General features: G+C 36.1%; 1 protein-coding gene across 1 annotated transcript; it reads left to right on the forward strand.

The window, feature by feature from the left end:
* Positions 1-1,726: 1,726 nt before the first annotated feature.
* Positions 1,727-30,302, forward strand: LOC149554010 (binding partner of ACD11 1-like). Its single transcript, XM_089789333.1, has 5 exons — positions 1,727-1,852; positions 1,964-2,067; positions 2,182-2,257; positions 29,230-29,325; positions 29,467-30,302. Exons 1-5 carry the CDS (start codon positions 1,847-1,849, stop codon positions 30,148-30,150), a joined length of 966 nt encoding a protein of 321 aa, XP_089645459.1. The 5' UTR covers positions 1,727-1,846; the 3' UTR covers positions 30,151-30,302.
* Positions 30,303-72,089: the final 41,787 nt, after the last annotated feature.

Raw genomic sequence — 72,089 nt, forward strand, 5'->3', positions numbered from 1 at the left:
GAGGTATGGTGTTTGCTACTATTATTATTTTCCTCTTTTGAACCATTTCCGTCACCATGATCACTTTTCTATTCCATTTTTTTTGTTACATGATTTGGTTGATACAGTTGCCAATGTTAAGGAGAAAATGAGGAAGGGGGTTAATTATACTATTCTCCATCAAGGGTTGATGTTCTGCCTATATCAATTTCACCTAGCTTTGTTACCCATCAGGATTGTCGAGGTGGACATCCCATCTCTCCCTAACCCACGCCCCCACCAAATCTCGCTTAGAATTACTGGACCTAGATCTCGTATCCCTCAACCTTCTCTTAGTGGGTCCCCTACGGAGAGGAAGAAGAAAGGTAAGGAGAAAGAGCTACAGGACTCTAATGACGAGGGGAGAGGTGGTAGGAGGAGGTCTAGGAGAATTGCTAAATCCAATGCAAAAAGGAAGTTCAGGTCTGGGGCCTTGCAAGAGGAGGATTCTGATTCGAAGGAGATGGCCCACCCTAAACAAAGATTAAAACAAAAGACTTTGGTGGGGGGAATATGGAGGAGAAGGAGGTGGAGGTCTCAGACTCCTCAATGTCTGGCTCAGGAGGTGTGATTAAAGGTGGGAAAGAGACGACTCATTTCGGCTTCCATTGCGCTCGGGTATGTGGACCTCATGTGGGACGAGTTCCCTGACACGGTGGAAAGAGCACCCTCCCCTATGACAATGTCCTCACTTGCTAAGGTTATAACCAAAGATAATGTTATCTGTAATCCCTCAGTTTTGCAGGAAGTCGCTAAGGATTTTGTGGATGGTAATCAATATGGAAAGCAAGAGGTCTCTGAGGAGGCTCAGAAACTGGTTGACAAAGAGCTGTGGGAGAGAGTATATGCCTTAGAGGAAAGAATGAGACCTATGGCCAAATTCAGAATCAAGGTGACACATGTTGCGGCTACTACTTTGCACTTGCTGAAGGATAACTAGGAAAGAGATTTGACCAATGAAGATTCTAGAATGTTGTTCGACTTCTTGACTAAGGACTGGGCTAACATCCTCCTCAAAGGGAAGGATGAGAAGGAGCCCAATTAGGGCCGTTTCCTCTTTGTTTTCTATGTTTTTAGGTTGTTGGTTCAAGAACTCTGATAGTTTTAAGGCGGTTGTGCTTTTGTTTAAAGACTTCTATAGTTTATGTTGTTATGGTACATGCAATAGTAGTTTGATGCCTGCTAAGACTTTTATTTTGACCTTTTCGGGTGATGTTTTTGTGATTAAAAACATTAGGGAATAATTTTAATTGGTGATTTTTTGTTGATTGTTGACCAGTTTGACTGTTGCAAGGGTCAACCCCCTTGTTTGGTTGCTTTTTAATTCAAAGTATATCATTCTCTTTTTTAGCTCTCTCTATATCCTTCCTTTCTATCTATAAATCTCTATTTTACTTCTTTTTTCAGTTATTGGTAGGAATTTTGACGCAATGCGCCTCTTGTTAGTTATGTTAAATTTTTTTAAAATTTTGTAAAGGAAAAATGAAAAAATAATTAGCCATCTCCCATAAAATGCCAGAATTCTGCCCAATTAAAATTCGCCCGACCACAAAATTTGGGAAGTGTAGGTTAATAATACCTTCGCCCAGAAGTTTTGCATTCCGATTACGCGAGGACCACGAGCAGAAGAAAGTATTTCATAAACAAATAAGAATAATAAAAAAAGAAATCTTTTCAGTATAAAACATACTTTCTCGCCTGATCATTTAATCAAGAGGCCGTTTGCTCGACTCCGCGAAGAATATACACATTCACAAAGAATCAAAGATCCCTTCTAAAACTACGCCTGCGCAGCGCCAAATCCATTTGATTTCAATTTCCTGCTGAAATGGCGGTAAACCCATTTTTTCAAAAGAGATTTTGGTGGAAAAATGGTTCAGATCTGTGCATAATTAATTGATTTTTATTTTTTTGGTTCTTTCTCATGTAATGGATATCATTGCAGACAAATACTGTGAGAGTCTCCAATGTGTCAAAAAGGGCAACCAAACGGGACATCCAGGATTTTTTCTCATTCTCAGGAGACATAGATCATATCCAGCTGCAAGAGTAATTTGCATGTTTCTTCTGTTTTCCCACTCTTTTCGTTTTCATTTGCGCGCCCTCTTTATTTTTTAAGTTATTTTGAAATTGTCTTATTTATTTATTTTTGGTTTATGGCAGTGATGGTGAGCATTCTCAAGTGGCCTTCGTTACCTTCAAGGATCCTCAGGCTCTAGACACTGCACTACTTTTATCGGTATGATTTTACACGGCTTTGAATGAATTTTGAGAATATCTGTGGTATTTAATGTTGATTTTCCGAAGCTTGGATTTTAAACTAGTTTGAATTGGCAATTGGGCGTATTTGTGTCCTGTTATGTCTATTATCTCTGGTATGGTTTTATTTCAAGCCCTTAAGTGGACAATTAGGGTATTAGGGAAGTTAATAATATTTTTTATGGGAGCTTTCAGTGTACCATGATCTTAAATGGATAATTAGGGTATTTAGGGGTCTTATCAACGAAGTTTATTGTTATTTTAATTTTGTTTACCAGGTATGGGTTTAGAGGCATTTTTATGGTTTTTAAGTGTTCCATGCGGATACTTCCCTTATATGTACATAATTGATATCTTGGACTTGTCAATTTGTAGGGAATACTACCTCTGCACTCCCTTTTGTGAAAAATTCAAGGGGGATATCCTAAAAAATGAAGGACGGAGGTTGAGAACACCCTGTTTTGGTCCTTTTTAGACTTCCTAGCATCTTTTGTCTGTCCCTTGGCCATCTTGGAGACTCTACAACTTAACAGTAAAAAACTAAATTAAATTCTAAATAAATAACGATCCTAAATCCAGTTGTTTTTAGAAGGAGATGTCCATTAATCCATTGGATTTATTAAAAAATGGAGGAAAACATAGGAAGATAAGTATTTTTGGTTGTTTTTAGAAGGAAATGTCCATTAATCCATTGGATTTATAAAAAATTAGAGGAAAACATAGGAAGATAAGTATTTTTGGAGATACCAATTGGATGATATCTCTAAATTCCAAGCTTGTTACTCAATGTAGTGCAGCATTTTTTATGCCATCTCTAAATTTGAATCCTTTTTCATATCAGATCCATATTTTTTTTGACATGTAAGTGAGGGAATTGTTAGAAAGTAAAGTCCACCAAGATAATTGAGAGGTGGGGGTGGGGCGGTGAATCAATTATCTGATCAATACAACTTTTATCAATCATATTAAATCTTAAACATGTGATCAATATAAACAACAACCATAAGAAGATACACATGCACAATAACACCTGATATTTTAACTAGGGAAACTCTTGATCAGAGGGAAAACCCCGATAAGGATGATACCCACAAAATGATGTACTAATATAAATGTTTCTTGCAAGAGGATGGACTCTGTTAGGAGCCAATGAAATACATTCAATACATCTCAGTCCCTGTTAGAAGACTTTGAATCCCTGTGAGGGGAATCCAACCCTGTTGGGAGTTGTGCCAACCTTGTTAGAAGTTGTAGAAGGTAGAAGGATGCACTGTCCAAACAACTTCAGGGGCAAGACCATAGAACTCACTATCCAATTGGCCTTTGTATTATTCCTTTTAGAATAATAGAAATGCAACTGATCTCAACAACTCGAACTCTTGCTCTGTCCTCTTACCATACCCAATACCGCACCAAAACACTTCTTAGATCTTAATACCAGATCTCCAACTTTGCATCACAATGATCCCTTTGATCGCTTACTCGCATTTGCCAATCTTCACAAATTCAATACAATTTGCTTACATCCTATTTTACAACCAAGGAAACAATCCTTCTTTTATACCAAGGGCTCAAAACAATTCATTGAGTCGGCTTCAAGGCTTTCCCCAATTAATTACAATAGGACCTCATTAAGATAACACGCTACAATGCTTCTTTTTCATAATTACAAAACACTGTCGGCTCACAGTGTTCACAACTTCTCACACTTACGACCACGGGCTTAACGCTCAACTAGTTATATGATATGAACAACCATTGTCTATGATCCAGTCAGCTTTCTTCTCAACTTGCAACACTAGGGCTTTCTCTTCTTTGACTCCTTTTCAAGATTTTCTTCCTTTATAGCAACAAAGCCTAACTCATGATCACTTTCACTCTTTTCTTTAGATTCATCATCATCATTTGCATACAAACATTCTCTAGGCCTTCTAGACTTGAAATTATTCTTATTCTTTACTCTCTTAGGACATTTAGAAGCAAAATGACCAAACTCATTATAAGTTTAACATTTAAAGATTTTCTTACCATCTAGTTTTCTCTTCACAAGCAAAGCAATTACTTCCTCAATCTTTCTATCTTCTTCAAATCTGGATCTACTACTACTAGTATAATCTGCACTGGTGCTTGCACTCTTTGATAAGGAAGGGCTATTGTTTTGTACGCAACAAAAAGATTCTAAATCAAGAATTTCAATGTTCTATTCTGTACATAATTTTGATAACTCACCAAGGAACTCCATCATTTGAATATCAAAATTTACTTCATCAAACTTAGTACTTTCTTTCTTGAAATGACCCGCCATTGGTTTGCTTAAGCTATTAAGCTTTTCCTTCAAGGACCTGATGCTCTGATACCAATTGTTAGAACGTAAAGTCCACTAAGATAACTTGGGGGGGGGGGGGGGGTGAATCAATTATTTGATCATTACAACTTTTATTGACTTTATTAAACTTTAAACATGTGATTGATATAAACAACAACCATAAGAAAATACACATACACAATAACACTAGATATGTTAACTAGGAAAACCCTTGATCAAAGGGAAAACCCCAGTAGGGATGGTACCCACAAAATGAGGTACTAATATAAGTGTTCCTTGCAAGAGGATGGACTTTGTGAGGAGCCAATGAAATACATTTAGTACAAATCAATCCCTCTTAGGAGACTTTGAATCATTGTGAGGATATTCCAATCTTGTTAAGAGTTGTAGAAGGCAAAATGATCCACTGTCCAAACAACTTCAGGGGCAAGACCACCGAACTTACTGTCCAATTGGCCTATGTATTATTCCTTTCAGAATAACAGAAATGCAACTGATCTCAACAACTCGAACTCTTGCTCTGTCCTCTTACGTTTCCAATACTGCACCAAAACACTTCTTAGATCTCAATACCAGATCTCTAACTTTGCATTACAATGATCCCTTTGATCACTTACTCGCATTTACCAATCTTCACAAATTCAATACAATTCGCTTACATCCTATTTTACAACCAAGGAAACAATCCTTCCTTTATACCAAGTCCTCAAAACAATTCATTCAGTCGGCCTTGAGGCTTTCCCCAATTAATTACAATAGGACCTCATTGAGATACCACGCTACAATACATCCTTTTCATAATTACATAACATTGTCGGCTCACAATCTTCACAACTTCTCACACGTACAACCATGGGCTTCATGCACTTGCTGACGTCATTATCAGGCTGTCTTTTGTCCCTGTCTAACTTTGCTCATCCAGATTTTATTCCTGATAGGAGATATAATTTGAACACCAGAAACCACTTCTCAGGGACTATCTGCAAATTGTCTTCTGTAAATTACAAATAACTGCTACCAGTGTTTGACTTTCTGCACGCGCTCTTAGCCAAGTCGTCAGGACACATTGTAGAACATGTCCTCATCTTCAATACTTGAACCGTACTAGGATCATAACAAGCTCTAGTACATCTATATTTGAAAAAAAAAAGCTAAATGCTGGACTATCTAATGAACACAAGAAGTTATTCCTCCTTTATAGAGCAAAAAATGTGAAACCTTTAACAACATTGCAAAAGAAATTGTCCATCAAATCAATTAGTTCGACATGTTGAGTTTGAAAGGCACAATCATTATCATTTGCAATACCTTCAATGATCTTGAGCTGCTTTCCAATTGTCACCAGACTCACCACCCAATTGATAATTTTGTAGTTCTTTGTGCCTTGGCTGGTCACTCTCAATCTTGCTGAGAAGGAGAGATGAAGGCTTTTCTAAGACAAAGAAATGAAATTAACTTAGGTCCCCCCTTCACCTCTCCTTCATGACGAGTTTGAATTTTCTCATCTTGCTCTACTAAAACAAAGAACCTCAAGTCCAACTCACAAAAGGAGGTAATTCAATCTAGACATCAAAACCTGGCCCTTGTGACATGCAAAGGCACTAATGGCCTTTGCCCTGCTTACTTGTGCACAATAACTAAACTCCACCAATCATGATTCTTACAAAGCAAGTGAATATCTTTTGCATTGTTGATTTCTCATCAATTGAGCACATGTTGTGTTGGTTTGAAAGAGCTTGAGGAGTCTAGCAGTTTGAGTGATGAGTTTGGTGTGTATTTTGGGGATGGCTGATGATATAAGACATTGGACCATTAACCAATTTTATTTGGATTTTGAATCTAATCGTCATTTTGAAAATAATATAAATATATTGATGTTCAACATTTTCATTGCTTGGTGTGGTATGTTTGATCTTTTGAAGTTTTATATGTTATTCCTTGTACAATTTTCTATCTGTTGTTTATGTACAAAATAAATTTGCATCATTGTCCCATTACTGTCCTATAAATTTGCATTGTTGTCCCATTACTGGCCTCTAATCTAGGCCCTTGGTCCCCTTGTCCTTTAGACCTATCCTCTTTCCCAAGTAGCATTATATTTACATGGCTATGGCTGGAAAAATTGAAAGTACATATGGAATTGAATTACATAGCTTTAGAAAAGGAAAAGTTCATAAAATAAAAGGTGCTCAAAACTCTTAAAATCACAAAACTGCAATTATTAGTTCATGACAATTAAAAAGCTAGGAAAAAATTGTGGGTTTTTCAGTTACTTGAGCTTAGTTTTTTTGTTTTTTTGGATTGTGCGTGGTTATTTCAAAGTTTGACTTCATTTGGAATGAGTATCGGCTAGTATTTAAATGACCCAAGCATGTGGGTGAGGATTCCGATTAATAGGGTGAGATAGCTGGGCTATTGGTTCTCATCATTAAATGTAATTTGTTCTTGGATAATGCTACTATGACAATATTTGTGTGTTTTAAACCAGAGTCAGAAACGTACAAACTTAGCCCTAAACCCTAGTTGTCATAACCTACTCAATTTCAAACTATTGGCATGTGAACACTCAAGTGGTTGCATAGTGTGGGGGTTGTTATAGGTCTTTATATCAAATAGATTTAAATCTACAAAATCACTTGTGCATTCAGAGTTTGAAGTTTCTTGTAGTGACAATACTAGTAGAGGAACATGAAGTGAAATGCAAACTTTGCCCTTGTAATATTGTAAATTCTATATTATCTACAATTTTACACTATGTTTAGTACTCGTTTTGGAGGATGTGTTTGCTTACGTGCAAATAGGCTCAAGCTGGGTCCGAATTGGCAACATTGGTCTCATCTCCTAGTGCTTTGACCTTTGTGCAGCCTAATAGGGTTGGACTAGGGCGTCCAACAACCTTGTCCTCCTAAGTTGGTTACAAATTTTAATATTCAAAAATCAGTGTTGAGTCCTTAGTGGTGGTGGTTCTATGTCGGCTCCTCTGTCCTTCATTATTGACGGAAACACAAGTCACATACAAAAGTGATTCCCTTTCATTTGAAGGCCCTATGACACTTCCAATGAATCTTCATATACACCATGCCTTGTAAGGATCTAGCAATCAAAGTCCAGAGTTGAAATATCTGAGAAAATATCAAGCATATGATCAAGTACATTTGAAGTAATACTCTTTTCTACATGTTTTCATGTGATGTAATCACATTTGCAGAATCTTGTGTGGAATCCAACCTAGGGCTTCACATGTAAGGTAATATTATCATTTTGACATAATTATTATTTATTTGCCTTTGCTGCCTTAAGGGCACACACTCTTTAACACTCATCATAGTTGTTGTTGAGATGGGAACAACAACATGTTTTGACTTAGGCAAGGTCCTATACAATCCAAGGTAGGGCTTTAGATCTTCCATTGTGATTGAGACAACAAATCAGTCAGACAGTGTAGACCATAGTTGGCATAATCGCCAAATACTCGGCGATTTGCCACTAATTGCGGAGTTTTGCTTGGTGGTGAGTTTTTGGCTGTTTTACTTGCAGAAAAAAATTGCCAATTTTTTCAAAAAACTCGCTGTTTAATCGCCAAGTATTTGGAAAAAACTCGTTGAGTCTTACAAAACAACTCGGCCACAGCAATTTAAAGCCAAAAACATTTTTTTGACAAAAAGTATTTACTATTTTGCTTCCCGCCATCAACATTCCACATGAGATGCGATTTTGTACCCACTATGCATTTATATATATCTAAACTCTGCTTGTCTCTTTCGTGTTCTCCTTTATTAACTTATTAATGCATCTTCTCATTGGAATTTGCAAAAAAATGTATTTTTATTTAAATTTTAGCTGTTTTTTAGGTTCCTGAGTTTTCCCAAGTTTTTAAAAAAAAAATTGGCCTATTTTTTCCCGAAAAAACTTTTAGGTACTTGGCAAGTTGTTGCCGAGTGAGAGTCTTCCAACTATGGTGTAGACTGCAGTGAACAATTTCAGACTTCAAATGGGCTAAAAAAACACCAAGATGCTGCTGCCCTTCCAGTTTCAGCTGAGATTTACAAGGTGGCACCCCAGAGACCTCCTGAGTGTTAATTCTAGACTAGAAACAGAAAAGCAAACATCTGCATGTATCCTGGGAAAAACCCTCTGCAATGAGGGAAACAATCCAGCCTCAAAATGAATCCTTTATTAATGTAGAAAAAAATTTCCTTACAAAAGTCAGAGCTTCATCTCTATAAATGCATGAACAAAACACTCCTTTGTAACATCTCTGATCAAGACTTGAAAAGTCAAAGATACAGAATACATAAGAGAAAACAGTATCACAGCTTCCTGTTGATTGAACACAACTGTGATAAGATAAAAAATAAACTCTCTGATGAAGTCTTCAACAAATATATAAACCCGTGAATCAATAGGGAAGAAAGAATATTGTGCCGTTTTTCACAAGAAAGCTCACCAAAGAACAGATTCCATTTTCCAGAAAAACGAACAACCGCAGCTGATAGATGAAGATCGATCATATATAATGACCCAGCTGCACGCTTTTTTAATAGCATAAGACTGACAAGAGTTGTCGGTGATGGAGGAGAGAAGAAAGAAATGAGCACCCACATGCTAGCCATTTTTCCTTTAAGTCGAGTTGCTTTCATTCGATAATCTCTTAGCCAGAAATGTAACCGCTGCCAGATAAGAGACTTCTTTGTAACTGTTGCCAGTCAATTTGTGGTACCTGGAATGTAAGAGAATATGTAATATAATACACCTGGAGCAGATGCGTAAAACAAAGAACTTCCAGAGGCATGTTAATTAATAAGTAATACAAATTTGCCAATGCTAAATTATAGTGTTCGAAATATCATATACAGCTAAAATATTTAACACTGAGTTCATTCCAGTCACTTTCATCCGCAATCTGCTATCCTGGACTAGAACACCCAATGCTCTTTCCGACACAGTTTTCTCCAGTTCTTAGTCACAGAGTTGATGCAACATTTCATTTCCATATCTGAAATTCTGTTTTGCAAGTCTCGTATTTTGGTAAACTTGATCATATTTGCTTCTTTTAAACTATCATAAACAACTTAGGCAAGGTCTACGACTATTTCGCTCTCCCCTGAGGTCTGAACTCAAATCCATTCACACCTATCCTAATGACTTGTGTAAAAAATGAGTTTTTATTCTAGGTTGATGCACATAGTAGTGCGTAGGATCACTTTTTCTGATTTTCACCATATCAGCTCTAATGAGGATAAAGCCCCTGTTACTTGTCTTTCCAACAATTGCACAAGAAGAGAAGTTCTATTAGAGAAAATAAGTGAGCAAGCGAATGAGAGCTTGGTGAAACTTGATTATCTTACAACAAGTCTTCAATCTACAATAGTACTTATACAGTGCATGCACAAGATTGAATAAATAACATAACTATTGGGAAGGATTTTTGTAGATCATCATGTACAAGATTGTGATATTCAAGTTGTGTTTTAAACTTTTAAGGATACATGAAATTGCAGGGAGTAGTGAAGGAATGTGCCATTGCTAAAAAAGTTATTAAAGGATTTTTTTTAGCATGTAGAAAACAAGATTGATTGAGTTATAGGTAATCACAAATCGAGATAGAAAGAATGATTAAATCAATGGACAAAGATTAGTTCTTGAAAATAGTTCGAGTCAACCAATAAAGATAAATCACAGAAGTCAATTTTTTTGTGCATCGATGTGTAGGTAGTATCTTGAAAGACGAATGGATTCAAAGTATTTCAAAAAGTGTTGAGATAGAAAGTTGAGGGCGACACAGATTTCTCAAAGGTTAGGTATTATGTGGGTTTGAGGTGGGAGCAAAATGTCTTCGAAGTGTTTGGCTTATGATTATACTCTTGAGCAATGTGCTCAGGTCATCCAGAGATGACCTTTATCTTGCTCTAGGTGAAAATGAATATTTGGGTAGTCTACAATCAAGACAAATGTGCTTTTTAAAACATGAGAGATCCAAACAGTTGAGTGGAGGATTCAAAGCTTCAACCTCTCCAAGTGGCTCCATTGATCATTCTTGGATGGAAGCATAAGCAGTTAGATGAATATTGAAATGTATCATGTGTGATACTTCCACATTCCTTAAGCAATAAAAAATATATAGTTTAAAATAATCCTTCGTTGGTAAATAAAATGACCAAAGCAAGACTTGTTCTAGAGTTCAGTGGTGATTTACCATTTAATGGTGATCACTTGGATTTACTATCTATTGACAAAACTTTTATAGTGGTCAGATTCTTGTTGCTGTCAACAAGTGGTAGAGCAGCACTAGTAAGTTAATTTGGATCATTGGAGAGCCACACCATGAAATAGTTTCTTCTCACCAACTTTCATCAGCTGATGGTGAGTGGAGTCGCTGATTATGGTGCTCATCTGAATTTTTGACACTCCTAAAAGCCCTGCTCGTTGTATCTGTTGGTTATCAAAATCATTGATTAGAAACCTACGAGCCTTGCCTGCTCGATGCTGTGATATCTAATCGATTTTGGCCAACTTGACAGGATCAATCAAATTGACTTAGATCCTCTACGCTTTTGGCTCTGCTAAACCAAGGCCTGTACACCTGATCCTGGACAGCAGAACTTGGATCCAAGATGTTTTATAGCGAATAGATTATAATGCAAAGGCAATCTCCTTAAATGGCAAGATTCTAAGGAAAAAACTTCTGAATTACGAAGGTTGACTAATCTTCAAATTTTGAAGGTTGACTAATCTTCAAATTTATTTGCTGTAGTAGAGCTGTGAATTGCTGAGAGGAAAATTAAAATGAATTATTAAAACAAAAAGATATTAAACCCTTAGCATAAGAAGATCAAAATATTGCCAGCAAACAGATAAGGAAAGAATGAGCAATTAAAGATCAGTGCCGAAATTCAGATGGGTAATAGAGTCAGATTTATAAGTTTAAAATGTACAACTTTATGATAATATTAAATCTATGAACAATTTAATTACTGGGATGAGTTCAATTATTTCGTCCTATGCATATTAAAACCAGTCTATAATGTTTTTAAATTTTAAAAAGACAAAATAGATACAAAGATGGAAACAACTTTAATATTTCACAATATTTGTATTTATCAGGCTTAAACAGCGACTTAATAATTTAATCTACTTATCCCAATAATAAATTATCAGTAGAAAAACAAAAAATCATAAAGGACGAACTATGACATTTGACTCTCAAAACCAAATGAAACCTTACTGATTATATTGCAGGAACATTTGTGTTGAAGACATTCAATCGTAGATGCTCCACTCAACACGATCTTACTTTACACAATATTGACAATATGCCCAATAATTTCAATATCCTGGAGCTTAGATCAAATTTGACTTCTTCCAGCAAAGAGAATTTTACAGCTTGTATGCCTTATAATGCAGATGATTTTTTTGAATAATTGTTTGTGGTGTCTTGTTTTGATTTTTTCATCACATACTTATAGACACTGTAAGGGTGTCTGTTTTCTTATGGAACACTGCACCCTTTCATAGAAACTAATCAGCCTTAAACTAAATTTTAATAACATTAAGTGTAACTGGATTTTAAACTATTATCCCTTCTATATTCTAGCGCTGCTAATTTCATTATCGCTTAGTTCAAAACATCTCGGGCTCTCCTTTTAATTTTTCTTCGCATGCACACCAACATGCCCAGTATAGCGAATCTTCACACAAAGTCTTTGCGACATATCTGATAATCATATTTCAGAATCTCACCATCTGCAGTTGTTTTATCAGCAACCACCTCCTTCCTTTTAACGTGGTGTATGCTCAAACAATCAATAAAATGAACTCCTATTGCTGAACGATCCATTTCTCTCTGTGCTTGATCCACCTGCGAACATTATACCTCCTACTGGCGTATGAACGTGTTTAATCCATGCGGAATCCCTTTGATATGCGTATCATTGGCCTTCCTGCGATGAAACAAAAGGAAACATTATAAATGATTTGTCAGGCAATGATAAAAAATGGCATTTAACGGTTTTCCTCCAGCGAAACCCGCCCACACTATATTGGGTCTAAGCATCTCAGAAAACCACATGCACTTCTATCAAATCAGTTGCTAACTCCAATTTTCTGATGGCTCTTCCAACAGACGAATAATTGTGCTTATTTCTTCCGTATTTGCTAAACCCCAACAAGAGATTACTGCAAGCAAAATCCTGTGCAAACCACGCATGATAAAAACTGAGCAATCTCCATTGACGGCATGGTATTCTGGCGTCCACAGTTTTGGATACATATTCCACGTGTTTGAAATATTTTTATCGCAAGTCAGACACAATCCCTTGCAGAAACTCCAAACTCATGCACATCCTTCCAAACTAGGATCCAAGAAAGTCACATTTAATGGCCTCAAGCACGGACACGGGCAGACTTCTATTGATAAACAGATTCAGACGTACAAGTCTTCTTTCCGTTGATTTGACCACCATTGTCAAACTTCTCCTTTGCCGCTGCCAATGTTGACCAGTGATTTGCCCTTTTTTTAAAAACGCTGGAAACCAGTGCATTTGTGGGTACTATATAATAAGAGCCCCCGACGATATCTCTGTCCATCAGTTCGAGCATATTCCTTATCTGTAAGAAACCATTGTATCTATATCCAATTTATTTCACCATGTTTGTTCCTTGACTCCATATCAATTTAAACTGATGGCATTTCAAACTCACAATGAATTACATTTGATAACTATTCCTCATGCGTATTTTTAAGCAGTCCATTCGTATTTGATATTGGTATCGCTTCAGCCTTTGAATGCTCTTCCTACTAAGTCATGGAAATTATCTTCATATTTGACGGTTCCTTCAAAGATTCGAACAATTGTTCTTGACCTTTGTTACTGTGTGCAGTATTCCTTCTTGTTGTATGCAGTTCCTGCAACAGGCACAACAGGACAACAAATATTAGTAATCAAACCTAAACAAATAAATTGATCCGTGTTTGTATCCTTTTGAATTCTTCTTTTATAGCAACTGGTCCTATATCGAGCTTGGTGGTCTGAAAAGGATCCATGTCTGCAGAGACTCATGATAACTTTGTGTGTCAGAACCGAACTGGAACTCCAGCTAGCATTTACAGTCCTTTTCGAATTTCGAATATATGTTATGTATTTGCTCCTAGACATGGTATCCTCAGAAAAGAAAACACAGATGACTTTAAAGAGTGCTTGAACTATTCCACATTCATCCTTTTCTTCAAAAGGCCACACCTTAGATAGTATAGCAATGGTGATTTCCAACTTTTCCAGTGACTGAACATGTACTTGAGGATCTTCATCTCCGAGAATATGACCAAAAAGACCCTGATGTGCTATAACAAACTTTCTGATCTCACAGATGACTTTATTGGATTCCTCAAAATATTCTGACATGTCAGCCAATTGTGTAAGGCAAAGGACCAATCTTAGCACTGACGGCACAATTTGATGGTGTAATTTATGCTGGGATGGGAAGTTAAATCCCGTCTTCAATGCATGTGCACACTTTGAATCCTCCATTAGGTAAACGTCCAAAAATCTACATGATGAAAGGCATTCCAAAATACCCATTGCAAATAAAATTTGTGCCCTTTTCTTATATCCGTAGCCAACCATTAAAAGTAATGCAAGCTCTGCTTCAAGCGTATATAGGTGATCAGTAGAAGCATCACTGCCTTAAAAAAAATCACTGTGCTGCACCCTTCAAATTAGAGTGGAGACTGAGGAATTTTGGCTCCATCAGTATGAACATGCCTAATATTGGTATTGTGAACTCCTTGACTTTTTCATTTCATGTGACATGTTTTGATTGGCCGCCATTTTCGATCTGATTTGGTTTCTTAACCATCTTCGTGGTTTTGTGGACTTTGCGGGTGACCGACATAGATACTCTTACTTGGCTTATTGTTCCTCTGTCACTGTGGTGGATTTCGATCCGACCTACTGTGCCCGTTGCTGGTTTGCGCAAGCTTCTTCATTGTTGAGCTTGATTGGGATCAATATTGACCACCTCCCTCCCTTTCAGTTCTCGCTTGATGCTCCCGCTCACCTCCTCCCCTTCCAGTTCTCGCTTGATGCTCCTGTTCACCTCCTCTCACAACAGGAGTTGAACAAACATGTCAAACTTGACATTTATAGATAGTACATCAAAACGACGCGGTGTAACCCTATAGGTCGGTTATGCTTGAAGATGGCGTTTTATGCTGAGCACTTCCTTGTTATCCAACACGGTATTATTGTGCGCCCTAGCTACTTGTCTTGGTGTTGGTGCCATGCCTTATGCATCTCCCTTTGTTCCTTCAGGATTGGCTCCCACCGGCTTCGGATTTAGACAAATCATCACATTGATAGAGAGGACTAGACTTGTCACTTGTGCACCTTGGGTACGACCAAGACGAAGATCCATTTCATCTTTCACTGTCCTGCCTACTACGAGATCTGTGGGAGATTCTATTGCTTATTCAAGGAGTGTAGTTCCCTTGCGGCCTTCTTCAGCTACACGGACCAGAGATGCCTTGCACTGTATCTCAAAGAGACTATGCAGTTCCATGACCACACTTTGCAGTTCTTATTCCCCCAGAGAGAGGCCCTAGTCCAACTCATCAACACTTTATTCTCTCCCTTGTCTCTGACATGTGGGATGAAGTTGCCATCCTGTGCTACCACCACTAGTCACTCCAGATTTGTGAGGCTTCGTAGTGGTTATATTTGTCAGCGGCACCCTCCCAACATTTCTCGATGGTGGCGTGGGGCTCTTGCTCACCCTAGCCCATACCCTGCGGCGCTTCTTTTTTCTGCCGAGGAAGGACCCTTAGTCCTTGCCCCATTCATTTGCTCCTTGCTTCTTGCATTTCTTGTTTTTCCCATTTGCTTTTTTCCAGACACCATTTGGTGTTCTTGTTGCTGGTGGTCTTTTATCTTGTATGCGTTTCAGTCCCATAGACCCTTGTGTGGTCTTTTGTTGGACATTTATATATTTATCTTATCTTATCTCCTTGTATTTCATTGTAGTTGTGACATTTTCATGTAAAGCAAAAAAATGGTATCAAGATGGTAAACTTTTGGCTTTATTTTGGTATTGTACTTATCATTACATTATTAATTCAATAAACTTTACATTTATGACTTGCTTTTAAAATTTATTTTGTTGTGGTCCTTTGACTGCAACAGGAGTTTGACCACCATGAAAGGCTGCTAATTGTAAGTTACCAAGTGTTTGCTACCAGGCGATAAATGATAAATCACTGAACTGCTGTCACCACAAAGCACTAAAGGAATCTGTTACTGGTTGGTGACTGTGCAAGGTGTCCATAGATCATGTCTTATGTAAGATACTTATTTCTATTTATATCCTCTGGACACTATAGGTTTGTGGGACAAATAGATGTATTATATCTGCCTCCTCCGTCTTCTTCTGCCAACACCCAAGATTGATTGATCATGGTGCATGAAAGATCTTGAACTTTTCAATCCACCACTCAGTCTTTTTGACGTCTAAAGTTTTTAGAGGGTCTTTGTCTTGATTTGAAAACCTCCCAAAGACTCATTTTCACCCAATCTGGCTTCAAGGTTAAAGAATTTTTTGTAAAGAACAATCTTGGCTCACTTATTTGGTACCTCGAACAATTTCACCACCACCTCTGGATGATTAAAAGGTGTGATTTGGGAGTATTATTGTAGGCTAAGCACTTTGAAGGCCTTCTGCTTTGGCATTGAATTCATGCAGGTGCCACCCTTTGAGAAGGTTTTGTCACCTTCAACTTTGTATTGATTTGAGTCTCTCAGGATAGTGATAACAGCTTCGTGCATTCTCAGATGCATGTAAAAGAAAATGGTGATTGGAAGCTGCCAGTGTTGGTTACAGCTCAGAATTACTATGAGAACTTTGCTTTACCCATCACTCTAAGTCTCTGACCATTCTTTCTATGTGCTCAGTCAACCATTACATGTACTTCAGTTGCTGCAGATTTCTGAATGCAAACAATTTCTTCAAATGCTTTATTTGGAAACACTACATTCCTTAATGACAGCCTTGAATCTCATGACCTTCCAATGCAGCTTGAACGTGACACTTCTGTGTCTATCTGCAGAATTTTACTTACCAGTGGCTATGATATCCTTGCATCCCTCTGCAGTTAGTATGTACGGTGGGATTTGACATTGGCACAAGCTGAGCATATAAATGTAGCTGCAGGACCTGGGTGCATGTCACATTTCAAAAAGCAATGGCCTAGAGCTCAGGAATGTATAGTGTTTCTTCTTAGTGGTGCTTCATGACACTGTGGTTAGATTTAGCTTTGAAACAATGTCTGTAGTGATTAGGGTTATTTGTGTTTGTTTGTGCGCTGCGATTGTGGGTTATCGTTAAAGCCACTTCTTTGAATGCATGAAGTGCTATGCATCAGATTCTGAACCCAGGCTGAGAAGTAATATTTCAGGAATGTCAGAACTAATACTGGCTTTTTTACTACATAGTTTCTCATCACCTTTGTTGGTAGTTTTATTAAATGAAACTTATTTTAATATAGATTAACTGATTAAGGCACACTCCAGAAGTTGATGTGGGAAGTTTTGGACTAAGTTGGGAGTGGGACAGGTAGAAAGTTCCCTTAGTTCCGGAGTTCCTTGGCAATTTGGGAATGGATAGGGTGATAACAGGAGCTGGGTGCTGTAACAAATTCTTGATAATGGATATAAAGGCGGGACAAACTAGTGGGTTTACTGATGTAGACCCTTTGAGGCTCTGTAGTATATGTATTGAAGCTATTGTTTATTTGGGAATAGAGCATCAGATAAGTACTTAGTATGGCATAACTATTGATAGAAGCTATAATCCCATAAACTTGTATGATAGCTCTAGCTGTGTATAATGTGGTGGCTGTGATTGGGTGCACAAGTATGCCCAGGGGACACGTGCAGGTTGTGTGATTCATATAAATAAACTTAATAATAGACACGAATCATAATGAGAAGACAATTGTCTAAATGAACTGGAAATGAATAGGGAGCAAAACTGTAACAGAAATCACCAGGGAGTAAAAATACAGTAACAGCTTTCACAAGAACAGAGAGCAGATGATGTAGAAAAAACTGAATTCAGTCCTTAGATTGCCTTGTCAGTATGCTCTAGGACATGTATATGGAAATTCTGTTTAGAAACTTGAAGAACTAATATATCGCAAGAATTCAAATTGTCACTGAATGCATGTCTTATTCAAGGATGACAGATATCTTCAATGACACAACATGTAGCAACCAATCTGTTGGCTATATATCTACTTATGTTGTTGTGTTTGACACTACAAGGGAACAAAACTTTTTATTATTCTTGTCTTCTTTCAGGTAATTACATTTATATTTTCATCATGTTCATATGTTTTCAAACCTGTGAATAAATCGTATAGCTCTGTGAAAGCCCTTTGGAGTTGAGCCCTGTGAATTTCAAGCAATCAAGAATGAACTCAACTGTTTGAAGTAAATACTAATAGGGATCTGGACTTTAAAGACGAGTGGAGAGTTACTGCTAGGATACACACAACAATTCTTCTTTCAACATAAACCCATTAATACAAATTAAGCCCTTTGGAAGTTGAGCCCTGTGAATTTCAAGCAATTGAGGATGAACTTAACTGTGAAGAGTGGAGAGTTGACTGCTAGGACACACAACAATTCTTCTTTCAACATAAACCCATTAATACAAATTTTGGTATCAGATAAAAAGTGTTGTTCTGCAACCCCGAGATAACCTCAAAAAAATTGAGGAGTAACATACATCAGTGGTCTTGGTTTGTACTGAGGTTACATGGATCCACTGCCAAATGACAAGTCACTTACAGGTACACATCCTCAGGTGCAAACACCCAAAACCATGTATGTAAGTGTAAAAAACTTGGGTATGCTATATAATATCAAAACTAAATCAGTGAATCACTAAACATAAAAAATAACAAATAAGATTATGAACATAGAAGTTCACAGCATGAGATAAGCATGAAACTTACTAAAGGTCAAATAAAATTTTTGTATCAGAGTTTGTAGCATCTAAATTACAGAGGTCCATCTCATCAATATGCAGCAATAAGGTGGATAATTTGAATTCTAAGCTCATTTTTATCCGTGCTGCTATGCCACAAAAGAAGATGCAAATGGTTGAGTTAATAAAGAAAAAATTGTAATTTTTTGTTTACTTTTAATGTTTTTAAAATGTATTGACCTTGTTTTGGGGATTTTCCAAAGATGTCTGAAGGGTGTAGGCGAAAAATTAAGGTGCACACCTGTTGCAAAAAGGATTAAGTTTGCATTTGCATCCTCACCCACATCCACACAGTGCAGGTGTGTGCTAAAGAAGCTTGGATATGCGTATTTGGATGATCCCACATGCTATGAAGGGTCACAACCACACATTTGGACAATTATTGGGTGTTTGTTTAAAGATGTTTGAAGGCTGTAGGCAAAAAAATAAAAATCAAGGTGCACCTGTGGCGAAATGGGCAAGTGTTGTGAGGTTTTCACACATCGCCCCAAATCTTGGGGACCCCCTTTTTCTTTTAATCACCTCGGCAAATTTTTGGATTGCCCAAAATTTTCGAGTTTTGAAAATGTCACGCCTTGGCACCTTCAGGACAGATATGGGGAGGCTTAGCTTATTTTCACCCGGTTTTCTTAACTTGATTTTCCAGAGCTATCAATTTCATCCCTAGGCCGAATAATTTTCTAAGTTAATTTCAACTTGGTAGGATAAAGTTGTGAATTTTGTACTTAGACGTTTTCTTTTGAAAATTTGGTTTTAACTCTGTAAATTTGGATAATTTTCAAAAGAGAAATTTTAATTAGACTTAAGTCTTTTGAAAAATCTCAAATTTTTCTTTGGTGAATTTTTTTTAATTTTGTTGAAATGAGGAAAATTGCAAAAAAAATCGATTTTTGGTTCTAAATGCAATTTTAATTTTTTAATTTTTTGAAAAGGGGTAAAAATTTATTCAATCAACTTCAGATTACAAAGTAAAGGCCTGAGGCCCACAGAAGCACTACACATGCCTATCCTCCAATGACAGCTGGTCAATAATCCCACAATAATCAGGAGGTAATCCATCCCTACCACTAATATCCCACCTACCCACATCCTCTGAAGCCCACTTTGCCAAACAATCTGCCACATGATTCCATTCACGAGGGATATGACGAAAGGAGATAGACTCCAAGGCACAACATAGATATAAAATCTGTCTTACCAAAGAGGCTAGCTCCCAATTAACATTTTCCAACCTCTGGTTATTTAGCATATCAACTACAATCTGAGAGTCCGACTCACAGATGATCTTCTTCCAGCCTAAAGAGCATCCTCTCTCAATAGTAGACTTAATGGCCAAGGCCTCCATCAAATTATTAGAGTGCTGACTCTTATAGATGGAGAAAAGAAAAACCACCCCACCCTCATTATTTCTACCTATAGCCCCAATGCTAGCATGACCAGGATTCCCCCTAGAAGAACCATCAGTATTAATCTTCAAGATTCCAACCGGGGGAGGGGCCCATCTCCCAACCCTACATACCCGTTGTTTACCATAACTCTTCCTTCTTCCAAAAGAATGCCCCCGGTTAAATCCATCTAGATTCAAATTCCTCACAATAGCTTGATCACCTAGCTCTATGCTTTTAGACATATCACATTTTGCGAAAATAGTCTCCTGAAGCCTACCAAGAATCTTCCTCCACAGCTGAAGGCTATCCAATTTGGAATCACAAAAAATTCTGCGATTCCTTTCCAACCAAAGATTCCAAAGAATAAGAGCTGGTCCAACCGTCCAGGCGACCTGTAGAAAGGAGGTCTTCGATGGAGGTCTACCCAAGCTATCCCAAAAGTCAATGAGAGAAGTGGCATGGATACACCCACGGCACCAGGACTCCCACCATCTATGCCATATTTCCCTCGAGAAAGGACAGAGGAAAACATATGGGAGATACTTTCTTCATTGTGCTTGCATAAGAAGCAAACAGAAGGACCCTGGAAGCCTCTTTTGCGAATATTCTCCCACGTGAGACACTTCTTCTGGGCTAACAACCATAAGAAAAAATTACATTTGGGCCAAGATAAATTATTCCAGACCTTCTTCCACCAGTGCACTTCTGCTAAACCATGCAAGTTCCTGTCTAAGGTAGCATAGCCCTGGGCCACAGAGAATTTTCCTTTTCGACTAGGACTCCAAGCCAAAACATCCCTCTCCTTGAGGGAGCTACAAAACCTATCCTCCAAGACATGAGAAAGAATAGCGCGATCCTCTTCATATCCACCATCCGGCCAATCTTGAGGATCTTTCCAACAAGTCACCTGCACTTGGGCCAAATGCTTGACAGTTTTAAAATGCTCCACCTTAGTCCAACCAGCATTAGTTAAAGCATGACAAAGAGGCTGAAGATGGGGAAAGCTAGTAATCAAAGGTGGGTGGCCATCCCAAGAGTCCTGCCAAAACAAAGCATCCGATCCACTGTTGCAAATCCAAAATAGACCCTCCTTAATCAGCTAGGCTCCCCTCTTAAGGGTTATTCCAAACACAAGAACCTTTCCCCACTAAAGCAATCCGCGACACATCTGAACTATCAACCCCAGGGAGATACTTGTGAGAAAGAATCCTGGCCCAATCAACTGCTGATTGTTGCACCATTTCCAATACAGCTTAGCGGCCAGTGCCGCAACAACAAGTGCCATAGACCTGAGACCAAGGCCCCCAGCATGCTTTGGCCTGCAAACATCCTCCCACTTCACTAAGCTCCACTTTGAAGAGAGGAGGGTACCCGACCAAAGAAATTGTCGAGAAAGAGCATCAAAATCCTTCACAAAGGAGGAAGGGGGAACTTGCACACATCTGTAAATAGGGAGAGTTTGCACCACAGTTTTTAGAAGAACTGTTCTCCCTGCAGAAGAAAGCCACCTATTAGTCCAATGATTGACTTTGCTCTGGAACTTATCCAAGATCCCCTGCCAATACATCCGATACTGCGACCCTAGGGTCAAAGGGACCCCAAGGTACATCAGAGGAAGAGAGCCAATCTGAAATCCTAGGATCCTAGCAATCCTATTTTGAATGGGCTGAGGGGTATTGAAGAAGTAAATAGAAAATTTATCATCATTGACGCACTGACCTAAAGCCCTCAAGTAGATATTTAGAGCTCGCCTGAAGTTCTCAGCTTCACTAATTCTGGCAATGCCCATCAATGCAGTATCATCCACAAACTGAAGGTGAGAATAGGAAGGGAGAAAGTTTTCCCAACTCCAACCTTGAATAAGACCCCGCTCCACTTGAGACTTAATGAATCGTCCAAGACCTTCTGCCATGATAATGAATAAATATGGAGATAAAGGGTCCCCCTGTCGAAGTCCCCAAGAAGCATTAAACAAATCAGAAGGTTCCCCATTAAAAAGAACAGAGTAGGAAGGAGAAGTCACACAGCTAAGAACCCAGTTCACCCACTCCGCAAAACCAAATGCCAAAAGAATATCTTGTAGAAATTCCCAGCTCACCCGATCATAAGCTTTAGCCATGTCAAGCTTCATAAACATAGCCCTTAGAATTTGCCATAGAATGAATAGTTTCCATTGCAATCACAACCCCATCCAAAATTTGTCTTCCTTCGACAAAACCCCCTTGCTCTGGAGAGATCAGAGAGCTGAGAAGAGGCTTAAGTCTCTCAACCATCAATTTAGTCATAATTTTATAAACCACATTACAAAGTGCAATAGGTCTAAATTGAGTCAACCGGTTAGCCCCTTCCTGTTTAGGTATAAGAACCAAGAAGGTAGAATTCATGGACCTGAGCATCTGCTTGTTCCTATGAGATTCCTGAACCACCTCAAGGAGATCAAATTTAACTATTTCCCAAAACTCTTGAAAGAACTCAATTGGAAATCCATCAGGGCCGGGAGTCTTACCTTTCTTCATATTAAACACCACTTTCTCCAGCTCCAGCAACACAATAGGGCGCAAGAGAGCCTCATTCATTTCCTCCGAAACAAGGTGAGGAATGCAATCCAAGATCGCCCTCTCCTCCTCCCTAGCATCAATATCTTCCTTAGAAAAGAGATTTGAAAAATAGTTGATTGCAGCCCTGGAAATCTCAATATTGGAAGAAAGGTGATCCCCGTCACGCAAAATCAAAGAGGATAAAGAATTCCCCTGACTTCAATTTTAAATTTTTAATTTTAGCTTGGCAAAATCGATTTGGTAGAAAATTGCAAAAAATTGGCTTTAATTGGATTAATTGCCTTGAAAACTTTTTAAGTTTTTAATGAATTTAGTAATTTAATATTGAAAAAATGGCTTTTGGTTAGCCAAAATTCAAATTTAATGACGTATTAATTACTAAACCCTCATTAAATGAAAATATTTAACACCCTCAAGGCCATTTAATTTCGTTTTGCAATTTGGAGCTAATTGGCAAATTTTAAAGTGCAATTGTCTTTTGGCAAAATTAATTTTTTTGAGCTAAACACTTAATTTTGGGCCGTGCTTGATTTTAATTTTTGTTTTTTGTTTTCTCCTAGACCAGGTCGGCCAACTTTATGGAGAAAGAAAATTGGCTATAAAGGGAGTCTCCTCCCCATTTCATTTTCACAAATCACTTTTCTTCCTCTCCACGTGGGCGAATTTCTTAAGGAGCAGATTTTTTCCAGACTTGGGCGAATTTAGTGGAAGGCAGTTTTTTACATGCTTGGGCAATTTTTTGCTTGCATTTCTCCATTCTCAGACCTTGGCGATTTTTCTTGTGGGCAGATTCTTGCATATTTTGGTGGTTTTTTCCTCCATTTGTGGGCTGCGATTTGTGCCCTAGGTAGCATTTTGGGCAGATTTCAGACTTCATGCTTGGGCAAATTTAAGGCAAAATTTTCCATTCTTGGCATTTTATTGAGGCAGATCTGATTCTGATTTTTGGGCAATTCATGGTGAAGGTCTGAATTTTTTTTCCTATTTAGGACTGCATTTTTTATACCAGATTTTGGCAATTTTGTTGCGAGAAGAGATACATATGAAAGTTTGATTTTTGCATGGAAGGCAAGTGTTGGATAGTTTTAGGAGTGTAAATTTCTAATTTGCAAAAGGATTTGAACTTCTTGAAAGTCATATCCTAGGTTCCGAAAAGTTGCTATAAGTTTATCAGTTAAGGTGAATTTTCATCATCTAGAGTTGCAAGGAGTGCTTAAGCTGACATCCATCTTTCGTTCTAGTCTAAGGATTGCTCCGCTTGGTTCTTCTTGCCTTTTGGTCCACCACTCTACCATCCCGTAATAGGGCGACGAGCATGGAGGATGATAGTGCAAGTAAGAATCCCAAGCGGGCGAACACTAAGAAAGACAAAGAAGATATGACGCCCAAATCTTCCTTTTCGAAAATGAAGAGAATAACTGACACCAATATCTATACAGTGGACATGATACGGATGAGGGACAGACTGAAGGAAGGACAATCTCCCTTGGCAAAAATGATTTACAAGAGTGGAATTGTACATGCAGCAGCCTTTCCTCCCACATTGCCTTGTCCAAAATTGATTATGGAATGTGCATCCAGATTTGATCTAAACAGTAATTCCATCATTTTTGATGAAGGAAAGAGAGTGTTGGCCAGCATTGGCGGAGAAGCAATTGAAGAAACATTTAACATTCCCCAGTATAAGGGCATGACAATTGTAATGATGGATCAAGCAACTAAGTCATTTCAAAATAAACAAGGGGCCTATTACACTCATCTAAAGCAGAATTGGATACGCGAGGGAAGGAAAGGAGTGAACAGATCATCGAGGCTTACAGTGGCAAATTTCAAACCAGAATATGGTGATCTCGTTGTTCTGCTCAGTGGGATCATGGGCCTAGCTCAAGGGATGAGATTTGAAAATTGGATGTACTTTTTCATTGATGAGATTGAGAAAGGGAAACGAAGGTTCGATTGGGCCAAGATCATAAGTGAGAACTTAGAATTGCAACTCAGAATCGTGCAAAACCAAAGACAATTCTACATGAGCTCCTATATGTTCTACCTAATTGCTAGATTGTACAAAAGTTTGGGACTTAAGGCCTTAGGAGAAGTTGGTAGCGGACCGGGGCAATATTTGGTACATGAATGCTATCCGCAGCTCCATTTGCACAATAACAAAGATTACAAGATATTTTGCGATGCCTTCGCCATGAAGACAGTAAGGGTGTTACAAGGGACACCTGCTAAGAGACTTTCATCGGAAGCAGAGACAAGAATTAAGAAGTTTGGGAGTTGGTTCATCCAATTTTCGCAGTTTACATACATTAGAGTGGTAGGAAGTACAATTTGTCCCAAGAGGCTTCCACCCGACAAGGTAGTTTTGTTAGAATTGGCTAGACAACTTGAGCACTATGATAGAATATTGAGAAACGAAGAAAAAATAGGCATTTCATTCTCAATCATAATTAGCAATGATAGTTGCCCAAATCGGGCCTCCTTTGAAGCCGCAGAAAAGTAATTGGAATGGTATCATCTAGGATGGTACAGAGCAAGGCAAGGGTTTGACCCTAATGGTTTATCAAGGCATCTCATGGAAACGAATTCAAGCATGTTCCCACCATAGAAGACTTTTGGGCCAACGCCAAAGATGACTTTCATGAAGGCTGACGGTGAACATGATGAGGGCTATTAGATGGAGAGGCCTTGATATTCCGGATCAACTGGAGGATGATGGAAATGTGTTGAGAGAAGACTATGATACAGTAGAAGGAACATAATTGAATCCAGTAGATTGGGATGACCATCAGGATCCTTCCTTGGAAGCACTTACAGGGGTAGTGGATTTACATACTGAATCATGGTATAATGAAGGACTAAGGAAGCTACAAAGACAAAGGATCCCCCTTACCTATGAGATGATGAAGCCAAAAGAAAGACAAACAGAATCAGTTGGGCACAGGAATGAAGGAAATGGCCGGCAACAGGAAATAATTAGAAATGGCAAGAAGAAGATTTTGGAGGTAGAGAAGGGCAAACAACATCCAGAGCCTCTAGCCAAGAGACAACATGCAGCGCCATCAAGAGAGTATAATTGAGGCTAGAGGCCAAGAGGTCAATTCGAATAATAAAGGGGCCGCGGTGGAGGTGAGCTTTGATTCAGAATCAAGTGGCTATAGTGAAAGCACCGAATACTCCCCTCTCTTGGAGAACCAGCAAGGAAATGATATGGAAGAAACTAGTAGAGAAGAAGATGGACCAATTGACATCGAGGCAATAAGTCAGGAACCCGAGGCTGTTGGTGATGCTTTGTTAGTCGAACCAAATCCAGATTTGGGGAGATGCACTGCACCACTATGGTTAAGACAAATGCTTATGCCAAGAGGCGAGGTGGTAACAACCCATACAGCTGAGGACATCCAAGGGTTAATGGAAAAGGGTGATAGCGAGAACCAAAAACAAATGGCAAGAACGGTGGCAAGGGTAATCAGAAGCGACAATGATGATCACTGAAAGGTTTAGATTGCTATTCCAACAGTCAACAAGGCAGTGAATGAGATTGTGGCCCAAGAATACGAGATAGTAGAACATAACTTGGGAAGGAATACAGATGATATGGAGTGTGAGGAGGTCCAAGAAGGTATAGCATCAATCAGAGAAAGGTTAAGGAAGGCAAATGAAAGGATAGTAAAGTTGGAGGCTGAGAACAAATATTAGAGAGATAGCCAACCCATTCAACAACTGCACTAGGCAGCCCTTCCTTAAGACAACGAGAGCAATTCAGGAGAGATATTAGCTCAGCTACATGAAGTCAAGGATTGGATCCATGATGCAATCCAAGATGGGCGAAATTTCTTGCCTTCCTTTAGCTCGACATTCCAGTCATTAGTGGCCGTTAGAGACAAGTTCAGGTTATTCGAAGAGGAGTGGAAAGGTTTCCTTCCTATCAGAGATTTGGCTATTCCTAGGCTATAGGCGTTCATTGGGCTACCAGAGGCACATTTGCAAAGGGCTAGGTTGGTTGATGAGAGAGGATTGAGTATAGTTGAATCTTGGTTTGTTGCATTGACTACCAGATTTAGAACACTTGAAGAGATACATAATGAGATTGCACGACACAGTCCAAGCATCGACACTTCTATTTCAACCATGATGAGTGACGTTCGAGTTGCACTTGATTTTGAGGATATCAGAGAAGAGGATGTCAATGAAACAGATTTTGGATCGAGGTTGGATGAGTTGGGAAAGGTTGCTATCAAGAAGAAGCATTTGGGCACCCTTTCCTCTCTTAGTGCTTTTATTGGATTTGCAAAGGAATATGAGAAGGATCACGAAAAAATACTACAAGCAGCGAACAGCGTGGCGAAGTCAGCGGAACTCAGGGCGAAGCACACACCTTGTCATCCTATGGAAGAAGTTAACGAAAGGCTGGCTAAGTTCATTACCTTTGCTAAGAAAATGAAAGAAAAAGGAAGAGTTATATTAGAAGATCATTTGATGTAAGCCCAAGTGGCAAATTTCTCTTTCTTCTAGAATAGGACAAGTGTCTATTTCTGATTGGCCACCATTTTGGTGCCTTCTCATTGGTTGCCACTTTTTACACTTTTTTCATTGGTCCATTGACGAGGTGGCATCTTCTCATTGGCCAATGGGGTGGCAACCCTAATTAGGGTTTTTAAGATCCAATCTGGATCGTTGATCTTGTTTTGATCTCCACTGTCCGTTGTATTTCTAGCCCCTATAAAAGGCCATTTGCTCTCATTTGTAAAGTGGTCGAAGAAATTGTTGCGAAAATAATACCAAAATTGCTCTCTTTTTCATTGTTGCGATTAGCATGTTGATCAAGAATATTGGGTGTTATTGCATGTTTTCTACTTCCACTAAGATTTTCTTTCAAGTTGTTAAAGTTGGTTGCATTTGAAGTTGTTTAAGTGAAGCTAAAGTAGATGGATAGCTGTATGGTAGCATTGGTAAATTTTTGATAGGGATCATACTAGGCCACTAGCATCCTAGTGGCTGGTTGGGAAGCTTTGTGTGGTAAACTAGTTTATTATTCCTTCGAATCATTGCACTTGTGGAAGTGAGGCCGCTGGTCAGCTCTCATTAGGTTCAATCTCCGTCCGTTTGCTAACCTTCCATTCATAGGAGTAGGAGTAGAATAGTGAGTAGCTGGGTAGTTGAAGTTTACAGAGGAGAAAGTTAGATTAGATCAAGTATTAGAACGCATTCACTCACCTTCCACCACCATCACTTTACTATCAACATCATCATTGGCAGACACACCCTCCATCATCGCGACCATCAACATTATCTGCTTCCACACATTTCACAAACCGAGCCACCATCACCTTCATCCCATCAAAGTCCAAGTCATCCTCAACAATTTACGTAAGGCCGCCTACGTGATTATCAGCGAATCACATCGATAAAACTGAGCGAGTATCCAACGGTGTAAGGAACATTGGAGCTATTGCTTATGTCTTCATGAGTAATAACTTTTCAAGAGAGGAGTTGCATGTTTAATATCCCATATTGAATATTCAAATCCTAATATGTTACGTAAGTGATACAAAACTCGCATCAACAGTAAGTATGCATCCACACCTGCACTGTGTCAGTATGCCATAAAAAGGGTTGGGTAATGTGCATTTATACAATGTACACTCTAAAAAGGGTTGAATACGAGCACTATGACAACCCTGGTCTGTCCTTTCTTAAGTGACAGTTATCTCTTTATAGTAGTTTTCTACTTAAATCATAGATGAGTTTTATTGGATGATTTGACTTATGTTCAGAAGAGTAAACAAGGTAGTTCATCAATAACTAGTAACCACCTAAGATTCCAGCATATGAGACAAAACTAGCTATGGATCAACATAAACCTATATCTGATGTATTTTTCCAATGATTGGTACTTGCATTGTTTTTACTCACATGGTGATGGTCTCTGTTGGGCCCTTGCATTGTTTTTTTTCCCATTGTGATGGTCTCTCTGGAGCCCGTCTGCTGCTTCCTTTCAGGCCATGGTTGACCTAGATTCTTAATTGTTTTACTATTATTTTGTTGTTTAGGTACTCACCTGTGCAATTTTTAATTTTTTTTAGGTGTGTCTCATTTATAGTTGATTGATTGTCTTTTTCAGATTTTTCAAAATAACAGTTGTCTAAAATTAGGTGCAAAGTTATAATTGCATAATTGTTGGGTGCCGTACTTTCACTCTAGCAGTATTTTTAAGTATCTATTCTGGATAGTGCCTTTGAAGTTGGCTAATATTGCTTTGATAAAAAAAAAAACTCAATATGGATTTCTTCCAAAGACCATATTGAATATCAATTTGCCATGGACATTTATTTGGATCTTGGTGTAATTTTGTTAATAACCTGGAAGGTGCATTTTTGTGGTTGATCTTTGTGAAGTCACAATCGAATAATTTAGGCTTTAGCTAATTTCAGTAAGTTCTTAAAATTATATCCAACAGAATGATTGGGAAAACTGTCTAACTAAAGTTGGTAAGAATATCTTAATTATTATGACTTTTTTTAATATTTCTTGTGATAATTGTTCTCTCTATTTTCTTTTTTTGTATAATTTTTACTTTTGGCATTTATGATTCTGTGATAGATGGGGAATTTTCTGACACAAATTTGTATCAATTCAGGGAGCGACAATTGTAGATCAGTCTGTCAACATCTTGCCTGTTGAACATTATTCTCCACATGCAGAGGCTTATGATAATCAACCTCCACCTTTTGTGGTAGGTTCGCTCAAAAAGCTACATACTGAATTTGAATGTTTCAATGCAAAAATGCTTAAGATTCTATTATCTCTTTTATTGATTTGATCTTTTGTAGATTGTATTGATGTTTGCTTTTGCATGGCCGATATGTGTTTGTAGCCAAAGGAAGGAACTCCTGTGGCTGGAGGTGGTGGTGCTGTGAATAAGGCTCAGGATGTTGTGACAACCATGCTTGCAAAAGGGTTTGTTCTCGGAAAGGATGCTATGGGCAAAGCGAAGGCATTTGATGACAAGCATCGTTTGACAGCAGGTGCATCTGCTAAGGTAACTTCATTGGACAAGAAAATTGGTTTCACTGAAAAGATCAGTGCTGGCTCTGCTGTTGTAAATGAGAAAGTAAGATCAGTGGATCAAAAATTTCAAGTATCAGAGAAGACTAAATCAGCATTTGCAGCAGCAGAACAGAAAGTTAATAGTGCAGGTTCTGCTCTTATGAAGAACAAGTTTGTCTTTACTGGAGCATCGTGGGTGACGGGTGCATTCAGTAGGGTTGCAAAGGCTGCTGAGGATGTTGGTACTAAAACTAAAGAGAAGGTTCAGATGGTTGAGGGACAAAATAATGATCAAAATCCTGCATCAAGGGGAGATCTATCCCATGATTTTTCACAAGTTCATCTAAATGAACCTGCAAATGCATATGAGCCACTTAGCTCAGCTAAAAACTCAGCAAATTATTCTAGCTTACCACGATATGATAGTGGATCATTTTCTTCTCACAATACTTCCACACAGGCATCTGGGGAACCAACTAAACCACCACCTGCTCAGGGCCTGATTCTCTAGTCTATCATGATGGACATCTGTATCTTCTGTATCTTTTGAAATTATTGATTTGGGTTCTGTCACTTGAAGCTAAGTAAATTTTCTCTACTGTAGATAATTTAAACATTGAACCTTTGATACCATGGTTATTATGCATTTTATTTGATTGGCAATCCTGCATTGTTTATTCCATTTTACTATTCAATTTTTTTCAATGATTTGGTGCCAACCACTGGTTGTTCCGTATTTCCCTATAAAATGAACAACCTGAAGCCATGTTTAGTGTAATAACGATATTGATAGCTTGTAACTCAAAGCTGCAATATTGCACTGGAATGTAAAAGCACATATTTTGGTATAATTGGTTTATGAAAAAATCTAAATTCTCGTCCACTTAATGTTTCAGAATTTCCTAGAAAATGGATAACCTGAGGCTCGGTTTAGTGTAATATTGATTTTGATAGATGTTGATTAGAAATTGTAATGTTGTGAAGCATATATTTTGATATTTCTGGTTTATGAAAATCTAATTCTTATTATCCAAGCAACAGTTTCTTTGTACATTTTTTAATATTCCAAGGAATATTTTCAGTAATTTCAAAGCACATATTATGATATTGATATTTGAAAAGAATTTAATTTTTTATTGTCAAAGCAGCTTCACTGTATATTCTTTTCATGTTTGAAGGAAAATAGTGTGGAGTTGCTGTGTTTTTTACCGATGTTACGATGTAGTCTAGATCTCAAAGACTTGCTTTATATTTATTGATTTTGATAGCTATTGATTAGAAATTGTGATGTTGTAAAGCATATATTTTGATATTTCTGGTTTATGAAAATCTAATTCTTATTATCCAAGCAAAAGTCTTTGTACATTTTTTAATATTCCAAGGAGTATTTTCAGTAATTTCAAAGCGCATATTATGATATTGATATTTGAAAAGAATTTAATTTTTAATTATCAAAGCAGCTTCACTGTATATTCTTTTCATGTTTGAAGGAAAATAGTGTAGAGTTGCTGTGTTTCTTACCGATGTTACGATATAGTCTAGATCTCAAAGATTTGCTTTATATTTATTGGAAGTTGGTTACTGATACCCACAGTGGAAGTGACATGGATAGAGAGGACAGCTGCAATGGTTGGATGACATAGTATAAGCACTGTAGATATGTTTTCTGCAAAGGAATATGAGCACATGGAAGAATTGGGACACTCTCTTTGGAAAAAAAGTTATTTATTAGTCATCATACAAATGTTTACCTTTGATGGTAGATTAAGTTATGCCATTAGACATCATATACCAGTTATGTTGGTTGTACTTGTATACATTTACTGGCAGATGAAGGTATATATTATAGATATAATGTGGTAAGTTGTTTATGCCATGAGACATCATATACCAGTTATGTTGGTTGTACTTTATACATTTACTGGCAGATGAAGGTATATTATAGATATTGTGTAGCAGGAACTTCTACAATTATATTCACAATTGTATCTAGAGATTATAAATGTCATCTGACAAGCTGATCATTGCCATGTATCTTATCTTAAAACCACCAGTGTGATTGTTGAAGAATGATTATTGTGTCTCAAAATCACTAGTGTTATTATTGAAGAGCCATTTCCATTATATGCAATCCTACTGGTTGGTTTGAACTTTCAACCTGTCCATGGACAGAACAAGCTTCAATTTTTGTTGGCAATCAATGTAGATTGCTTTGGAATGTAGATGTTAACTATCTTTCTACATCAAGAAAATTCCTTGGTAAATCTCTCAAATGTTTCCCTTGAAGTGATCACTGTATCACACCATTGAAGGATGTCATAGACATCCCCTTCATTGATAAATCCTATGTCAATCAATGCCTTCTTAGAGTTCTCCATCAGATTCTATTTGCTAGAGATCTCATCCTGGTAAATATGCTCATCCTTATACGATTTGTCCATGCATTGGATCTTGGCGAATACAACTAATGCCCTACTATGAACTTACACCAGTCCTTCTTCATGCTTGAAGGATTCTTCTTGAATTCTTTCCACCCAAACATTTGAACCTTGGGAAATCCGTTTGATCCTATCAACATCATTTACTATTTCAGCTAAAAAACCCATTAGAAGGACAAAGGATGGACTTTATTCTCTCTAGATGAGGCAATTTATTAATGAATTGACACAAGGTATTGATTTCCTTCTCTTTTGGTACCTTTCTTCCAGCTTCTTCATCCTTTCTATGAAAATTCGAGTGGAATCATCAAAGTGCACTATTATTTGTTCACGGGAGGCATGACCAAGATTGATTTTTGTGACATTGTATTCATTTAGAGTGATATGATCCTTTGTCTTATCAGTTATAGGAGTCGCAATTTGCAAAATATTAGATCTTGATTCTCCCCTTACAACCTTAGTGAACCTCTTAGCTTTCCCGTTTTCCTCGGATTGGATGATTCGGTCCAAAACAAATTGTAATTCAACTACTAGGTTAACCATTTTTTCTTGATTTTTCTATATCCACTTCTTTAACCATTTTGGTATAGGTATATTTTGATCTCCCTATATCATCGGTTGATTTTTTTCTTGGATTTTTCGAATGTTAATTTCTTCTTCACCCACTGGACTACACAACCTCTATAGTTGGAATATTGTCGCTGTTATAGGAACTTCCTCTTTTAGGTTGGCCTCAACTTCCATCATTTCTACCTCCATGATTGTAGCAAGACTTTCCTCTATATTCATATCTTGATCTTTACCTATTCCTTGTGAAGATTTCTCATACACATTTATACTCAATTTATCCTATATTGGCCTTGCCAAGTCTCCATCCCATTCAACTCTCCTTCCGATTGTCTCCACTTTTTGTCTCTCAAAAGTTTCTCTCTTGAAAATTGGGAGTGCAACTTGGTGAAGAGGGAACATGTCTAGACATTTTCTTCTTTTGTTGAGGTTCTAAAATGTATGGTCTACTCCTTGACTTACTTTCTTGAGCTACCTCTTTCCCTTGTTTTCTATACTTTTTGATGAAGTTTCCCTTTCTTCAATACTTCAAATATTTGCCTTAGTCATTCATCCCTAAGTGGTTGATGGCCAATCAATCGATATGTGAATTCATTTAATGGGACAACCAATTTGCTAATTTTATTATCAATTTGCCACTTTGTAGAATTCAGGACCAGATTAGATAGTATGTTAAGATCTATGACCTCTTTCCTTTGCCATCCACATGGATGAACTTTTTTTTTCCATATTGACTCCCTTTTGCACTACATTTGGTTCTTCCTCCATCTAATCATGCACCTGGAATATGTTACATATCCTGGTCATATTTAGAGGCAATCTTGAATGCAACCTCTTTATAATTCCATTCTTGCAACATTTTTCCAAAAATCCTTGAGGTGAACTTTATGTTGATGCTTTGATCTCGCTACTAATTTGATCTTGTTGTAGGGATCAAAATAAGATCTTTTTCAATAAAGTGATATATAGAAGAAGTGGAGTTCATCTAATGATCTCTCTATTGCCTTTAGACATAGGCATATCTTAGTTTTCCCTTCTTCTATAGAAATTAGGAAATGCTATACCTATTAACTTCACTAGGAAGCTATGTCACAATTTATCCAATTTTATTTTTTTGGAAAATTAATTGATTAAAATCAGCATTTAATTAATTGCTTGATTTAAAATAATGACATCTTTTTCTCCTCCAATACTATTGATTCCTTTTTTTTATTTTTTATAAAATAAATAATTAAATATTAAAAAAAAAATTAAATATTAAATATTAAGTGTAAATCCTAAAAGAATTCACCATCACATGTACTTTAACAACAACAAAAAAAAACTTTGGATTTTCAAATTTTACTAATTAAATATTGCTAAAAATGAATATTTAATTAAAACAATCAATTTAATCCAATTCTACCCATATTTTAATTATTCCAAATTTTATTTTCATGTTTTCCCTATTTTCTAAATTTTCTAGATTTGAAAATTTTACTAGTTTTTACTTTTTTAATTTTGCTCCAAAATTTTCAAGACTAGATTTTGGATTTCCAAAATATTTTTATGGAATCAAAAAATTTCAAATTCTTTGATTTTTATTTTATTATTTAAAGTTTTTTTGAAGATATATAAATTTTTTTATTTCAAATTCTAAGTTTGCAATCCTTATCGAGTTTTTACATGTTGAAGTCTTCAACTTTTCATCTTGGCTGGAATTTACAAGTTTATGAGACTTTGAAACTTTCAAGAATTTGCTCTCCAAAACTTCCAATTTACTAGAATTTATATTTTCCAAAATTCCTTGACTTTGGCTATCAAAATGGTAGTGGGGAAGCCAGGACAGGAGATGCGAGTGAGGCCCTACGGGGGACACGAAGAGATTCTGGCTAGTGAGGTGGTGGTGAAGGCATAGGGTCAATGGATGGAACCGCGGCCTAGAATTTTATGGGGCCCCACTAGCCCCTTTAGAATAGTAGGGGCTGGATCTGAATTAAATGCCTAGTTTTGCCATAGGGGCCTTTAGAATAGTAGGGTGGTTCAAGCTTTAGAATAGTAGGGCCCATATGGATATACTTAGTAAATGACTGAGTCAATCCGATCAACAAGCGACCAATCACCCACCGATGTTGATGTACCCACATGCCCCCTGATAAATGTAGGGCATCCAACACTTCCAACATCCCGTGGATTTGATACTTTTGGATCGTTTTGTGACTTGTCCCATTTTACACTTGGGTGAGGATTTGACTTTATTATGGATTTTATACACGATAAATTTTGTGAGAACGTGCAATATGTACTAGAGTGAAAAGGGAAAACAAGATTTTGGGAGGGTTAAGGTTTTTTTCTACCTTGGAGAAAATCCTTGACACCATGGAAAATGTGCTTTGGTATGTATGAGCATTGAGTTTCTAGAGAGATCATGGATTTTCCAAATACATGATCACATTTTTCCGAGGCAATGAGAAAATAATACAAAATGTGTCTCCTTTATAGTATTTTTCCCTTGCTACCTAATTGCTGGCAAGTCTTACCCCATGTCCCCATGTGACTGCTTAAGTGCAAATTATGCTTAGATTTAAGTAGTAATGTCCCCATGCCAATTTTTAATCACAACAAAGGGGTGATTTAAAATCTATCCCTATTTTTTTGGAGTAGCTAGTGCTTAAAATTTGAAAATAAACTTTAAAATAAATAGGGGGTTGGAATAAGCAACCGCTGCTTATTAAGAAATATGACACATGGTTGTATAAGGTTTTTTCCTATTTTTTTTTCGTCTCTTATCTTTTTCTCAAAAAAATTATCTACAAAACATTATTAGGATTTTTATTTAAACATTGCTAAGAAATAAGCAGTAAAAATAAGTAACCATGGGGCCACCAACTCCACATATTGTTGCTAAAAAAGTTGAGCAACGGTTGTTAGCCAAAACAAACTTAGCAACCACATGTGGACGTGCCCTTAGATCTAGTAGTATGGCATGTCTGGGACAAAGACTACCCAAAAATTGTTGGATTACCAAAATTAGAATTAGATTGTGATTGTTGATGTATATGTTGCCTATAGTTACCATTTTAATACAATGCCCCCATGCCAAATTCAATATTTTTTTCTAAATCATTCACTACATTACTCGTAGAGGTAACATATGGCTATACAAAATGTTTATGGTGTAAGTCAAAGTTTCGCTTTAGTGATTTTATCTTTGGTTGGATGCAGGATTCGTGATGGAACCCAGTGAGATAAATGACATAAATTGACTTCAACCTATCTCCATAGTCTTGTGGAATGCATTTCTTTATGAGAGTTTTGAGCATAAAGAACAAATCCTTTCTTTGAAGTTGGAGAGGGATCAATACATAGTCCTTTTTTGGATACCAAGGAGAAGGCGACATTCTTCTAATGTGAAATTGTGCCAGGATAGACTCCTTTTGGCCAAGGCTATTGTTGAATTACCACTTAAGCAATTCCACTATTCAATACTATTTGCAACTTGGGTGCATATGGGCCCTCAATGCAAAGAACTGAACCTTAGTTGATGCTTAGCCAAACTATCACTTCTCAATTAGAAATGGATTAGACTTGATAAATTGGAGCTAGAGCCACTAAGAAGGCCAAAACCAAGAAAGGTCAAGAGCATCGAAAAGAGAGAGGGGTGTTACTGGAAATGAGCGATGTTGTGGAAAGGGTTACTACAACATGAATTTTAATACTATGATTTACCTCAGTTCTATTATAAAAAATCTGTATGTTGTAGGGTCATGAAATGTTATTCCCTAGTTGACATGTTATTTCTAGTATATAAAGAAATGCAAAGACAATATTTTTAGATCAATTTGTTAAAATTGTAGCTTCAGTCGGATTGATTCGATCTGATATTCATTATTGTTATTGGTAATCATCATTTCCTGTTTATACTTATCCATGTTAATAATATATATTATTGTATATAATACATACATACATATATATAATACACACACACACACACACACACACTCATAATAAATAAATAAATAAATAAATAAATAAATATATATAATACACACACACACACACACATATATTATTATACATATTATTATTCATGTTAATATAATTTAAATGATGTTTACACCATAGAGACATGTCTCTTCATGAGACATATCTCCTCCTCTCATATTTATATGAGATCCAACTATGTATTTGAAGATCATCAATAACAATGGCTATGTTAGTACATTTAAAGAAAAACAATCTAAGTTATTCAACATGGTATCAGAGCTTAGTTCCTTTTATAAAAGCCTAATAGCTTGAAGGTAGATCCGATTGTATTTATAAACAGAGGTAATAGAATCTCATATGAAGAAACAACATCAATATGAAAGAAATTGATTTGAACAACTTGCATTTGGGATTCCATTGTGGAAGGATCAGCTTGGCTTCCAAAATGACTACTTTGGTGAAATTGGATTGCTAATGCATCTGGGTGTTACAATAATGACTTGGCCTGATGACTGATTGAACGCGGGCTACAAATCCTTGGCCAAAATCAATGGATCGCATGGTAAAAGGATCTTTGACTCATTGACTTTGAGCAATGTGGCTCAGATCAAATAAAAAAAGAGAGGTCAAAGTTAGATTGAAGGAGTCCTCACATCACATATTGAAGGACTTACAAAATTGCTTATAAGGAGTCCTCAAAGTCATATTGAAGGAATTATAACATTTCTGCATACTTCCACCATCAGTAAGGTTTGTTGAAGGTCACACTCTCAAAACCTCAAATCTTGATTGCTTTCATGGTTTTAAAGATGCTACAAAACTTGGAAAAATAATATCCAAATTATAGATGAAGAAGAGTAATTCTTGGCATGAGGAGACTATATCATAGCACTTCTGTCTTCAACTAAAATGGGTTGTCTTCATCTATGAACAATAGAATCCTATGTATAGATAATTGGAAATGATAGAAGATTCATACATTGCCAGTACAAACAACATACAACCTTGTTTTATCTATATTAGATATATTTATGGAGAATTTGATGTCTTCGAACGTTAAGCCAAGTAGGGCATGAAAACATTATATATGTAATGTGCAATGACAAAGAGTCAACTTCATAGGAAGAACACACTTGTTAAAGTTGGCGGCTGTGTGAGGAGGACCCATCATCCAAGTAATAGAGTAGTGGGAGAGATATATTCACATGATGTTAATCTAAACAAAGAAATTCAAGTAAAGGAGATTATAATAAAGGTATACAAATAATAATGTTTGAGATAAATAGAAGTAAATCCAGATACATACATACATACATACATACATACATACATACATACATATATATATATATATATATATATATATATATATATATATATATATATATATATATATATATATATATATATGTATATATATATGTACATATATATATACATATATATGTACATGTGTGTGTGTGTGTGTGTGTGTGTGTGTGTGTGTGTGTGTGTGTGCACATTATCTTAATTGTATTCAAAATATAAATGAAGAGTTATGTTATGTTGTTAGTAATAGACATGAGTTAGATTACTAACAACCAAATTAACTTTCTTATTTGTGTTTCTATATGTACTATAAGAGCTATTTGTCTTCATTTTCTTTTGAGAATGTTATTACAAGAAGAGGAAAATTGAAATAAAGAGGGAGTCTAACATTTTAGGCAACCTTGAAAGAGGGAGAGCAGATAGAGAATATGATTCAATCAACCTTCAGCGATCTCGACCTTATTGATTAAGGAGTAAACAATGTTGAGATGGATTTCTCTAGTGATCAATAAATTGCCACTGTCAAGAGGACCATGATTTCTACATCGTGACCATGTGATTTAATGAGCCTACCCCTTGTGAACATCATGAGGAAGTGATGACTTCTAAGTGATGTCACTGTATTTGTAGAAGTTACTGTAAGGAAATTCAAGTTGTTGTGAGATGTTAATGAAGTTTTTTAAGAATTCATTTGAACCATCTACGAGTCTCTCCTTGATGAATGAAACTTGATGTATGAGTTAGTCATTCATGTGGCACAATCATATTTAATCAAGATATTGGCATATTGTGGACAAGTTTGATAAAACAGAAGGAGATGTTCGCTTCTACTGTTAAACTAAATGAATGTTTGGATCTTCAATGGACAAAAAGAGCAAGTTGGAACTTAGAAAGGAGTTGTCATATTTGATACAAAATTGTTCAACAATATAAGAATAAGTGAAAATTTTACATTTTAGGGGGAATAATAGTCAATGTTCCATTCCCACTTGGACCTTATTTAGAGGGGAGATGTTCCTGTTGGCATTAAGTTATTATTGCCATTAGTGACAACACTTATCTATATTAGTATAGCTACCGAGCTCAACACTCAGTTTCCTACACTCACTGAGCTTCACAGTTTACACCGAGCTTCATAGTTTACACAGAGCATCTCAGTATCTACCGAGAAGTTAGACAGTGTCATGAGAATCCAGTGTAAACCAAGCATTGGAAGTTGCAATGTTTACCGAGTGATGAAAGTGTAATGTTTATTGAGTAATGAAAGTGTAATGTTTTACTGAGTGATGAAAGTGTAGTGTTTATCGAGTGAAATCAAGGTAAACGAAGGATTCAATTTTTACCGAGTGACACTATATCTACCGAGTCTCCAATGGTTACCAAGTTCCAAGCTACGTTGTGTGGTTAGTATGGACCGAGCTTCTACTTCTACCGAGTTCATGATGATGCTGAGTAATGCAGTGGATACCGAGTATCAGAAGGTCACCAAGTTAGCTTGGAGAACCCGAGTTTTCTACTGTTTGGCCAGCTCAGTAATGTTTTGTTCACTTGTGTTTTAGCCGACCTTGCAATTATAATTATTGGAATGATATATATGTAATGTATTATATCATTTACAATGTATGCATGAGAGTATCAAGGAATGAACATGTAATGCTTTGAGAAGAATAAATGCGAATCAGTAGCAAAGTAGAATATTTAACAAGGTCTACAAGGAACAATAAAGATTCATCCGTCACAAGAGGTGATCTATACTTCAAGGATCTAATCAGCAATCAAGTTTGTAAGTAGATCCACTGTTTCATCCTAACAAGTGAATCCGTTTTGTAAATCCTTTAACAAGGTAGACTTAACAGTCTTTGTATAAATCTCCTAACAGAGTGCATACTTTAGTGTGTGTTTGTAAATCCTCTAACAAGGTGGACCTAGCAGTCCTTTGTACTCCTAACAGGGCAGATCACCAGAAGTGGTCAATGTAAGCCTTAACATGCCAACTTTATATTGCAGTATTGAAGTTTTGTGGGTATCATCCCCACCCCAGTTTTTACTTTCTATTTGGAAGGTTTCTGGGTTACCAAATCACTGTATACATGTGTTATGGATGTTTGATCTCTCACATATGCAGTAGATTAGATGAATGAATGGTGAATAGTATATATGATTAAGGTGCTGAATTGTTTTAAAGTTTTGAAGTTGCTGATTCATCCCTCCCCTCTCAGTAACCTGTCATATCTTGAATATTTCCAACAATTGGTATCAGAGCTTTGTGGTTCTCAGGATAAAGTTTGACAGCTTGAGAAAAGATCAAGGACAATGGAGATATTCAGACTTGACAAGGCAATTGAAAATGAAAAGCTAGATCTGGAAATGGCCATGGCTCAACTCAAAGAAGCAAAGGATCATCTTTCCCAATCCCTGAAAAGAAGGAAGGAACTTGCAAGACAAATGAATGACCATCAGTATGTTGAAGAAAATATTGAAGACCTTTTACCATCAAGCAGTTTAGATGAAGCTAATGAGGCAATCAAGGAACTACTAGCAAAGAATGGCTCTCTGCAGGAAGAAGTAAGAAAGCTTAAAAGAGAACAAGAAATCCAATCAATCAGGCCATGTGAAGTTTTGGAATAGAAAAACAAGGCAAATGAAGACTTGGAGGCAAGAAATAATCAATCCAATCAACATGAAGATCTTATAGATCAACTATCTAATGCAAATGAAGAAATTATGAATCTGAGATATGAAAATGAAAGCCTGAGGAATGATTTAATCACTAAAAGACAAATCAATGAAAGTTTACAAAGTGACTTAAGATCTGAAAGAAAAATCAATGAAAGTTTGGAAAATGACTTAACCACTGAAAAGAAAATCATTGAAAGAATGATGAAGTCTCAAGAAGATATGAATCAATTAAACCAACAAAATGAGCAAAATCTTCATAGACAAAAGGGTAAAGCAGGACTTGGATATAATGAAGAAGGTGAATCTTCCAAACAAGGTGCTCAAAGGAATAAAAAACCTAGTTGCAATCACTATGGTAAGTTAGGTCATACATCAAACAAATGTTGGAGTAATAGAAAATGCTACAACTGCAGTTAGCATGGTCATAAAGCTAATGAATGCAAGGAGAAACCAAAATTTGAAGGCAATTATCACAAATGCAAGAAACATGGTCACAAGGCATTCTAATGCAGATCAAAATCATTCAATCCAACTGAACAACTTGTTAAGGAAATCTTTGGATGGGACTACAATACCTGGTGTAGATGTCATTATTGTGGAGAATATGGACATATTGGTATAAACTGTGCAAGACATCACCTAAGGAAGAAGGACACTACTGTAAGGTGTTATACATACACCAAACTCGGTCATATAGCCAAGAATTGCATGAATATAAGTAAAATTGAAGATGAAAAGAAAGCTAAAGCTAATAACATCTGGAAGTAGATGAGGCAACAGTGGATTCCTAAATCTACCAAATAGAACAATTCAAATGATGGCAATGTCACTCAAGAAGTGGGTGACTCCACCATTTCCAATTAGATTCATAAAGGGGGATCTGGAACTGTTTCATCAAGCTATATCTAGAGTATTTCCAAATAAAAAAAGAGCAAAAGATCCAATCAGTATTTTAGATACAAAGGGTCACAAGAAATTGGGTCATATCGAGCAAAGTCAGTCTCAGACTCAACCGAGCTAGGTCGGGAGTAACTAAAGTTTTGTTCAATCATCGAGTTACAAGCTTCTACTGAGCAAGTGAATGACAACCTGTCAAGCACTATGTCATCTCAGCTACTTTCGTACCGAGCATTAATGACAAATTTTTTTGTCAAAAAGGCAAAATTTGATTTCATTCTTCATCGCGATTATAGAGCTAAGAGATTTCCAGGTGCACTCAAGAAAATTCCAACCAATTTCAAGCGATTTTCAAGCAGAGAATTTGTTCAAATTTTTTCTTACACCTACCGAGCAGTGATGGCATCCGGGAGTAGCAGCAACAACAAGGCAAAGAAGGGTTCAGAGATGCTGGTAAAGGGTGCAAAATGGAAAGCACCTAACTTCAAAATTGTTTCGGCCATTGTAGAATCTCTTGACCCTAATGGAGCTCAATCCCAAATTCCACCAAAGGTACTCCTCATAAACGATATTTGTACACATTTTAAATGTTCTGTTCAAGAGATTGGAAACCTAGAAATGGACAATGCCCTAGGAGAAATGAGTGTTGATGGCTCTTTAAAACCCAATCATAAGCATCTAGAGACCAAAGGATTAACCCATATCTCGCATATGCCAAGAAGTTTCCAAATTAAGTGGATCAGGTACATACTCAATCATGTTCACAATGGGAAACTATGGTTAGAGTAGCCAGTGTTAATCACCAAGAAGATGATTCATAAGATTACTCGTCTCCCCATACTCAGCAAAGCCAAATCTACTAAAACCCTAGGTTAGGAGGAGTTACAAAAGAAAACCCTAGCTAAATGGGACGGTAGAGGTTTGAAGGTTAGCACTGTTATTGATGTTGAATTAAGGTTTGGAATTCACATCATTGGTCACAAGATTTATAGCTCTAGTCATTTGAACAGTGTGCCCTGTGAGGCCGTGGATTTGACATTCAAGATTGTGAAGAAAAATCTAGAATTTGACCTATCAGAATTGTTGTTGAAACAATTGAACAAGAATATGGATAGCATAAGGACCTCAAAGAATAATCCCTGCAAATTTGGCTCCCTGTTAACTTGTCTATTTTTCTATGTTCATAAATTCTTTCCATCAAAGGGCTCAGTTGTATGGAGAAAAGACACCCCAATTCTATATCAGATTAATGAGTTTATTGTTGACATGGGTGAAAACTTTGAGAAGGTTATGGATAATTATTTTAAAGATTTCAAGGAAAGAATGAATAATAGATTCCGAATTCTACCAAAATCGGTTAAAGATTACAAAGATGATGTATGCTTCATGGTTGACTGTGATAAGGTATACATTCAAACAGTTAGACCTTGAGTTGCATGGGTGAAACCTCTTCCTTACGAGGTAAATATTGATGAGGCCAAGGACATTATTGAAGCATTGGTGAATGAGCTTGTAGATCCTAAGCTTCCTGCCTTTGGCACTTATGATGAAGCCAAGACTAGAATTGAGCTTGAAATAAGGCTACCCCAGGCTATTAGCAAAGGAAAGAGGAAGATAGCCAAATTGAAAAATGCATCTAGCCCTCTTATGCTTACTGAAGGTAAAGGAGATGATGAAGATGAAGAAGAAGAAGAAGAAGAAGAAGGCAAAAAACGAGAATCTAAAAAAGAAGAGGAACTGCCAAAGAAGAAAGGGAAGGTGTTTATCACCAAACCTAATAAGTAGCCAATTGCAGTATTCTCTAGAAGAACCAGACAAGGCAAGCAGGAAACTGTACTTGTCAAGCCTCCACCCACATATGAGGAAAGGCTAAAATAGTTAAGGATTGGAGCAGGCATCAACAATTTTAAAGCTCTCAAATATGAAACTCAGACTCCAGCAGAGCAAAAGGAGATTGAAGATTTCGTAATGGAAAAGTTAGGAACTTGGAAATTCTCTCCTGATCAATTTGCATCTCAAATTCCAGCAATACTTCTTGACAAAATAAAAAATTAGATGGAAGAACACGGTACAAACTGTCAAAGATATATTTGAGCAAAAACTGAAAGAATTAGTACCCAGTCTGATAGATGCAGAAGTCAAAAAGACATTGAAAGATCATGAAGGAAGAATGAATAAGAGATTCAATACTCGCCTTATATTATTAAAAGACATTGAATCAGTTGTCAAAAATGCTATAGATATTTGGAATGATGCATATCATCTCAGAAAGCCATCAGATGATCCTGTTGAAATTAAGGATGATGATAGCAGTGACAATGATGATTTTGATAACACTCCATCTATCATGGTTACACCATGAGAGCTGGATGCACTAATGGAAGAAAAAGAGGAATAAGACAAGGAGGAAGAAGCACTTGAGGAAGAAAAATATGAAGAAGATCCAGTAAGAATTGTAGCAGTAGTTATTGCATCCCTTCCTCACTCTCCACCAAAGACTGATAAATCTACTATGGAGACAGCTTCTGCAAGTGAGACTGTGAGCATAATTGCCACATCAATTGCTCAATCTTCACCAGCCACCTCCCAGCTCCAGGTATCTAAAATGAATGTGCCAAGCACTTTATCTACCAATCTTTCTATCACTTCTTCAGCTACCGAGTCAGCTTCCTTAGCTCCTTCACCATCAATGCATGTATCGATAAGTTCTACAATTTTGTTTTCATCAATTCCAGTAAGTTCTACAGTTTTGTTTTCATCAGCATTATCTGTATCCACTTCGACTCCAATCAGTTCAGATACTACTATGGGTACTCTACCAAGTGTGACACCATTTTTGGGAAGTGTTTCAGCTTTTGATCTGGTTAATACTTCTATTAGCATTCAATCCTTGAGTCCTATCCCAATTTTTACTGCTAGCCCTTCTATCTCCACTATCATGTATGTTCCAAAGGTCAAACCGATAATCATAGAAGTCAAACAAAAGCATCCATTAAAACTTCTGATCATTGGAAAGGAAATTGAAGAAGACATTGACTTAGACACAAAGATAGTGATACCAAAGATTGACTTTGACACTGCTACCATTGAAGAGATGAGGTTAGCCAATCAACTCATAGAGATGAAAGCTACACAGAAGCAGTCAAGGTTTGAAAGGGATAAGGAGTACAAAATAATTGAGAATGCAAATGATATAATTACAGAAGCTATAGGTGTTGAAGTAGATTCCACTCAACACATTTTGATTCAATTAGAAGAGGCAGTACAAAAATTCAATGAAGATCCTTCCGGACAAGAGAAACTGATTGAAAAGGCTAAAAGGAAATTTGATGACAAGGTGCTAGAGCATATTGCTCAACAGATAGCAATCAAGCAAGTTGAATTATCCACACTTTTGGGAAATTTTGAAAATTGTTTTAATAACACAACATCACTTTTTGCCAAACTTTGTGATGTTTCTGGTTTTACTAAAGAAATAAAGGATACGCTAAATAAGATTGACATTGATATGCAATCAAGTGCATCCAAGCTAAAGGTGGATTCCTCCTCCACAACCTCCCATCACACCAAAATCAAAGATCTGGCAGACATGTAGGCAAAACTATTGAGAGAGGAAGCAAGGATCTGATCTACACTAATAGACATCCAGAACATGATCCTTCCTATCATGGATACAATGTAGAAACATATTGCTCATTGTAAAACATTGATCCAATATCAGAACTTCTCAGTGGCTGATCACATGATTCAACTATCAGCAGAAGTTCAAATTGCTCTCTCCACTTGTCAAATTTTGCAACAGACTTTGGATAGTACTTTTGCTACCATCGTTAAGGTACATCAAGATTTTCTATCTCACTTTAGTGTAGTCATATAAACTATATATGTAGTCCTTTGGCTTGATTGTCAAAAAGGGGGAGAGATTCAACATAATAAATGAGGAGAGTTATCAGTATAAGTGAAAGGGGGAGTTAGCACTCAATAGAGTTAGCATGTGTACATGAGTATCTTTGTATATACATTATAAGTCATCAAGAAGATATATAGAAATGTATATGCAGTAGTTCTACAAAGATCAATTTTGAAAAACCAAAATTCATTGAGTTAGGTTATGTACATGTGTTTTGGCTTATATGTGTTTTGTCACTAATGCCAAAGGGGGAGATTGTTGGCATTAAGTTATTATTGCCATTAGTGACAACACTTATCTATATCAATATAGCTATCAAGCTCAACACTCAGTTTCCTACACTCACTGAGCTTCACAGTTTACACCGAGCATCTCAATATCTACCGAGCAGTCAGACTATGTCATGAGAATCCAGTGTAAACCGAGCATTGGAAGTTGCAATGTTTACCGAGTGATGAAACTGTAATTTTTTTCGAGTAATGAAAGTGTAATGTTTTACCAAGTGATGAAAGTTTAGTGTTTACCGAGTGAAATCAAGGTAAACGAAGGATTCCATTTTTACCAAGTGACACTATATCTACCGAGTCCCCAATGGTTACCGAGTTCCAAGCTATGTTGTGTGGTTAGTATGGACCAAGCTTCTACTTCTACCGAGTGCATGATGATGCTGAGTAATGCAGTGGATGCCGAGTATCGGAAGATCACCAAGTCAGCTTGAAGAGCTCGAGTTTTTTACTATTTGGCCGACTCAGTAATGTTTTGTTCACTTGTGTTTTAGTTGACCTTGCAATTATAATTATTGGAATGATATATATGTAATGTATTATATAATTTACAATGTATGCATGAGAGTATCAAGGAATGGACATGTAATGCTTTGAGAAGAATAAATGCGAATCAACAACAGAGCAAAATATTCAGCAAGGTCTACAAGGAGCAGTAAAGATTCATTAGTCACAAGAGGTGATCTATACTTCAAGGATCTAATCAACAATCACGTTTGTAAGTAGATCCACTATTTCATCATAACAGGTGAATTAGTTTTGTAAATCCTTTAACAAGGTAGACTTAACAGTCTTTGTATAAATCTCCTAACAAAGTGCATACTTCAGTGTATGTTTGTAAATCCTCTAATAAGGTGGACCTAGTAGTACTTTGTGCTCCTAACAGGGGCAGATCACCAGAAGTGATCAATGTAAGCCTTAACAGGCCAACTTTATACTGCAGTATTGAAGTCGGTGGGTATCATCCCCACCCCAGTTTTACTTTCTATTTGGAAGGTTTCCGGGTTACCAAATCACCGTGTACATGTGTTATGGATGTTTGATCTCTCATATATGCAGTAGATTAGATGAATGAATGGTGAATAATATATATGATTAAGGTGCTAATTTGTTTTAAAGTTTTGAAGTTACTGATTCACCCCTCCCCTCTTAGTAACCTATCATATCTTGAATATTTCCAACAGTTCTATTCTCAAATAATCTAAAAAGACAATTTCTAAATCTTCATGTGCAAATAAGTATTTTAATCTTTTACATTTATCTACTCTTTGTAGTCTAGATCTCTTATTTATAATTCTATACATACTATAAGGGTTATTTGCCTTGATCTTTTCCTTTATGTTTGAGGATATTCTTATAAGAAAAGAAGGTTCGTACTTTACATATGCTACCAAATATTGTGCAAACTCAATCTAATGATAGTAGCTCCAAAGACCCTAATGATCAAGATGGATAAAGTGAGGTTCTTTAAGAAAACATATTTGATGATTAAGATTACGAGATTCTTCTACATTAAGAGGGAGTATGACACTTCTTCTAAGAAAATACAAGGGCTTAGAAGATTGATACTTAGAGGAACTCTAGAAATATATGTGTGTAACTATATGATTTTGATGGGTCCACTCCTATGTATATCATGAGGAAGTGATGACTTATCACCAAAAAAATAGATATCAGACTCAGAGTGAGTCTAACAAGAATCCTTTGGGAAGAGAGTCTTTAAGGGAGTAACTACCAGACCTGACTTCCTAGGATCATTGTTTAGAGGGATAATTTTTGAGGTGCAATCCTTTGTGAATGATATATTCTCTATGAGGAGAAGTTCTAAGTGAAATTCATTGTAATGCATTCTTCTCTATGAGAGGGAATTGAGGTGAAAGCATTTTAACCACCCTCTAACTTGGTTCATGGTGGTTACTATTTCACATGTGATATGTAATAAAAGGTGACAATTTTTCATTGACATATGTAAATAGAAGGTAACCATTGTAAGGTGACGATCTTATAAATGGTAGACTTGTTATCATGATAAACTCTATTAAATTGTTGTCCCAGAGTGTTGCAAGTCATGATAACGAATAGATGGAAGGTAACCATTGTAAGGTGATGATCTTATAAATGGTAGACCTGTTATCATGGTTCTTTGGGCCCAATTTTTTTAGAAACCATGATAACCAATTCATCATGGTTCTTTGGGCTGGATTTTGCTGGACACCATGATAACCAACTTGTTAATGTTTGGTAGCTTCTGTCAGATAACTCTATGGATATACATGTAATTATATATGAGATATAATTCAATGTGAGATATAAAATTATTATATGTGAGAAAACAAAATTTTATATATATATATATATATATATATATATATATATATATATATATATATATATATATATATATATATATATATATATATATATATATATATATATATATATATATATATATATATAACAATAATTAAGTTTATATAAATTAATTAGTTGATTATTGAATAGACATGTCTATTCAATAACCTATGCTCAATATAAATGAGAGGATGTTGTGTATGGAAAACATATACCTCAATAGTCAATGCCATTACATTTGCAACAGATCTAGAAAACTCAACACAATTCATCATGGTTCTTTGGGCCTGATCTTGCCGGATACCATGACATAGTTACTATTATAGACGACACTTAAGGTGGTGTTTTAGCTATATTAAAGTTATGAAAAATTGTTACAATTGTGTGTTATGAAAGGTGTGAAATCTAGCCTCATAGGGAATTGAATATCATACTGAGATGGTATCTCTTCACATACTTGAGAGCATAATGTCTTCTACAAATCCTCCCTAGCTAAGAGGGAATGTTAAAGTTGTAGCTTTAGTTGGATGGACTCGATCTGATATTCATTATTGTTATTGTCAATCATCATTTCCTATATATACTTATCCATGTTAATAATATATTTATTGTATATAATACATATATATTATATTATATATATTATTATACATATTATTATTATTCATGTTAGTATAATTTAAATGATGTTTACACCATAGAGACATGTCTCCTCCTCTCATATTTATATGAGATCCAAATATGCATTTGAAGATCATCAATAACAATGGTTGTGATAGTACATTTGTAGAAAAATAATCCAAGTTAACACAATTGAGATCTTCTCATCAACATTGTTGACTATGGTCCATAATAGCAAGTAGTTAATGCCATGACCAACGTAATGTCTTTGAAATAATTAAATATTTTAGTTAAAATTACTTATTTGTATGGTCTTAAATTTAAAAATAATGCCTTTTGCACTTCCCTTTTATCAATTAGTTGTTATACATTATTTGGTGTTGGCCCATTCATAATCCTTTAGGAAACCTTTTGAAGCCCATTTATAAGCTCGAGTTTCACATAGTTAGTAAGTATCATGAATTTTATATTTTCTTTATATTTGTAAATTCTAGAGGGAGTTGATCTTTTCTACCATTTTGGAGATACAAGATCCTTCCTACTCTAGCACTTCGCAATTTCAAGGAGAATAGTTCCTCGTCCTATTCTACCTATGAATCTTATCTACTAAAATAAAAAATATATTTTGTGTGAAATTATATATTTATTCCTCTGCATAATTATCTCCATTATAATAGTACAATTTATCAAACATTATGTTTTGAATATGTAATAAGTTTATGGAATTAAATTATGTACCTTGATTATGTCTGAAGGGTGTTATGCCTGCATATTGAGGTTCTTATTAGCCACACATATAGGGTGTTATGTCTACCTCCAAAAGTGCACTTTTTAATATCTAAATGGTGTCATATTTTCATCTAAAAGTGTGCCTTATCAACGTATAAATGTATTGTAAATATTTTTGGAGATCTAATAGGGAAAGTAAGATACTGAGAGGAGGGGTGAATCATGATCTATAAAACTTTAACACTTCAAATAAGTATCAAATCTGATAGCTCACCATAAAACCTTGTCTCAACAATATCATAAATTAAATAAATGTTCACTGCAATGCATAATCAGATCTAGCTTCTAATATCATGAATAACTCACAAACATGTAAAGTAACTCATAACACATAAACATAAAGATTTGGTTACGTAGAAACCCTCCAATGTGAAGGTAAAACTACAATGAGGATGACACCCAAAAATCTTCACTGTTGTAGCAATAAAGTTTTCTTGTTAGGACTACAAGTTTGATCACTTATGATGATCTACCTTGTGAGGGATCTGCCCTGTTAAGAGCTTACAAGACTTATATAGTCTAACTTGATTAACAGATTTAATCTTAAAACTAAGTAAGCACTCCGTTAAGATATTTATAAATGTATGTTAGGACCACTCTATTAAGAGATTTAAACCATAATTACACCTCTTAAAATGTATCAGTACCTGATCCTTTGGCTTGCACTAACATGCTAATAACAGATCTCCTTTGTTCATTCACTAATCACCTCTCTAATATGATATGCCTCTATCTCTGCACTTCACTGCTCTGCTTAGTCTCTATACTTTTCCTGATCAAATTTCACCCTTGCATGCAGAGAATCCTTCACACTTTGTACACACACAACAACCTTCTTGCGAATTAGGTCATAGAACATCCTTAAATAGATGATTAAGTGAACCTTCTAGATCCAAATCAATAATCTAGAATCAATCCTTTTTCTGATTAGACCTTTCAATTTTCTGATTGGTGGAATCCCTTACCTAGGAATTAATGATCCTCAACAAAATGCGTAATCATCTCTTTGACAAACTCCTTGATCTCCAGAACACACTTCCATCTTGAAAGAAATGGTTAACATAGATTTTAGTTCCAGTTCAAACAAAATTTGAAACTGTGTTACTTGACACTTACAACAACTGGCACTCAACATAAGTTATTTCTTCATGTTGTCCCTTGACCCCAACATGAACTGGATAACTCAATCTATATAACACTTGGCTTCCACAAAATTATGACTAACTTGGCATCCATTGTGATCTCTGATTTTCTTGACAATCATGTAAGTATTTGGCCACCATTAGCATGCTCGATAGTAACTACTGCTTGACACTTGACTTATAATATTTACAAGTCTTTATTCCTTCACTCGATCTATTTATGATGACTCAGTCATAGTGATGACCTAATAATCCTGCCTTGTGAATGACTAAGTGTTTGACACTAATAGACAACATGACTTAGGGATTAACAATCTCCCCTTTGACATTACTAGCAAATTTTTTTTGTCATGATCAAGATCTATTCAATACAAAAGTGAAAATACAAGTACTCCCCCTTAGAATGTAATCCATACCTTTCTTGGTATTACTTGGTATATTAATGTAAAACTTCAAAATTTAGGTAGAAATTTTAGGTGGAAATTCTAGAAGGTTGTAGATATTGTAGAAGGTTGTCAAAATTCTAGAATGTTGTGGACAAATAATGCCTTGGGTGGTAAGTGCCTATTTAAGGAAGGCTTATGTTCATTTGTAATCAAGCTCTTCAAGTAGAAGCTCTTCAAGTGTAAGCTCTTGTAGTAAAGCTCTTCGAATATAATTTCTTGTAGAAGCTCTTCAAATGTAATTTCTTGTAAGGAAGCTAGAGAAGTAGAAGCTCTCAAGGTGTAGCAAACAAGCTCTTTTGTTGTAAGCTCTTTTAGTTGGAAGCCCTTAGTGAGGAATCTCTCTTATATTGTAAGAATTTGGAGTCCTTTCATTTGGAGAATATTGTACTGAATTTCAAGTATTAATAGAAGTTTTATGAAGCATTTTGTCATCTCTTGTCTCCATCTTGTTGCATTTTTGGTTGTGAGTTGGTAAGGGTGGTGTTGCCCTTCATCAGTGGTATCAGAGCATACCTTTGTCAGTGGTGTCATAGCAGTACCATCATCAAGTGGTATTAGAGCATACCTTGTTAGTGGTAGCAGAGTGTATCTTCATCAGTGGTATCAGAGTGGCCCTACATCAGTGGTATCAGAGTAGGAGTTCTTGAGTGTACAAGTAGATCGCCAAAGTGTGAGGCAATTTGTACTAGGACCTTGGTTGGGTGAAGTTTATTAGAGTGGGAGTTCCTTAGTGTACGAACAGATCGCCGAACGTGAGGTAGTTTGCACCAAGATCTTGAGTTAGGTGAATTTTGTCAAGAAGTTTATGATTGTGTAGACAGATCACCGACTATGAGGCAGTTTGCACAAGGTTCTTGTGTTACACTAGATTTGTCTTCTAAAGACTTGATGACTTTTGTGATTGGATGGATTTTGAGGATTCCTCGACTAGAGAAAATTAGAGCAAGAAATCAAGAGGCATCGATAGTTGATTTGCAAAAGCAAGTGAATGAATTAGAAGTTGAGTTGTAGAAGAGAAGAGCACATTACCAGAAAAGAGATGTTGATAATTCCTTGGATGCAGAAAAGAAAGAAGATCTACTGGAGTATCAGACATGTGGTACAAAAGAAGAGCAAGAGGATGAAGAGGAAATTATTTGTGAACCTAAAGTTGAAGAAGATCAAAGAGAGGAGGAAGAGCCTAAAGATGGAAATATTTATGAACCTAAAATAGATCAAGATGATTTGAAGATTGCAGAAATGGAGGAAAAGTATAGTGTCTTCGTTGGAGATCAAGCAAGTGGAGTAGTTACATGCATTGTTGACGGCATGAAAGAGGCAAGCAAAGATGACTATGTCAAAGAGGTAAATTTCTATGAATTATATGATGTTGAATTTGAGATGAGTTTGAAAGATATTGATGATGGTTTTCATGAGGATCTTGTTAGTCATGTGTGGCATGCAAAGGATGATTGGTATGGTATTGCTAGGTTTATTACAAGTGTGATTAATTCAACAATACTGGATGAGGATGAGAGTTATACTTGGATAGAGTTCATTGCGAAGGAGCATTTTTAGTAGCAAATAGTTGTTCTAGCTAGGTGTTGGAAAAGAAGAAAGAAGGAAATATATTGGCACCAGATACTTGTTCCAGCTATGTGTTGGAGGAAGAGAAAAAAAAAAAATGTCAACAATGGCTACTTCATTTTGTGGATCCATATTCACAAAATTTTTCCTACCATGGGAGTCGGATGTAGGAGCATCATGCATCAGAACAAAAAAATGTGGACAGTTTACTTTTTGGTTTTCTTGTCCCTATTGAGGTGGAAGCCTTTAGTGAAGATGAAGATGGTTGTATAATCTTTCTTTTGGCATCAAAGTGTGGGACACACTTTTCTATCTACCAGGGGAGTCTGATGCAGGAGCATCTTGCATGAGAAAATTATTTATTAAAAAAAGAAAAAAAAAGAGAGAAAAGAAAAAAATAAAATAAAATTTTTGGAGGAGAGAGAAAGTGACGAAAATAGAAAGAAAATAATAAAAAATTGAAAAAAGGAGAAAAGAGGAATTTCTATTTTCAAGGTGCATAGGTGGCGTAAATAGAAAAATAGTTGTCATTCCATTAATCGAGGTGTGTAAGTGGCCTCTTAGAAGTTTGTGGAAAGTTCCTTAAATCATGCATTTAATATTTGTTGTGATCCATAAAGCAAATGTAATTTTTTAATTGGGCCACATGGTGGTGCTTAGTTGTATTTAGGTGGAAATTCTAGAAGGTTGTAGATATTGTAGAAGGTTGTGGAAATTCTAGAATGTTGTGGATAAATCATGCCTTGGGTGGTAAGTGCCTATTTAAGGAAGGCTTATGTTCATTTGTAATCAAGCTCTTCAAGTAGAAGCTCCTCAAGTGTAAGCTCTTGTAGTAAAGCTCTTCGAATATAATTTCTTGTAGAAGCTCTTCTAATGTATTTTCTTGTAAGGAAGCTGGAGAAGTAGAAGCTCTCAAGGTGTAGCGAACAAGCTCTTCTAGTTGGAAGCCCTTAGTGAGGAATCTCTCTTATATTGTAAGAATTTGGAGTCCTTTCATTTGGAGAATATTGTACTGAATTTCAAGTATTAATGGAAGTTTTATGAAGCATTTTGTCATCTCTTGTCTCCATCTTGTTGCATTTTTGGTTGTGAGTTGGTAAGGGTGGTGTTGCCCTTCATCAGTGGTATCAGAGCATACCTTTTTCAGTGGTGTCAGAGCAGTACCGTCATCAATATTTAAAATTTACCAACATATCTACAATAGCTTTATTCAACTTTCTCTTTGTCACCTTTCTCTAAAGTTCCATACTTAATGCGCTTAAAATTAATTAATCCTACTGAACTCCTTATATTTTCACATAAATTTTCAATGCCTTAAGGCACTCTCCTTGGTACAATTTGAAACTAACTCAAGTCATTTGACTTAGTCCTCTTAGCCTCATCATCCTCATCATCTGGTTTAACAACTAGATTTCTTCTAGGCTTCTTCTTTTGTTGGCCTTGCTCGACCCCTTCAGCTTCTAGTGTCCTCTTCTTAGGACTCTTTCCCTTGAATGGCCTTGTAATCTTCACTAGTCCTTTCTTTACAGGCTCGACATCTATGAGACTTGCTATCTTAGATCCTCTCCTGGTGACTCTTTTTGGTGTGGATGTTGGTGGGGTTGTCACTTTCTTTAAGCTTTTCTTCACCTTAGCCTCAACTACTACAACTTTTTTTCCTTTAGTTTCCTTGGGCTTGGAAACAAGAAGTTATTTTCCGTTACCTTCATCTTCATCACTGCTAATATCTTTGCCTTTACCCTTGGTAATCTATAGTAGTGTATCTCCAAGCTTGCCTTCCAAGTCTTGGATCATCTTCTTTTTCTTCCTATCTAGCTTAGGGACTTTGATCTACATCATTATCTTTATCTTAGCAATCTCATATGTGTCAAATGGCCTGGCATTCTTATCAATTTATTCTGCTAGCAACGTTGTAATAGCGGTTAGCACTTCATAAATATTAACTTCATAGTGCATAGGCCTTAGCCATTCCAATCTCAGTATTACTTCATGTACATATATGTAATTTGTGTTAACAAAAAATATATGTGATCATAGTATTGATCAATTACCAAATTAGGTATTCTTGATCCATTCTTCATTATATTCAAAATAACCATCTATAATGGTCTCAAAATTCTCACTGATCAGTTTAATATACTCATTTATCTCCTCGTTCACAATCTTGGTCTCATCTCTAACTACATCTCCAACTATGGGAATAGAATTATGTAAATAGAAAAATATACAAATGATGAGAGAACCAAACTTACATGACGTGTTTTTAGCCTTCCTTATTGCTCCAAGTCTCTCTACAAGCTGTATCACTTGTATCTCATCCAAGTCATAGATGTGGTCCTTCTTGACTTGTTTATAACCCATGTCAACAGCTACACATGGCACACTATTTAGTCAGCTTGACTGATAGAACTTGTGTGCAATCACACAAACTGTAAACTCAATTACTAGATCTTTGATCAAATTGATTGACATACCTCGACCATTCCACTTTTCCTTTGGTAGGTCTTTAATCACATCCCATGTCTAACAATGAACAATCTTCACTCAATCTAGAAAAGGGTAACTAGTCACATGATGTATGATGTATTTTGTGATTTTAACTAGCCCATTCTCCAATCATAACTTCATGTCATGTATCCTTCTCAACAAAATCTTGAGCCATTAAATTTTAAACACTTTGGGGAATCTTGGGTCATGAGTTAACCCTTTCTCAACCACAACCTTGTTTGTATCCTTCAATATCCTATTTTCGCACAACTTATCATAAGCATTCCTCAACTCAAAATCACACATCTCATTGATTTTGCACATATAGCATGATCTTACATCGTGAACCATGATCACATGGGGAGGAGTTGTAAATAATGCTCCTAATGAGTCTCTTGTGAATGCAATGTCTAGATAAGAATTGAATTTGGGTGGAGGGCATGCATGGTTGCGAATAATTTGTGCATTACTACCTTTCAATGCTTCCCTCTTTTGACTTGCAAATATAGATGACACCACTTTTGCAAAAAAGGGTTTTGAACTTAAACAACTTCACAAATTCACAACTCAGTTCAAACAACCTTGCAAACTTACACCTTTTTTCTCAAGCTTTTCATAATCGTTGCTTCAAATCACCTTGTTCTTTTCTCTAAGAATTCGATAGCGTGGTATGTTAAAATGAACCTCAAAATTGACTATATACCTTCAAATGGTCAAATTAATCTTTCATTTAATGCTCCATACTTTCAGTAGGTGAACAAAAAGTGCATCATAATTGTCCATGCTTAATCTGTACCATGACTTGGTCAATACCACACTTACAACTTCACTTGGTTAGTACCACGACTCGAATCATATTGATATAAAAAACTAATACTCTGTCATTACCAAATTTTCAACTTGGTACTTCAACTCAAACATTAAGTTATGTCCTTATACATCTTCACTTATTCTGATATGGAATTCAATACCTCCTATGTTACGAACTAGTGTATGATTTAGCAACTTGAAACATAGTTCCATATATACCATTTATGCTTAGTTTGTGGTTTTGTGATCATTGGATTGGGTGACCTTAATATCATTTTTCACATTATTGCTTCCTTCTTCCTTCTTTATTCAGGTTTGATTCATCTGATTTCTCATTTGTTCAATTTCAGCTGTTGTTTTGCTTCCGTTCTTCTCAATGTTGGACTTTGATACTCAGTTCCCGCAATTTTTCTCAAATGACCAATCATATGACAAAGATAACACACTACATTACCATTCATCCAACTTTTAGATTTACCTCTGAAGTGTGTTATAACACAATTAGCTGCAATATGTCCATACTCACCACATAGAAGACAATTGTACCATGTATTGTAATCCCAATTGATTGTATTACCTTGCTTAGGTGCTTTGTCTTGTCCTTTGGGTGTCCACATGTTCTTTTCTTTAGATCTGCAATCTTGTAACTTATGACGATGCTTCTAAAAAATATAATAGTAACCTTCAAATCTAGAAGTGTTTGGTACTTTGTTGACCTTTGATCTACATTCATGTGCTTGATGACCTTGTTTCTTGCACTTATAGAAATAACCATTGAATTTAGGTTTAGGGTTTGACTTACCAATATTTCTCCTACATATGTTTTTTGTATGGTCTGGTTTTCTAGAATGATAACATGTAGGCTTATTTTTCTTGGGCTTGGCATTCACATTCCTGAGTTCTCCTTGCTTTGATGATTCTCCATCCTTGACACCTAATAGGAAATTGACATAGCCTAGTCCAAAAGTGTCATTAGGTCTCCCCAGTGCATTCATTAGTTCATTCAATAATTTCATAGCCTCCTTAGGTTTGTTTAGCCTTTCCATGAAATACTTTTAAGTTATCATTTCATTCTTTAATATCTCATTTTCAGATCTCATATTTACAATCTCAAGATCTTGTTATGATTAACCACAGAAAGAAATAATAATTACATGAAAATATAACCAAGATTAGAAAATAATAAATCACACATAAGAGAACACAAGACACAAGGATTTAACGTGGTTCACCCAATCCATGGCCTACGCCCACCAATAGCAAGTCCAATATTATTATTATCTAGTGATTACAATCTGCAATCCCTTACAACTCGATACTGCCAGAAGAAGATACAATATCATCATATATAACGAAATCCCTAGCCCTAAGCATTTTTATACAAGCTTTTTCCATTTAAAAAATTAGGGCTAGAATAAGTCGTCCAATAGAAAAAATAACAACCAACACCCTTTACAATAGTAGAGTCATTTTTGGCTTTGAAGGCATTGCCCCCAAAATCTCCGCAAGAGTGTTGCCCCTGAACCCCACCCTGTACAATGATAGGGCACACACTTGGGGTGCTACCCTAGGACACCATCTTAGGGGCATTGCCCCCAAACCCCCATAGAGATAATTTGGGGGTAATTGCATTGAATAAAACTTTGAGTATGATTAGGCTCCACATCACAACAATCTCCCACTTGGAGACTCATCAGACTCCATAACAATAACCTCCCACTTGGATATTGGTCACAACACTACTAAACATGTAGCTCCCACTGGAATGTCAAACCACCCTGGACTCTGTTGTTCTTTTATTTTGTTCAGTCTATAAGACCAATTGAAGCCTAAGAGGAGTTCAACTTCTCCCTTGTTACTGCCTTGGTAAACATATTTGTTGGATTATCATATGTATATATATTCTCCATCTTTAACTGTCCATCATCTGAAACTGACTAAGTGAAATGGTACCACAACTGTATGTGTTTTTTCTTTGAATATAGTGCAGAATTCTTTGGAAGATGAATGACACTCTAGCTATCTATGAACAAATAATCATCCCTCTCTAGGTATCCTAATTCCTCCATGAATAATTGAAGCCATATCATCTCCTTGATTGCATCTGTAGTAGCAACGTACTCTACCTCTATAGTGGATAAATCATTCACCTTCTATAACTGAGAAATCCAACTTATTGTTGTCCCACCAATAGTAAATACACAACCTGTAGTACTCTACCTGGTATCAATATCCCCTGCCAAATCTAAGTCAACATAGCCCTATAAATTAGTAGTAGAGCCCCAAAATATAAACACTTATTGGATATTCCTCTCAAATATCTAAGAATCCATTTGACTACATTCCAATGCTCAGTTCTAGGATGACTCATATACTTGCTAACAAATTCCACTACATGTGCAATATCTAGCCTAGTACATACCATGACATGCATCAAACTTCCTACAACTAAAGCACAGGGTACCTTGGACATTTTTTCCTCCTCTTCCTATGTCTTGGGACACATCTCCTTAGTCAATTTTAAATGACCAAGTAAAGGTGCGCTAACAACTTTATCATTCTCCATAGAGAAATGTTGCAACAAATTTGCAATATAATCAACCTGAGATAAAGCCAATTTTCTATTTTACTTATCTCTTCAAATATTCCTACCAAGGATTTGTTTTGTTGCCCCCAAATCCTTCATAGAAAATGAATGTGCTAACTATCATTTTAGCCCCTTGATGTGATCCATGTTAGACCTAGCTACAAACATATCATCAACATATAAACATGAAATAATGTAGCTATTATCATCTAACCTCTTAGAATAAACATAATGGTTAGAATGATATCAAGTGTAAGAATGCTTATCCATAAAATTTTCAAATTTAAGATACAATTTCCAAGGTGCTTGCTTTAAGCCATATAAACTTTTCTTCAATTGTACACTAAGTTCTCCTTACCTTTGACCTCAAATCTCTACGGTTGTACCATATATATATATATATATCTTATTCAAATCAACATGAATAAAGGTTGCTTTAACATCAAACTACTCCAAATACAAATCTTCAATAGCCACAATGATTAAAATAGTACAAATAGAAATCATTTTAACAACAAGAGAAAATATCTCATCAAAATCAATGCCTTTTTTCTATGCAAATCCTTTTACAACTAACCTGGCTTTAAATCTTTTTCTTTCATTCAACCTATAAATTCATTTATTCTGTAAAGCCCTTTTACCTACAAGCAACTTGTATAAATCTCAAGTCTGATTTTTCAGCAAGCAGTCCATTTCTTCTATCATTTCAAACTCCCACTGACTCTTAGTATCCACCTGTATAGCTTCATCATAACATTCAAGCTCACCAACATCGGTTAGTAAAATAGAGTACAAAAAGGGAGAAAATCTTTTTGGAAGTCTACTTAACCTTGTTGACTATCTAATGTTCACTAGGGTGTGTGGTATTTATTATTATGGTTGTTGCAGAGCATGAGGAATTGTTGGAACATATTCCTTTTGAGTATCATCCAACACCACATAATCATTTTCTTTCTTCTCATGTTGTTGCAATAGATCTTTGTACAACTCTTTCTCATTAAATATGACATCCCTGCTTCTTACAATTTTATATTTTAAAAATCCCAAAGCCTATAACTAAATTTATCAATGCCATATCCAATGAATACACATCTCTTTGACATAACTTCCAGTTTGGTTCTATTTTTTAGAATCTATATGTTCAAATGCTTCACAACTGAAGGTTTTGAGAAAAGAATAATCACCTTCTTACCAGTCCATGATTCCTTTGGAATAAAATAGCCCAAAGGAGTAGAGAGACCTCTATTGATCAAATATACATCATTATTTACAACCTCATCTCACATGTTTAAGGGAAGCCCATCATGCAACCTTATGCTCCTTGTACACTCTATTATTGTCATATTCATGCATTTAGCCACTCCATTTTCTTGTGGAGTCCTTGGAATAGTTTCTTAATCTACGAATACCATTAGAGGAACAATAATATTCAAAATTATTGCTGCAATACTCAAAACTATTATTAGGCCTGAGATATTTTAGCTTTTTACCAGTCTCATTCTCAATCAAGCATTTTCATTTCTTAAAAGTTAGAAATACATTAGATTTTTGTCTAATACTTTTCTAGTTGCATCATAAATAAATGTAACATAATATTGAGAGACACCAAGGGAAGATACCTAAGCTATTCCCCATACATCTATATGCATAAGCTCTAACGTCATAATTTTCTTTTCTTTCCCACTCTTCATAAAACTCACTCTCTTTTGTTTTCCATACACATAACTTTCACACAAATCCATATTGACACATTTTAGACCAGGTTAAACTTTCTTTGAGTGAAGTAATTTCATACCTTTCCCACTCATGTGCCCAAGTCTATTTTTCCATAGCACTGTATCAGAACCTAGAACAACTGTTTGTTATCCTTTCTCAACTATAGCAACTATTCTTGAACATCCATTTTTCTCTAAAACAACTAAAGTAGAAAGAACAATATGACTTGTATAGAGATATAAGGTTCCTACTTTCACACCTTTTGCTACTACAAAGGAACCTTTTGAAAACTTTCAATTTTTATCGTTAAAAGTAACTACATAACTCTAATCACCCAATTTCCCTATTGAAATTAAATTCCTACTTAGCCTTGGAACATGTCTTACCTCTTGTAGTAGCCAACAATTTTCAATTTTCAACTTAATCTTTATTTTTCCCTTTCCAACAATCTAATAGGGTTCATTATCTCCCAAATAAACATGCCCAAAATGCCCTTGGACATAATCTCGGATATGGGGAGTAGCATGAGACGAAGCCCCTAAATCTAGAACCCAAGAATCATCAACACTTTCTAAAGAAAGAAGAAAAGAATCCTCTTTAAATTTGTTTCTTGTCACATTTTCCTTCTTGTTCCTTTTTGGTTTATCTCCTTCATTGTTCTTTCGAGTCCAACAATATTTCTTCTTATGCCCTAGTTTCAATAGTACCAAAAATTTCTTGGTTCTCTAGATTGAGACATCTTCCCCTTTGATTGTCCTCTTAATTTCCCACAATTTCTAGAATTACTTTCTCTCTCAATCATTCTGCCTTTGCATTGTGCATTCAAAGGCCTTATTGATGTAGATCCACTTGGAGTTTTCCTGTAAGTTTTCTCACTTATATTAACACCAATCGCATCATCAAATTTTAGGGTATTAGATCCAGAAACAAAATTACTCACAACCATTACCAAGACATTCCAACTTTCTGGCAAAGAACACAAAATCAAGAGATCCCTAATTTCATCATTGAAATTAACATTTATAAAAGATAATTGAGTAGTAACTATATTAAACTCATTTAAATGATCTACAAAAAATCCACCTTCTGCCATCTTCATATTAAATAAATGCTTCATGAGAAATGCCTTATTTGAAGCACAAGGCTTTTTGTACAACATTTCTAGGGTTTGCATCAACTCTTCTGTTGTCTTCTCTTTTGCAATGTTAAATGTCACCGATTGTGTTAGGCATAATCAATACTTCCAAGTTCATTTTTATTCAAAATTCCCCACTCCTCATCTGTCAAAGTTCCCTATTTCTTGGCTTTTCCTTCCAATGGTCATCATAAGTCCTTCTACTAAAGATTGTCATTTTCCATAGCTGAAAGTTCAACCTATTAAACTTCTCAACCTTTTTACCCTTTTATGTCATCAATCCCACTCAACCATGAGACTCCCACTCAATTATGAGACTCTCATTCAACTGTGAGACCTTCTTGTAGAGGATAGCTTTAAAAAAATAACGATAGCCTAGGCCAAAAAAAAATGATGATAGTGTGGCTCTAATACCACTTGTTAGGATTAACCAAAGATAGAAATAACAATTACATGAAAATATAATCAATATTAGAAAATAATAAATCACACATAAGATAACATAGGACACTTAAGGATTTAATGTAGTTCACCAAATCCTTGGGCTACGCCCAACAATAGCAAGTCCAATATTATTATTATCTAATGATTACAATCTACAATCTCTTATAGATTAGCATCATCGCAAGAAGCTATAATCTCATCATACATAATAAAATCCATAACCCTAAGTTATTTTATAGAAGCTTTTTCCACTTAGAAAATTAGGGCTAGAATAAATCATCCAATAGAAGAAAAATATAGCAGTTAATGCCTTTTACAATAGTAGAAAACTAGGGTGTTGTCCTAGGACCTCGCAAGGGGAATTGCCCCCAAAGCGGTTGGAATTATGATATATTTGTCATTAGTTACAACACTTATTCAATTTTGAATGCTTACCAAGCTCATACCAAGCATTCCCTTAGAAACTGAGCATATGGACAATTCAACAGTGTTTACCAAGTTCATAGTGGTTATCGAGCAGAACAGTGTTCTCCAAGCAGTTAGTGGTGACCGAGCTTCGCAGTGTTTACTGAGTGATCAAGGTAAACAAAGGACTTAGTGTTTACCGAGTGATCAAGGTAAACGAAAGACTTAGTGTTTACTGAGTGATCAAGGTAAACGAAGGACTTAGTGTTTACCGAGTGATCAAGGTAAACGAAGAACTTAGTGTTTACCGAGTAAACAAGGTAAATGAAGGAATCATTGTTTACCAAGTGAAGAAGGTTATCAATGGATTCAATTTTTACCAAGTGACACAATATTCACCGAGTCACCAATGGTCACCGAGTTCCAAGCTACTTAGAATGATTAGTATGGACCGTGCCTCTACTCTTACCAAGTGCATGATGATGCAGTGTATTGTAGTGGACGACGAGTATCAGAAGGTCACCAAGTCAGTTTGAGGAACCCGAGTTTTCTACTATCTGGCCGACTCAGTAAAGATTTGTTCACTTGTGTTTGGACGACCTTGCTAGTGTAAATATTGGAATGGTATATATCATTTGAAGAGAAGCAATGTTGTATGTCGTTGTTGGTAATATATTGCAATATTTTGAGAAGAAGGAAAGTGAATCAACAGTAGAACATAGGAATATAGAAAGGTCAACATTGGTGCAGAAAAGTTATATCTATCACATTAGGTGATCAGAGCATAAAGGATCTTATTAGCAATCAGTTGTAACCAGATCCACTGCTTCATTCTAACAGGTGAATCAGTTCGCAAATCCTTTAACAGGGTAGACTTAATAGTCTTTTGTAAATCTCCTAACAGAGTACACACTTCATTGTATGTTTGTAAGTCCTCTAACAAGGTGGATCTAGCAATCCTACTTGCTCCTAACAGGGTAGATCATTAGAAGTGATCATTGTAAGCCTTAACAGGCCAACTTTATACTGTAGTATTGAAGTTTTCTGGGCATCATCCCCACCCTAGTTTTACTTTCTAATTGGAAGGTTTCTGGGTTACCAAATCGGTGTGTTCATGTGTTATAAATGTTTATCTTTTCATGCATACAGTAGATTAGATGGATGAATAGTGAATATGTTATTATGCAGAATTAATTTAAAGTTTCAGAGTTACTGATTCACCCCTCCCTTCTCAGTAACCTTGTTAGTCTTGATTATTTTCAACAATTGGTATTAGAGCATTGTGGTTCTCATGATAAAGTTTGACAGCTTGAGCAAAGATCAAGGACAATGGAGATATTCAGACTTAACAAATCTATTGAGAATGAAAAGCTAGATCTGGAAATGGCCATGGCTCAACTCAAAGAAGCAAAGGAGCATCTTTCTCAATCTCTGAAAAGAAGGAAGGAACTTGCAAGACAAATGAATGATCATCAGTATATTGAAGAAAAGATTGAAGACCTTTTACCATCAAGCAGTTCAAATGAAGCTAATGAAGAAATCAAGGAACTCCTAGCAAAAAATGGTTCTCTGCAGGAAGAAGTAAGAAAGCTTAAAAGAGACCAAGAAATCCAATCCATTAGGCTATGTGAAGTTTTGGAATAGAGAAACAAGGCAAATGAAGACTTAGAGGTAAGAAATAATCAATCCCTTTAGCATGAAGATCTTGTAGGTCAACTATCTAATGCAAATGAAGAAATTATGAATCTAAGATCTGAGAATGAAAGTTTGAGAAATGATTTAATCACTGAAAGACAAATCAATGAAAGTTTGGAAAATGACTTAAATGTTGAAAAGAAAGTCAATGAAAGGATGATAAAATCTCAAGCAAATATGGATCAATTGAATCAGCAAAATGAGCAGAATCTTCATAGACAAAAAGGTAAAGCTGGTCTTGGATACAAGGAAGAAGGTGAAACCTCCAAACAAGGTGCTCAAAGGAATCAAAGACCCACTTGAAATCACTGTGGCAAGATAGGACATACATCAAACAAATATTGGAGCAATGGTAAAAGAAAATTCAATGGTAAATGCTACAACTGCATTAGCATGGTCACAAAGCAAATGAATGCAAAGAGAAACCAAAATTTGAAGGTAAATGTCACAAATGCAAGAAACAAGGTCACAAGGCATCTAAGTGTAGATCTAAATCATTCAATCCAGCAGAACAAATTGTCAATGCATTATTTGGTTGGGACTACAATACTTGGTGCAGATGTCATTATTGTGGAGAATATGGACATATTGGAATGAACTGTGCAAGGCATCACCTAAGGAAGAAAGATACTACTATAAGATGTTATACATGTACCAAACTTGGTCATATATCCAAGAATTGCATGAACATAGGAAGAATTAAAGATGAAAAGAAAGCCAGAGCTGACAACATTCGAAAACAAATGAGACAACAGTGGATTCCTAAATCTACCGAGCCAAAAAGTTCAAATAATGGCAATATCACTCAAGAAGTGGGTGACTCCACCATTTCTAATTAGACTCATCAAGGAGGATTAGGGACTGCATCTTCAAGCAATATCCTAAGCAGTTCTAGAATTAAAGAGTGCAAATGGCAAGTCAGTATATCGTATACAAGACATAGTTCACTCTGGTGCATCTACTGAGCAAGGTTGGTTTTAGAATTAACCGAGCTAGGTCAAGAATATGAAAAGTTTTGTTTGTTCACCGAGTTGCAAGGTTTACTGAGTAAGTCAATGACTATCTGACAAACCCTAGGTCATCTCAGCTACCTTCGTACCCGAGCATTAATGGCAAATTTTTCATCAAAAAGGCAGAATTTGATCTCATTTTTCATCGCAAATTTAGAATATACAGATCAAAGAGATCTCCAAGAGCACGAAAGTGAGTTCAAGTGATTTGAAGTAATTTTCTAGTGAATAATTTGTTTTACAAAATCATTCACTCACCAAGCAGCAATGGCATCCACAAGGCAAAGAGAGGCTTTGAAATGCTTGTGAAGGGAGTGGAATGGAAAGCACCTAGCTTCAAGCTCGTTCCCACCATAGCTAAATCGCTCAACCCGCAAAGAGCCCAATTGTAGACTCCACCAAAGGTACTACTTATAAATGACATTCGTACTCATTTTGAATGCATTGTTCAAGAGATAGGGATAGTAGATATGGATAATGCCCTAGCCAAGTTATGTGTGGATGGAACCCTCAAACTTGAGCACAAGCATTTGAAAACCAAAGGTTTGACCCATATCCCGCACTTGCCAAGGAACTTTCAAATGAAATGGATAAGATACATTTTAAGCCATGTGCATAATGGTTAGTTGTGGTTAGAGCAACCCGTCCTAATAATGAAGAAGATGATTCATAAGATCACGGGTTTACCTATGTTGAGAAAATCCAAAACCACTAAAACCCTAAGTCGAGATGAACTTCAGAAGTTAACCCTAGCTAAATGGGATGGTAGAGGATTGAAACTTAACAATGTATCTGATGCAGAGCTAAGATTTGGAATTCATTTAATTGCATATAAGATCTATAGTTCCAGCAGATTGAATAGTGTGCTCTGTGAGGCTGTGGATTTAGCCTATAAGATTGTGAAAAAGAATATGGAGTTTGACCTAGCAGATGTGCTGTTGAAACAACTAAATCAGAACATGGATAGTATAAGGACCTCAAAAACCAACTCTTGTAAATTTGGTTCTTTGTTAGTTTATTTATTTTTCTATGTACTAAAGTTTTTCCCTTCTAAAGGTATAGTTGTATGGAGAAAAGATATTCTAGTTTTGTATCAGATAAATGAGTTTATTGCAGAAATGGGTATAAATTTTGATAAGGTAATGGATAACTATTTTGAAGACTTCAAAGAGAGGATGACTAACAGATTCAGAATTCCTCCCAAGCTTGTTGAAGATTATAAGGATGATGTATGCTTCATGGTTGACTGTGACAAGGTATACATTCAGGCAGTTAGACCTCGAGTTGCATGGGTGAAACCTCTTCCCTATGAGGTAAATATTGACGAAGCCAGAGATATTATAGAAGCACTAGTAAATGAGCTAGTAGACCCAAGGCAACAAATTTTTGGAACCTATGATGAAGCTAAGGCTAGAATTGAGCTTGAAATCAAGCTACCACAGGCCATAAGCAAGGGCAAGAGAAAAATAGCCAAATTGAAAACTTCAACTGGTCCTCTTATGCTCACTGAGGGAAAAGGTGAAGATGAAGGAGGAGAAGAAGAACGAGGAGAAGAAGAAGAAGGAGAAGAAGAATCTGAAGAAGAACAACCAAAGAAGGAAGGTAAGGTAATCATTACCAAACCTAAGAAAAAGCCTACTGCAATATTTACCAGAAGAACTAGAAAAGGTAAGTAGGAACCTATACTAGTCAGGCCTGCACCCACATTCAAGCAAAGGCTCAAACAATTGGAAGAAGGAGCTGGCATCACAAATTTCAAGGCATTGAAATTTGAAATTAGAACAGATGTTGAGAAAATGCAGATTGAGGAACTGGTACTCAATAAGATGGGTGAATGGAAATACTCCCCAGACCAGATTGCCCCTCAAATCTCAAAAGAACTACTGGAGAGATTGCAACCGAGATGGGAGTCAGCCACCCAAACGGTAAAAGATATTAATGAGCAATCCCTGAAGAATCTTCGACCAAGTCTCACTGGAGTAGAAGTAAAAACTGAAATGAAAAGCCATGAAGGTAAAATGATGATCAGATTCCACACCTATTTGATTTTGATTAAAGACATTGAACATGTTGTAAATGATGCTAAAAACATGTGGAAAAACATCTATCATCTACATAAGCCCAGTGAAGACCCAGTAGAAATCAAAGATGATGATAGCAGCAATGATGATGAGTTTGAGAGCACTCCATCCACCATAGTCTCATTAGGAGAGCTCCATGCACTAATGGAAGATAGAGAGGAAGAAGACAAGGAGGAAGAAGCTAAAGAGGAAGATAAGGAGGAAGATGATCCAGTGAAAATTGTAGCAGCAGCTATTGCATCCCTTCCTCACTCTCCACCTAAAATTGTGACATCGTCAAGGTTGGAGTCATCTTCAATAGGTTTGATAACATCTACATTAGATTTATCATCTGCACCTGCCACATCTCAGCTCCAGGTATCAACAATGGAAGTGTCTACCACTTCATCTATCGAGCTGCATCCCTCTTCCTTAGCTACCGAGCTAGCCTTCTCAGCTCCATCATCATCAGTCGATATAGCAGTAAGTTCCACAATTTTGTCAATTCCAATTTGTTCCACAATTTTATCAGCATTATCTGCATCTACTTCAGACCCAGTTAGTTCAGATACTGCATTACTGAATGTATCACCATTTTTGGCAAGTACTCCAATTTTTGATCCGGTATATACTCCTATTGGCACTCAACCGTCAAGCATCCCAGTTTTCACTGGTAGTCCTTCCATCTCTACTATTGTGTTTATTCCTAAGGTCAAACCAGTCATCATAGAAGTCAAACAAAAGCAACCATTAAGACTTATGATCACTAGAAAGGAAATTCCTGAAGATATTGACTTAGACACAGAGATAGCAATCCCAAAGATTGACTATGAAAATGCTACCATTGAAGAAATGAGGTATGCTAGTCAACTAATTGAGATGAAGGCTACACAGAAGTAGCTAAGGTCTGAAAGGGATAAGGAATATAGAATAATTGAGAATGCCCAAAATATAATTACAGAAGCTATAGATTTTGAAGTAGATTCTACTCAACACATTTTGATTCAGTTAGAAGAGGCTGTAAATAAATTCAATGAGGATACCTCTGGTCAAGAAAAGTTGATGGAGAAGGCGGAAAAGAAGTTTGATAATAAGGTGCTTGAGCACATTGCTCAGCATGTAGCAATAAAACAAGTTGAATTAACCACAGTTTTGGTCAACATTGAAAATTCTTTTAATAATGTAACATCTCTTTTTGCTAAGCTTTGTGATGTTACCGAGTATACTAAGGAGATAAGAGAGAAATTGAATAAGATATATGAGGATCTGAAGGCAAGCGCACAAAACCTAAAGCTTGACCCCAGTTCAAGCTCATCTCATCACCTCAGGATCAAATTTTTGTCAGAGAAGCAGGCAGAATTGTTGAGAGAAGAGGCAAGGATCCGATCTACATTGTTAGATATTCAGAATATGATCCTTCCCATCATGGACACAATGCAGAAGCACATTGCACATTCAAAAACATTGATCCATGACAACAATTTCTCTGTTGTAGAACATGTGATTGAACTCTTTGCAGAAGTTCAAACAGCTCTATCCACATGCAAAATCTTGCAAAAGAATTGGGATAAAACTCTGCAACTCATTCTCCAGGTACATTCTGAGTTCATCTCACATTTTGGTGTCTCTATGTAAATACATTATTTTATTCTTTGGCATTATTGTCGAGAAGGGGGAGAAAGAGATACTCAGGAAGAAATATTGGTGAGATAAATGTATAAAAGGGATAAAGAGATACTGTAAATAAAAGTCATATAACTCATGTAAATACCTTGTGTATATTGTATGGAGGAGTTATATGGAAGGAAGCCATGTATATTCAACAAAATCAGTCGTCAGTATGTCAGATGTTGTATATAATTTTGGCTCATAAGTGTTTTTGGTCACTAATGCCAAAGGGGAAGATTGTTGGAATTATGATATATTTGTCATTAGTTACAACACTTATTTGATTCTGAATGCTTACTGAGCTCATACTGAGCATTCCCTTGGAAATCGAGCATATGGGCAGTTCAGCAGTGTTTACCAAGTTCATAATGGTTACCGAGCAGAACAATGTTCTCCAAGAAGTTAGTGGTCACCGAGCTTCACAGTGTTTACCAAGTGATCAAGGTAAACAAAAGACTTAGTGTTTACCAAGTGATCAAGGTAAACGAAAGACTTAGTGTTTACTGAGTGATCAAGGTAAATGAAGAACTTAGTGTTTATCGAGTGATCAAGGTAAACGAAAGACTTAGTGTTTATCGAGTGATCAAGGTAAACGAAGAACTTAGTGTTTACCGAGTAAACAAGGTAAATGAAGGAATCAATGTTTACCAAGTGAAGAAGGTTATCAATGGATTCAATTTTTACCAAGTGACACAATATGCACCAAGTCACCAATGGTTATCGAGTTCCAAGCTACTTAGAATGATTAGTATAGACCGTGCCTCTACTCTTACCAAGTGCATGATGATGCAGTGTATTGTAGTGGACACCGAGTATCAGAAGGTCACCAAGTCAGTTTGAGGAACCCGAGTTTTCTACTATCTGGCCAACTTAGTAAAGATTTGTTCACTTGTGTTTGGCCGACCTTGCCAGTGTAAATATTGGAATGGTATATATCATTTGAAGAGAAGCAATCTTGTATGTTGTTGTTGGTAATACATTGCAATACTTTGAGAAGAAGGAAAGTGAATCAGCAACAGAATAGAGGAATACAACAAGGTCAACATTAGTGCAAAAAAGTTATATCTATCACATCAGGTGATCAGAGCATAAAGGATCTTATTAGCAATCAGTTGTAACCAGATCCACTGCTTCATTCTAATAGGTGAATCAGTTCGTAAATCCTTTAACAGGGTAGACTTAACAGTCTTTTTTAAATCTCCTAACAGAGTGCATACTTCATTGTATGTTTGTAAATCCTCTAACAAGGTGGATCTAGCAACCCTACTTGCTCCTAACAGGGCAGATCATTAGAAGTGATCATTGTAAGCCTTAATAGGCCAACTGTATACTACAGTATTGAAGTTTTGTGGGCATCATCCCCACCCCAGTTTTACTTTCTAATTGGAAGGTTTCTGGGTTACCAAATTAGTGTGTTCGTGTGTTATAAATGTTTATCTTTTCATGCATACAGTAGATTAGATGGATGAATAGTGAATATGTTATTATGCAGAATTAATTTGAAGTTTTAGAGTTACTGATTCACCCCTCCCCTCTTAGTAACCTTGTTAGTCTTGATTATTTCCAACAAAAGCCTGATAGAAATAATCTGGGGGAAGACTACATCAAATAAACCTTTGAGTATGGTTAGGCCCCACATCACAATTGTTTAAAGGAAGATGAAGCAAAGGGTACAAATACCTAGGAAAATTGTTGATAAATATGTTGACACAATGTGTTCTATGGTTAAGATTGAATTTACAAGTATGGAAGCGATAGAGCTTGGATTGAAATGGATCCATCAATTGGGATATGAATTAAGTAATGAAATGATTGAACAATATGCAGAGAATATCTCAGCATCACCTACAGATCCTAGTGCTGAGAGACAAGGCACTTATAAGGAGAATTTTATTTAAGCAATAGAAGAGTTGTATAGAGGATAAAGGAAGAAAAAAATAGAATAACTTTTTGAAAAGATAACATATAAATAAGAGATTTCAAAGGAAGAGTGGAAAACATTGAAAAGAGATGAAAAAGTTACTATAAGGACACAAATACGTGGTATAGGTACAAATAATATTATACAAAATGTAGATGTAAAAAAATAGGAGGTATTTGGCATACATGTTATTGTAGTTGCAAAACCTAAGTTTACACCAACACCTCAAAGAACTGCAAGAAAATCAATAAGAATAACTCTGCCAGTTAAGCTAGAGAAGCCAAACAAACTTGCGCCACCAAAAACTCTAAGGAAGAAGGATAAAGATCAAGAACATAGTCCAAAGAAGGAAAAAGTTGGTAAATCTAAGAGTGTAGATAAACTCAAGGTAGCAGATAAACCAAATGAAAAGCTAAGAGTTACAGATAAAATAGTCCAAGAATCAAGAAAGGAAGACGAAAGGAAGAAATTGAAATCTAGTTCATGAAGAAAATTGTTAGCAGAACTGAAAAAAGAAGGAAATATATATCAACTAAAGAAATTTTATGCCATGTATGAGGAAACTGATCAAAACCTTCTCAAAGATTTAGTTGTAAGGTATTTGTTAAACTTCAAAAGAAAATTGTTAGAAATTAAAGGAAGCATACTAGATGAGTATGTGATATTTTAATTATAATGAGACAATTAACATTAGAAGAATACCAGAGAATAAGGGAGTAGCCACCATATAATTTATGTACACTAGTTACAATGGATGAAATGAAGCAAATCTTAGGAAAAGCTATATCTAAGATATGAACAAAAATGAGGATAGTTAAGATAATGTTTGGCTTGTATGAGGATATATTTGAAGAGATAGAAAGAGCTATTGTAGTAGTACTATAGGAGATTGATCACAAGGGTCTACATGCACCTAAGCATGTTGGGATATCCATGAGATAAAAAAATTGAACCCTCCTATGGAATTAGAGGATGTTATTATGTTCTTTAGCACACTAAAGAAACTAAAATTCTTTTTTTTACTAGTGTACCAATCAATATTGATGCATTCCAGAAAGAGTAAGAGAAAGATAAGAAAGATTTCATGGGAAATTTCATCTCTAATGGTGAAATATAGGACATTATTCTTAAAATCCTCTAATGAAGAAGAGGATATCAATGACAAAGAAAAAAAATAAAAAGAGAAGGAGAAGGGGGAAAAAGACATCATGATAGAAGAAGAAATAAGGAGGTGATTAAACCTTCATTAATCACAATTCACACAATTGAGCAGAGTGACACTCCATCATAACACGTTATAGTGATTTATGTTGATCCTATCAATAAGGATAAAAATTTAGTTAGTGTAGAAGTTGAGACAAAGAAAATGGAATGCATAACAAACACAATTATTTCATCAAGTATGATGACATTTTTAGAAAGAGACTTGAGAAATGCATCACCCTAATGAATAGGAATGATAATTTAGAGTCTTATGATGAAGAAACATTGATGAAAATTTTAATAATTGGATTTGTAAAGGATAAGGAGTGATCTGAGAAGAA

This window comes from Cupressus sempervirens, chromosome 6, assembly GCF_028749045.1.
Source record: "Cupressus sempervirens isolate cs-2001-9-10 chromosome 6, ASM2874904v1, whole genome shotgun sequence".
Classification (NCBI taxonomy): domain Eukaryota; kingdom Viridiplantae; phylum Streptophyta; class Pinopsida; order Cupressales; family Cupressaceae; genus Cupressus; species Cupressus sempervirens.

Coding starts and splice junctions, on each gene's coding strand:
- LOC149554010 (XM_089789333.1), top strand. Junction 2,068..2,181: donor GATCATATCCAGCTGCAAGA/GTAATTTGCATG, acceptor GGTTTATGGCAG/TGATGGTGAGCATTCTCAAG. Junction 29,326..29,466: donor ATCAACCTCCACCTTTTGTG/GTAGGTTCGCTC, acceptor ATGTGTTTGTAG/CCAAAGGAAGGAACTCCTGT.